The sequence below is a fragment of the Aplidium turbinatum genome, chromosome 8 (genome assembly GCF_918807975.1).
Source record: "Aplidium turbinatum chromosome 8, kaAplTurb1.1, whole genome shotgun sequence".
In the NCBI taxonomy this organism is placed as follows: domain Eukaryota; kingdom Metazoa; phylum Chordata; class Ascidiacea; order Aplousobranchia; family Polyclinidae; genus Aplidium; species Aplidium turbinatum.
Genome location: NC_137479.1, coordinates 18,654,433 through 18,726,521, shown reverse-complemented (window position 1 = coordinate 18,726,521; position 72,089 = coordinate 18,654,433). Strand labels below are relative to the sequence as shown.

The 72,089-nt window shown below is 38.1% G+C and overlaps 3 protein-coding genes across 4 annotated transcripts; all 3 read right to left on the bottom strand.

The window, feature by feature from the left end:
- Nucleotides 1-12,571: 12,571 nt before the first annotated feature.
- LOC145775708 (uncharacterized) lies at nt 12,572-41,104 on the bottom strand. The gene is made up of 6 exons (XM_082587058.1): nt 40,925-41,104; nt 32,223-32,409; nt 30,129-30,316; nt 25,133-25,364; nt 21,828-21,908; nt 12,572-14,784 (listed from the first exon to the last, which is right to left on the bottom strand). Exons 1-6 carry the CDS (start codon nt 41,102-41,104, stop codon nt 14,153-14,155), a joined length of 1,500 nt encoding a protein of 499 aa, XP_082443184.1. The 3' UTR covers nt 12,572-14,152.
- A 12,903-nt stretch (nt 41,105-54,007) lies between these two features.
- Nucleotides 54,008-65,694, bottom strand: LOC145775818 (uncharacterized). Of its 2 annotated transcripts, XM_082587193.1 has the most exons (9): nt 65,394-65,694; nt 65,196-65,264; nt 64,872-64,941; nt 60,467-60,647; nt 58,922-59,121; nt 58,480-58,591; nt 57,530-57,622; nt 56,869-56,964; nt 54,008-56,507 (listed from the first exon to the last, which is right to left on the bottom strand). In XM_082587193.1, exons 4-9 carry the CDS (start codon nt 60,570-60,572, stop codon nt 55,855-55,857), a joined length of 1,260 nt encoding a protein of 419 aa, XP_082443319.1. In that variant the 5' UTR covers nt 60,573-60,647; nt 64,872-64,941; nt 65,196-65,264; nt 65,394-65,694; the 3' UTR covers nt 54,008-55,854. The 2 variants fall into 2 exon arrangements, with proteins under 2 accessions (XP_082443319.1, XP_082443318.1); XM_082587192.1 differs by lacking the exons at nt 64,872-64,941; nt 65,196-65,264; nt 65,394-65,694 and adding an exon at nt 61,695-62,054.
- Nucleotides 65,695-66,391: 697 nt separating this feature from the next.
- On the bottom strand, nt 66,392-70,075 carry LOC145776119 (uncharacterized). Its single transcript, XM_082587522.1, has one exon. The coding sequence runs from the start codon at nt 70,073-70,075 to the stop codon at nt 66,392-66,394; it is 3,684 nt and encodes a 1,227-aa protein (XP_082443648.1).
- Nucleotides 70,076-72,089: the final 2,014 nt, after the last annotated feature.

Below are 72,089 nucleotides of genomic sequence, written 5' to 3'. Positions count from 1 at the left end.
GCTGGTTGAGTGATTCCATCTACGACGACAAAAACATTGCCGTCGCCAAATCAACACACCTTGAATTGCTGTGACAATTGCCGTATGCTTTAATGTTTAATCAAACGAAATTTTATGCGCTTCTTCATCGCGTGTCACACGGCGGTAGCCCAGAGCATCACGCAAGCTATTTTATGCGCTGACAATGCTCTTGTGAACTGTAAAAAGTTTGCAACCTTATAAATACCGGCTTATTGTTATGCAAAAGTTATTCTTTCATCGAATGCTTATTGTTTACCGGTGTCGTTGCGTATATAAATCATCGTGAAAGAAGATAGGCCTACAGTTAAAAAGTGGAATTTACCTGCTATAGATTATCAAACAGAAGGAAAATTTAGTGTGGTGTTTTGCAAAATTTGTAAAGAATTTTATGACGGAAACAAATCGGAATTAGAAAAACTACGGAGTCAAGCTAAAAAAGTAGTACAAAATTGAATAAACGGCTCTTCGGCAGAAAAGAAAAATAATGCTTCTGATCATATGGCATTGCGCGTTCATGAACGGGCAGTTTTGCGTCTTCAAGTATTCCAGTGACGACGCGACAGCTTCATCCTCCCATACAGCGTCTTATGATTCCGATTCTGACAGCTAGTTCTTTATCAAACAGACTCGTGTTTTCTCGCAGTATATCAATTGTGCCGAAATTATGTTAGTGTAAACGTAAATCGAGGCAATCTTCTCGCAGTGAGATATTAATTTGTTACCGGTACCTGGTTAAACAATTAACGTTATTTTATGATAATTCAAAGTCGCTAGATGTCGAATTAATGTTAAACAAACGTAAATTTCTTCTTGGGCATTGTTACGCAGGCAGCAAAATTCGTTATTTTTGCATGGACTTCACGTCTGTAGACGTTGAATCAATGTAAAATGATGATTTTTGCTGTCTGGGTACGCAATGTAACCCGCCAGGAAAATTAAATAGATTTGTGCTGACTCGAACGTTGAATCAACCCAAAATTAACTTACTTTTCCCCCTGAGTTATTTAACGTAACAGCGTGCGTATCGCTACTTTTGGTAGTAGTACATCACTACAAATCAAACAGTGCGGTCGTGACTCATGATAGACTACTCTAGTATATTTTTCGCTTCTCGTTTTTTCGATTCAACGTCTGCAGACATTGAATCAATGTAAAAACGACGGGTTTTGCCAGCTGGGTTGTGTGCTTTTGTGAATGCTAATGCAAAATCGCCCATTAGCCTACGTAATCACAGAAACCCTTTTAGTGGATGGAAGTCAAGTTGCAACCATGTTTATCTGTCTACTATTCTTTATTCACATTGCAAAACATTTCTGCAATCTTGGAACAACAAGTGATAAGTTAGACATAAATCCAAACTTGCAAACACGTTGACAATTAAAGTAGCCTACTTCAATTATTTTATCTATAAAAGAAGCCCGTTGTGTCGAACAGCACAAAACGTGAGTGGCGAAATGTTTGATGCCAGGCGTTGGAACTTCGATCAAAGCATTCTCCCGCAGTGTTAAAAATGGTGGCGCTGACGCCTTGGGAGTTTCTCGTGGAAGTGTAAGTCAGCACTCTTATGATTGCATCACGTGATGATGCCCCCCCCCCCCCGATTGTTCCTCGACCTGACGACGTTTAGTCCTCTCTCAGTTTTTTTTTCCTTTTTATTTTCTTTTTTTTTTCGTTTTTTTTTCGTAAGGCACGGCGGTTGTCGAATAGTGATGGCGCGTGTCGAGTGACCTCGTCACCAAAAAAGGCAAAAATCGCAGCCCTGTACACAATTACAAACCAGTCAAAATTTTGTTCTGAGTTCTCTTGCCTCTTCATACTGTGTGAAGCCATGACATATCAATTCATTGATAATACAGAGAGAGAGAAAACTTTAATTTGTCTGTTGCGAGAATAGCACGGTAGAATTATATATACACAATATGAATAAGATAGCACCATAGCAATCTAGATACCACAACAGACAGGAAGCAGCAAACGATTATATCAGTCATGGAGTCAGCTTCCCTGTTTAACAAATGTTGGAGCTGGTATACAAGTCCCCCCCCCTGGTAACTCATGACAAAGACAGGACTCAATTAAACATATAGGGTGAAACTACTTTACCTTTGCTTTGCTGTTCACACACTTCAATCCACATGTTTTGGTCAATTCCTCAGGGATAACTAAAGAAGGGGATACGAAGGCTTTTATTATGTCTGACCATAGACTCCTTAAGTAAAGGACTGGAACCTCCCATGCTCGGGGTTTGTAACTTGAGTCCGAATGATTAACTTGAGTCCTGGCTTAAATGACTTCTAGAGAAGCTAGAAACACAATCTTGGATTCTATATTAGGGTTTTTGAGGATGGCGAGTTCAATAGTGTTACTTTCAACAATACCTGAGGTCATTTTCAAGGTCAAAATATCATATTTTAAGGTCAAATTACAGAATTTTGGTCATTTTTGCGTCTAAATCGTAAAGCAAAACTGTTTCAAAGAAGTCTGTGACGAAATATGATATTGTGCACCTACTGCATCTATTGTGTAAGATATTTTCTCTACACTGCGTAAGTTCTTTGAAGTTCTTTTCATGTATTTTGCAAAATATTTTTGTGATTTCATATGCCCTTGCAAAACATTGCGGTTCCAAGCTTTTGTGACGTAACAATTTACTGAAATCATAGCTGTAATTTGCATGACAAGACTGAAATGCGTTGCCGGTTTCATTTTGCTGAGTTGTTCTCCTTTGTAGATGCACCTTTAGCTAGTAATAATGCTGCTTGTACTGTACTACTTTAGCTAACATTCTATTGAAAGCTTATGTCCTCAATGTAAGTGACAAAGAAAAGTCTTTGGGATGCCTCAGGAGGCAAGAAAAGCTTTCCAACCAGTGATAGACATTGTCTATTATGGTGTCATCTTGTTATGTATTGTCAATTTGTGTATTATATTGTAATCATTGACTCTTTTAGATAATAGCCATAATGTTGAGAAATACATATGATGTTTATGTAATAGCATTATTCGTCACACACTTCTTTCAAACAGTTTTGCTTTACGATTTAGACGCAAAATTGGGCAAAAATGACCAAAATTCTGTAATTTGACCTTAAAATATAATATTTTGACCTTAAAAATGACCTCAAACGGTGTTGAAAATAACACTATTGAACTCGCCATCCTCAAAAACCCTAATATGAAATCCAAGATAGTGTTTCTAGCTTCTCTAGAAGTCATTTAAGCCAGGACTCAAGTTAATCATTCAGACTCAAGTTAAAAACCCCGAGATCGTCAGTTTCCAGTCCTTTACTTAAGGAGTCTATGTGTCTGACAATAGAAGGGCTTTTGTTTATCGTAAATAATCTGTGTTTATCGTAAAATGACAATTGGCACCGATAATACTTTAATAAATCTTGTTATGATAACTTGCATTGCGCTATTAGCATCAGGCCTGGATATTTAGAGCAGGCCTCGAAATTCACGGCGGACACCACGGACATGTCCGCCGTCACAGCATGTGATGTCCGCGGGAAGTACCCTCTAAATCGGTCATATTTGTCCGTCGAGAAATAACACAGGAACTAGCGATACAGATCGTCACTGCATAGCACGAACAGTTGTTGCGAGAATATAATTTCCCGCGCATCTAGAAAATGTAAATACTGCATCCCTTAGCTTCCATTCAAGCAGGAAAACTTTCGATTTTTACGTTGCTTTAACGATTGATGACATTGAAACAGCGTAACAAAGGTGAATTCTTCGCCAAGAATCGATGGGAGTACCGATACTTTTACACTAATCACGCGCAACGTAGTTCAAGTCTTACGTCACAGTGTCTGGCAATGATCTCCGAGTAATATCATAAGCCAAGGTTGGTTATAAAATTTGTTAAGTTTTGGTATTACAGTTGAAAAAGAAAAGGCCCAGGGAAAACACGCAAAAATACAACACGAAAAATAAATCTAAAGAAAATAGCCTAGCGACACTTTGCACAGCAGAAAATAGTAGCGTTAGTGTAAAAGTTTTCCGACTCGTGCCTAGAGCATTGTGACGCAAGAAGCCACACGACCTCGTTCGGTGGAAGTTAATCAGTTATGCGGCGTATAGCAGCTACACAGCGCTTTGACTCTTCAAGCGCACGTCGTTGATCTGATAAAAGCCTTTCCAGAGTGACTTTGCTGAAATTTTAAAAAGCCTTCTAATAGTTCTCAAATGGTGAAGAATTATCAAGATACAGTGATTAAGCATGACGATCGACGCTAAAACTGGTCTGTCCGCCGTGAGACTTGATTTGTCCGCCGAGATAGCTGCTCAGACCGGACACGTTTGTCCGCCGTCAACAAAAACGAATTTCGAGGCCTGTTAGAGCATGCTCATGGTTGCCTGTTAATTCAACTACCCGTATACTTGCTTTACATCTAGCCTACCGCAAAGGTTTTGTTAAAAAAAAACAGCTTAATGGTAACTTTTCAACTGTCTTTGTGAACAAGTATTCTTTAAATATGCCTTACTTAACATTTGCTAACTGTCTCTTGTAGCTCACCGTACCAGTTGCACTACTAAACTTTCCACGATTTTAAAAAGAACCACATGTTTAAAGCACTACAAACTACCGCCCTGGTAGTGTCATGAGAATAAGGCAATCGCTGCAAGCCTTCATATCCCCTTCTCTAGATATCCCTGCAATTCCTCTTTGTCATGAGTTGCCAAGGGGGGGGGGGGGGGGGGGGAGTTGTATACTAGCAACCAACTCCCAAATGTCAAGCATCGGCAAATTAGGTTTTGTTATTCTTTTAGTTTCCCTTTTGTTACTTTGCCGTTTACTGCATGTTTGCGCCAGCAATAAAAAATAAAATTGAAAAGAAATTAAAAATATATAACAAGTTTCCTGAACTTCTTATTTTGAGAGTCTTCAAATGAATTTTGATGTCAGAGAAGACTCCACCAAATAAAAAGTTACAACAAAATAAAAGTGATGAGGGATGCCAGCGACAAATTTCCAATAAACTTAGATTGTGTGCTAAAAAAACCCAGATGAGGCAACAAAAACCCAGGTCCAGAAAATATGTAGTAAAGCGGTTAAAAAAACCTGCGTGTGCTTTCAGCACCATTTTAAATCATTACACAGAAGCCTCAGAAAGCTACAAATAGTAACACGTATATATAATTATACAATATACATGCTTATGTTAGTATGGTAGTTAATATATATGAAATATAACTATATACAAAAACAAGAGCTTGGTAGGCCTATATGGGCTCACAGCAAAGACTTTGGTTCAAAATTACCTTTATGGTAAAGCGTCTAGCTAGCAAGGTTCAGTGTGTGTTTAACCAAAATTTCTAAAACTGACTATATGAGTGTATAGGCTGGCTAGCCATTAAGGTTAGTTTTGACTTTTGAACTAAACTTTTTGCTGTGTGAGTTGTAGACTGCGGCTGAGGAGAATCATCATGCCTGCTTACTGCTTACAGTTTGGTGTAGGCTACAACTACGATAACTTGGTTCTTAGCAATAAACCCTGCTTAGCCTTTTTCATTTGAAATTGAACATAATGTTGAAAAGAATAACTCAAATTCACAATAAATAAATGTTCAGTAACACAAATAGTTGTACTACTCCAATTTTTAGTCATCCACATTTTCATAAAGTTGGATCATTTCTTCAGCATCCTGTACCTCACTGACTGCAGTAGCTGATGCAAAAAACATTACCGGTAGGCGGTACCTTATCATTTTTGTGTTGCAGTGTGGACCATTTATCGAAGATCCCAGTGCCTTAATACCGTGCAAGCTCTGTACAAAGTTAAAAACCAAAAAAACCTAGATTTACCTAAATTTGAAATAAAAAAGCTTAAAACCCAGATCTAGGTGGAAAAACCAAGCTCTGGCACCGCTGCAAGTGATACTTAAACAAAAACGTTTTTAAAGATGGGCTGCCTAAAACACAATAATTGTAGCGAAACAGCGCAAGGCAATTTAAATTTTCAAGTACGTATGAACTGCGACCTGCAGTGTTGCCATCTAGTATTTTTTTTAAATAAACTAGATGAAGCTAAATAAAAGACCAGAATAAACCAAATCACGGCAGAACTGTACCGGTAGGTTACCAGTTATATGCCATGGGTGTTTTTTTGCCACAATTGACTTTCTAAAAAATAGCACGTTAAATTATTTTTTTTAAATTTTGTAATTTGCGGTGTGCGGTGCGGTGCAGTGTCAAAGTTTCAGATAAATTGCGGTGTGTGGATAAAAACTTTGGGTTTGCTGCATCTCTAACATACAACACTGATGACAAATCACATTACGACACATGAAGCTAAACAAAAAAGACCAGAATTAGCCAAATTGAAGCAGAAATAAACTAAAAAATAAGACGTAAAGTATGTCCAAAAAAAACAAATATAAACCAAAAAAATAAAAAATAAACTAAAAAAATAAACTATAAACCAAATCGAAAAAAAAACAAACCAAACGGTTGCAAAATAAACCAGATTTGGTTTAAAAAAGACTAAAATGGTAACACTGGCGACCTAACATGAAAATTTTCTTTGAATTTCCAGTGTTTCAAAATAAAATTGAAAAACTTAAATTTAAAACTTTTTTTTCAAAAATTACCAGCCAAATTCAAATCAGGGATATCTATAACTACGGGATTGGAAACTCTATCCAGTGCTATACATCAGTAGGGTCATCACATTACTACGACTACCGAAAGATTACCAAAACAAAATGCAGACTAAAAGATATACAAAATTCGATTTTACAATAATAATACAAAATGTACACTCATATTAAAACTTAATTGATTATAAAAGTACATTTACGCTGCTAGAAAAAAAACGATGAGTACAAAAAATGAATGAATGCAACGAGTCCAAAAACCGCCTACTGTTGATCTTTAGCATTTTGCGTGCTGCAAATCGGATCAGAAGTAAATGAGGAGTGTTCAGCAATCAGTGAAATATGGTGTTGTATCATCAACTTGTTCACAGACCAATCCAATACGAAACCAATACGTTCAAGATGTCATCAGAACCATAACCAATAGTCATTCTTGAATTTTTTTAAGCAGCAAACAAAATACAACATGACTAGGCTAATGGAATACAAACAAATAAACAAACCAGGCAAGCGTAATCCTTACAATTTACAGCAGGTGAATTGATTGTTACACTTTTGGTTGTTCGTTTAGCCTACTACTTGCTGCCCTTTGTGGTCAATTTACGTGATTATTTATCACAGCAGCGCACAAAGAAAAGTGACCCTACTGGTGTATACAATGGTTTTCAGTTCCACAGAGTTTCCAATCCCGTAGTTATAGATATCTCTGATTCAAATTTATAAAAAAAAATTGATTTTGTTTTGTAAAATCTAAGTTTCCCTAAATATTTTCCTAAAACAAGCAATTCCCTAAAAATTTCTACTGGCCAGAATTTAGCCTACTACTTGCTGCCCTTTGTGGTCAATTTACGTGATTATTTATCACAGCAGCGCACAAAGAAAAGTGACCCTACTGGTGTATACAATGGTTTTCAGTTCCACAGAGTTTCCAATCCCGTAGTTATAGATATCTCTGATTCAAATTTATAAAAAAAAATTGATTTTGTTTTGTAAAATCTAAGTTTCCCTAAATATTTTCCTAAAACAAGCAATTCCCTAAAAACTTTTACTGGCCAGAAAATTTCCTGCAAAATTTCAGTGTTTCAAAATAAAATTAGAAAAACCTAAATTTAAAGTTGTTTTTTTTCAAAAATTACCAGCCAAATTCTAATAAAAAAAAAAATTGATTTCGTTTTGTAAAGTTTAAATTTCCCTAAATATTTCCCTAAAACCAGCAAATCCCTAAAAATTTCCTTTCAGCCAAAAATTTATTGCAAATTTCCCTAATTTAGGGAATTTCCCTAAAAGTAGAAACACTGGAATCTCGTATCGGTAGGCACTTTAACGTAGGACAGGTTTCCTCGTGAATCAGCTGTTTGCAGTCATGTGACTCACGCCATTATGATTGTAACCGTATAAACTCAATTGATTACAGTCTTTAAGATCCTTCTTGCACTCAGTTCAGTTGCAGAAGAAAAAAGAACATTAGCAGAGGGTGGGAATCGAACCCACGCAATCGAAATGACTATTCCCTTGCCCTAACCCTAACCCATTAGGCCACGCTGCTGTGGCGATACAATTCACTTAATTTTGTATCAAAAATCTTTGGAGAAGATCGGAGAAGATCGGAATATCACGTGCTGAGTCACATGACTGAAATCAGCTGATTCGCACGGAAAACTGTCCTATGTTAAAGAGTCTACCTCTCGTATCAGTCACTGCAAAACTCTTGAATTTATCTTAAAAAAACGACAAATTTTTCTTAATTACCAGTGTTGCCAGATGTTTTTTGCCTTTCCAGCACAAGTGCCAAAGTAGGCCTACTATTCCAGTTGACAATCGCTGTCAATCCTTGCTAAACTCGACTGCCGAGAAATACATGTTTTTGGAAAAGTCTTGTTGGCTAGTGTGGAGGCCACACCGGTATAGTTAGCGAAGCGATACTGATGAGCCCAGCCTAATGGGCGAAACTTGTGTCTATCGCTGTCAATTTTTGCTACACTCGACTGCCGAGAAACACAAAGTCCGTTATTTAAACGACAGTCTATGGTAGCAATAACAAAATTGTGACTCAAAATCACACTAAATATAGGCTACACAACGACTATATTTATTAGCTCATATTCAAACCATGTCCGTCCCGATAGCTCAGTTGGTTAGCGAGTGACTTCGTGAACGAAGAAGCTTGAAGATCAAGCGGCGCTGGTTGGACTCTCGGGGTGTGCGCTTGAGCAACGCATTCTAAGGACTGCTCTCCATTCAGCGGCATCTAACGGATGGAATAATTCTCTGGCAACAAGACTTCAACAATCGGAAATTTCACTCTTTCAATCTTGGTAACCGTCCCTCCGTCAAAAGCCTCTACAAGTATGCGAAACTACCTGGAATAACACACTAAGGCTTTCGCAGTCTGAGGATAAAGATTCAAAACCAATCAACCAAACTATCCATTTATACTAGCGATGTTGGCTAGTGGCTCTGACAGTCAACTTTTAAACTACACGTTGGCATGGCCTCTGTGTGTAACTATTGTTGCAGACAGTAACTATTGATCGGCAGCAGTGGCCGAGTGGTTAGCGCGTTGGGCTCGCAGTCGAGAGCCTGCATGTTCGACTCCAGCCACCCGCACTTGCTGTTGTTTCTCTGGGCAAGAAACTTTGCGATAATTGCCTCTACCCAGTGATCGATTTCGAGTAATGGGTAGTACCAAATTTAAGTCATACATAGAGTAGACAACCGGAAACAGACATTGCTGTCGGCTGCAGCGTGGGTCCGGTGTACGTCGGAAGGCGTACACCGATGCATAGCGCTCAAGTCTGCTTTCAGGCAATGCAGGATATAGATATGAAAAAACAAACAAACAAGACAATCGTTTCCCACATAAAACCTTTAACGTCATAATTTACCTGGCGTCTTACGTCATGGAATATTTCTGTAAGCGATGAGGTATTGCATCATTCCGAATTATGAAATATTGCATCAGCCACATTTAACTCGTGTGAAATTGCACAACAAACATTTTAACTGTTACGTCATAGAGGCGAGTTATGTGTGTTTGTAATATGGCAATAAGTTTCGTCATTTTGCAGATTGTCGATGAGAAAGCTGGTCAGATATTAAACAGTTCTGCTTTACGTACTAGCTAGAGTAGACGAAATTTGCGTTCTTTATCCAGAAAACTGTCTTGTGGAGTTGTGGTGACAAGTTTTTCGTTAGTGCATACCGTGTTGCATTCTATTTTTAACAGCCTGTGGCTATTCTTTGTTGAAATGCAATTCGTGAGAAGACTTTTTCAGAAGAGTGTTTTTTTTTTATCATCGCATGCAGACGAAAGATTTAGGAATTTAATCCTACAACTTTCCCATGGAAATATGTGGTTTACCGTTGTGACCAACTATAATGTCTCGTTTACACTGCAAATTATTTTGAAGTAAGCGTGGCTTTTTTTTTGTTTAACAGAAAGCTTCTCTCGGCAACTGCGCCGCCGTCGGCCCGAAAACCTCTTGTCAGCACGGGGTTTTTTTGTTACTCTTTAGAGCGATTCGCGTGGCCGTAGTTCTGGCTCAATAACATCTGTTTCATGGTTTGGTTGGTTAGTTTATGCCTACCACTGCCCACTGGCATTCAAAATGTATTAACATGTAAACATCAATCTTCTTTTGTTTTCTAACAGCGTTCCGAATGCCCCGAATCCGAATGAAATGTATGCGGACATCTTCAAGAACTTTTGCAAACTCAAAAGCTTGAAACACGACTGGGAAAACACTTCCTATAAAAGCATCTACCTTCATCTGAAAACCCAAAAAGAAAAAAAGATACACAAGATTGACCTACATGGACAAAAAATCCCTTGGAACGGAATTCTATTGAAAAAAAAGGAAATCAAATTCCTCCTGCCACCTTACCTATCCTCCATTTCCTATCGGATAGCTGATTAAGGATACAAATGGGGTGAATTTGAAAGATCACTACAATCCAGTAGAATAACAAATTGAAAATTCTGCAGAAAACCTGATGACAATGTGGCCCACGTCCTCACCGAGTGCTCCTTTGCGCTAGTAATATGGGAGCGCCTGAAACAACAATACTCTGACCTAACCAACGAAGACATCAAAATAATAAAGGATGTGATTCTTTACAATCAATTCCCCGACCGACAAATGAAGAACCCAATGCTTTTGACCATGATGAATGTCGCCGAACATACCATCATCCAAAAGAAGATACCTCTGGATATTGGCAACACATACATATGGAGCACAAAACGGTCCACCAACCAAGCCCTGTGGGTGACCGTGATCATGACGAAAACAAAAGACATAACCAGTGGTCCCATCCACAAATTTGAAAAAAACCTAGATTTTATCTAATAAAAACCCAGATTGGCTAAAAAAAACCCAGATATTTATAATTAATATAGCTATTACAAAATCTTCGAGATGTCTACTACACTTTCTGCTATGGGAACGTTCAAATATTACGTAACGCTTTTTTTCCGAATTTTTGACCCCCCCCTCCCCCATGTAACGCCAACGTAACGCTTTTTTCAATCCCCCCCTCCCCCATGTAACGCTTTTTCACTACGAATTCAGCACAAAAAACTACCATTCCGTACTCGAAAGCGTTACGTAACGTTTTGCTTGAACCCCCTCCCCCCCGATGTGACGCTAACGTAACGCTTTGCATAAACCCCCCCTCCCCCTCGAAGGCGTTACGTAATATTTGAACGTTCCCTATCTTTAAATTTTGTACCACCCATCGACTATTCATTATTCAAATATACCGTATTTCATTCTACAACAGTTATTTTCTGCAAGTCTTTTTGTCCTTGAAGTTGTTTTTCATAACGTTGATGGCAAACAGCCAAACACTCTCAATTACTTTGTTCACCAATTTTCTTTTAAGTTCCCAGGTATGACAGTTTTGTCCCGCTCTTTTCATGGCCTGTTTTGCTATCAACAAATCTTCCACAAAACGAGCAATTGAACCAAAACTAGTCTAGTGGTACGATACGGTACTCACTCGTTACTCAAACTGGAAACTAAATGCTTTACTTGTGATCAGGAGGGGGGAACTAGCCTATAGGTTTCAAATTAGACAGAATTTACTTTTGATAGGCTATATTTTGTAGCAAAATAAGTACTTAGAATGGTTACTTCAGCTCCGCGATTCCTATAATTTTATGCGAAATCAATAGATATTTAAGAAAAGTTAAAAATGCAGAAAAAAACCCAGATATCAACGTTTTATAAAAAAAAAACTTAAAAACCCAGACGGGTAGCAAAAAAACCAGATCTGGGTTTAAAAACCCAGGAATGGGAGCCCTGGACATAACACAAAAGTATAACATTCCTTTATCATCTGACATTTCCCTTCCTTCCAAACCTCCTTCTACGGTTAGTAGAAAGAAGAACCAGTTGAGACTCTCTCTTCAACCGCCTCTCTCAGCCGACCTTGATAGTAGGGACGACTGATTGCAGCGGTGGGTCTCGCTAGCTCAGTACGGTCGTAAAACAAAAAACATCTTCTTTGAAAAAGCTCAAAAATGCTGGTCTTGATAGAAACTGCAGCACAAAAATATAGCTTCATAGAGATATGTGGAACCGAACTATGTTAGCATTCCAGATCTTGAGTTGAGATAAGTGGATAAATAAAAAGATAATTGGCCCAAAATCTTAGAAAAGTGAAGGTTGAAAAATGATTGTTAAGGACACCAGCTTTTAAACAATTGACCATCTGAACAATTAAGTTCAATAGACTACTGACATGAGTAGCCTACTAACAATGAGTCCTGAGTAGCCTACTAACACTAATTTTTTTCACTTCTAACGAAGCCTTAGACTACTGTATACCAAGCAAACAAAAGCTACATCTGTAAATTCCCCTACTAGTGAATCACAGTTCCCACCAAAGTTAGTTTTCTTTGAAAGAGTTTTGACGCAACATTGAATATGGAAAACATGTAGCATAGCTTATATAAAACAGACAGAACATTAGAATGACTACTAAGATATCGTTGTAGAGTTTGCACCCCCCCATGAAAAATGGTTGACGCTTCTTGAAGGGGGCGCACTCCAGGTTAAAAACCACTGTTTTAGCGTATGTAGACTATAAAATGCGCTTCTCCAATAGCTGAACGGCGGTTCTGTTGAGTGATTGAACAGCAAGATCAAGTAAAGGTAGCTCAACTCGTGTGCGCTTTGAGCAACCCATTTCAACGACACTTTATGAAATATGGCATACAAAATATGATACAATAAATATAACAAGGCTTCAACAACAACTGACAAATTTACGTTGTTAATTTACGTCATTGCGTTTCACTTTTATACCCTTACGAATTACCTGCATGCAAAATTGCCAAGATGAAGCTTTCGAAAAGGCTTTCTCTGTCTGAGGACAAAGGTTTTGGCAACAAGTAGGACAATACTAACGTTCGGGAGAATTATTATCACATTTAAACTTAGGTACGATTCATAAACACGAACATAGGCTACATTGCAAAGATAAGATTGCAGGTAAATTTTCCACGAGCGAGCTACCGCATAAAAGGTTTTCTCACTAAACTTGCACATTTTGATTTCAACCGCAGTTTGGTCACAGTTTTTTACACGATAAACACAGATCGTAAAACAATATTAAGAGAAAATTTATTGCTATATCTGAATTGGTGACTTTACAGCTCTTGTGCATAATCGAAAGCTCAATACACTGTAGTTGATAGGGAATGGTGACTTGAAAAAAAGTAGCTTGTGACACTTGGCCAATAATATACACAAACACTTACGAGCTGAACCCAAAATGAAAAACGCATAGGCCTACTGTTAGCAAATATTTCGAAATCAAAAGTGTTTACATTTTCAGTCAATGAGTGATCCACTGAAAGTAAGCCGCTAATTTTTCACAATTCAAGCAAGTTACGATTGAATTTTGTTGAAAGTAGGCTATAGCCTACCCCAGTAGCGTAGCCAGGAATTTTGAAAGGGGAGGGTTTTGACGACCCAGCGGCGGGGGGTCTGGGGAGCCTCCCCCAGAAAATTTTGAAAAATTACTTTAAATTTGGTGCATTCTGAGAGCATTTTCAACAAAAATGTGGTTACGAATATTCCTGTAAAATGGTGGTGTCTGGTGGCATAGCAAAAGGATAAGATCATGTTTTCTTCGACATTTTTCGGAAATAAAGCTAAGTTTCTATGTTTTCTTGTTGCTAATTCCTGGCTGAGATGTTTGGTATTGGCAAAACTTGCTCTTTTAATGCAATTTTGTTTAAAATTAGGCAAATTTTTTTTAGACTGAAAGCATCATTCTCAATATCGTGACGTCACACGCGTGCCAAAGGGGGGGTTGTAACCCCCAAAGCCCCCCCTTGGCTACGCCACTGGCCTACCCTTATGTGTCTTGGCTAGACAATTACAGTAGGCTAAGGCTAATGAGATGCTTGAAGGTGAACATGAGTATGGATTTTCTTTCTGGCTATTAATCCACTTGATTCAAATACGATAACAGTAAAGATTTTTGCATCTTAGATTATTTTTTTCAAATGCTGCTTTTACGGCTCGTTATCTAATGATTGCTTGTTGAACATTCGCAGCACTTTGTCTATTGATGCCTCACTGCTATAATCAAGTGAAGAGGAACTGCTGTTCCCGTTTACAAAGTAGCTTTCAATGAAAGAGCCAAGAATGGGCTCAATTACAAATCTCACATTGTGAATGTGTGTCCTTGATGGCTCTTCTCCGACAACCAGCTCTATTTTCCAGTTAGGAGGATGGTTTGAATTTTTGAGCACTTCTTGCACGTGTTTCGAATAGGAAAATATTTCTATTTCTTCATTCCGATTCAGCTTTACTGGTTGTTGTAAGTCTTTAGATAGCCAAATATGACTCTGCGACAGTCGTTTTGCCAGCAAGTTTCCTTTGCAGTCGACTTTTAGTACAAAACCTAGATCTGTTAGTTTCAAATATTGTAGCATTTTCTTGTCTTCACCTGTGTAATTTGGCAACTGCATGGCTTCTAAATAAAAATCTTCCGTGATTTTTCCATGTTTTTCAAGAATCTTGATTTGTGCAAGCGCGTCGCCATAAAGTATACGTTGAGGTTTGATTAGGTCAAGAGGATGTTGAAAAAACATCATTGTGCTTCCGTAGTTTACCGTAAGTAAAAACTTGGATAGTTGAGTTTCTGTAAAAGTAACATCTTTTCAAGCTACTGTATAGCTCAGGGGTGGGCAACCTTTTTGCATGCGCGGGCCAAATAAAGTAATGACAATACCGAGGCAGGCCGAAATGGTAGGCTGCTCATTCAATAACATAAAAGTAGGCAAAATTAACGTCAAATATTTGCACTCATATTTGTTCAATATGAAATCTATTCTCGTATTGTGTTTTTAGCACCTTTGAATTTGTCCTATAAGCTCCCTTACATTTATAGAGATACGGTATGTAACCGCCCTTAGAATAGCTGATGATTGAAATTAACGGCTTTTTCTCTGGACAAACGATCTCTGCAACAGCAATAATTTCTTTAAAAATACGGTAACTTACTTCCTTTCACACATGTTTTCAGCTGTCAGCTTTGATACTGCGAAACTCGCTTGAAATTTTCTTTCACTTTCTATGACCATCTTGGTAAAAAAATAGCCTGCATGATTGCTGCAGCAAAAATTTTGTGAGTTTACAAACTTCATCTTTTCTGATCTGCTCTCTCAGCACAACTCTATGGCACACTTTTATGCATACACACACACACACACACACACACACACACACACACACACACACACACACACACACACACACACACACACACACAAACACGCACAATAATTTTACAATATGAATTTTAATAATGTACTTAACAGTTAACACGCTTATAGAACTAACCACTATATCTGTAGGCCCATCAGTATCAGCGGTTAATTTGAAAAGTCTTTTCACAGCCTAAAAAGCAAGTTGATATATAGGTATAAAAGATGTACAGAGCATAAATTGCATCTGGCCCAGAAAAAAAAATACGATTTTTTAATGCGGTCACGTGCCGATTACATGGAGCAGTTTTGAATGTTGTCGCGGGTCGTAGGTTGCCCACCTCTGGATAGCCTATCGTTACTATGAACACTTAACCGAGATCACCTCTTTGAGAAAACAACAGAAAATAGTCAAACGATAGGGTTGCACAACACATTTGTACGTAATCGGGTGGTTTACTAATGACATAAGATATTTAAAATAACTCTGTTTGAGAAGTAACTTTGGTAGGGGAGAGTGGGGCTAGTTTGTACAGGATCAAGTTTAAGCACTGCTAATAGCTCCTCTCCGAAAGTAAATATATCGAAGCTCTGGTGTGCCATCTATGCTGGCATAGTTACCGAGTACCAGCAACGATTTTACTCGAAATAGATTGATTATATCATGCAACTTTCCAGAAAGTAAAGACTGTTTTGGGGGGGTAAAAGTAAACTTTTTATTTTTTGCTTGTAGTGTTGTAACGCAGTCTGCAGTAAAGTTATTTAAAATTTCTTTGCAGTTTTAAAATACCTACTCACTGACTTTCAGATAGCCTGTCACTTGAACTGATAGCTAGTTACGGTAGCTTTGGTAGTGAAATTTAAATAAATGTCCACTGGATCCTGTGGGGGCAAGTTTAAACGTGGTGTTTAAACTTGCCCCATCAAATTTGCTAAACCGTTTTTGTGTTATTAATTGTTTATTGAATTGTTTTTCTTAACTTAAATTTACATTCAGGTTGTTTTAGTTGAAATAATTATGAGAACCTTTAAGAGAAAGACAGATAGGGGCATATCCACTAGTGTTTGTGTGGCAGGGAGTTTTCTGGAGACATGACTTTTTTCTCCCTTAAGGATAATGCCTATGCCAAAAGCTCCAACAAGGCAAAATGCAGGAAAAAGAAGAGCAGCAATCTTGACAGATACCCCGGAAAAAAAACTTGAACAAGAGCTAAAAGGAAGAAAAAGAAAACCAACAAAACCCTCGAAAAGAAGGCTGGGATATCTAAAAAAGGAAACAACCAAACGTGAAGAGATGTGGTTCTGCCTGGTGTGCAGCGAGCCGTATACGAACAGCCGTCCTGGTGAAGAGTAGGTAAGGTGTAATGGATGTCGTCAATGGGCACACCAAGACTGCACAGAAGACCTCCCAGACTATGTATGCCATAACTGCAGGGCCTGATTAAGGCTCACGGGGTCCCGAGGCACAGCTAAGTTTTGGGGCCCCTATTGGCAATCGCTTTCGATGCAGAGCATGGCCAGGAGTGCTCAACTGTTACTGCAAAATCGTTACACAATTTGAAATTGTTACTCAAAAATAACAAGTGTGCACACACTGGCACAACAACTTTCACTACCTATGCCTACGGTAGGGGAAAGTGCTATAAAGTGGACCGGCTGATAATTTGGACCACTGCTGTTTTTTCAATGACTGAAGTAATTAATTTCATGGTTTGTGAACAGCTGGAATTAACCTTTCTTACTGACCTAGTTTTTACTATTTTAGAAATACAGATTCAAAGGATTTTGCTGGTTCTTTGTTGTTACTAGAGGTTTTGTGTTTTGGGGGGTCTGCGATGTTATTTTGCTGATCTAAACTATAGAGAATTTTTCAAATATTGCTACAGTTCCAAAAGATTATACAAAAGTAATCTGCTGCAGGAGAGGCATTACTAATGACTATCTGCCAAAATCTTGAAGAAATGTCAACTGTTTAATTCTAAATGACACCAAGCAACATAAGATTATGCCAACTGTAATATGGACCACCTAACTGTTTGGTAATATGGACCAGTGGTCCAGGTTATGGTCAATTGGTAGAAATTTGTTTCTCAGTAATGAAGACAGGCATAGAAATGAAGTTCCATGAAATTTATGCATTTTTTTCAAACTTTCTAGAGTGCATCATAAAATATATTTGTAACTTGCTTTCTTATAGTGATAAAAGCTACTACCAGTAATTTGCATGATCACTTTCATATTATAAACAATTTGATTAAATTCTGAAGACATGTCTAAGCATGGAAATTGGATTTAAAATGGATTTAAAGGCAGTAAATGGATTTAAAAAAGCAGGAATTTACCCCATTAATCCTCTTATATCATATTTGATGAAAGTGATTTTCACTCAGCTGAAGTTACTGACAAGCCTCATGAAGTAGACACCTCTCCAAACAATTTATCACCGCTGGTAATTGATGATCAAGATATGTCTACTCAAGAAGCAATTTCTCGAAACATTTCACCTTTGTCACAAGATGTGGTAAACATTGAGAAAGTGGCAAAAAAATCTATCATGTCAACAGAATTAAATGCTGGAACTTTAGCTGATGCACTGTAGGAAGCAATCTCACAAGCACCTGTGAGATTGCTTCATACAATCTCCTGTGAGATTGCTTCATACAATCTTCATGCAATCTCACAAGCACCTGTCGAGGACATAAGCCCACTTCCAAAACAAGTTACAAAGGGAAGAAAACGTAGAAAACTACTTTGCTGACAGGTACGCCACACAAACATAAAATCAAGTTCACAGAAAAAGCTAAACCAGCAAAACAAGTGAGAAAATGCTTTAACCTTTAAGTCTTCAAAAAAGAGAGGTATTCCAAGCAATGCTGCTTCTGCATGCACTTGTCTTGTGTGTGACGACTGATGTCCACTGATGAGGATTGGATTCAGTGTTGTCAGTGCAAGAAATTGGCCCATGAAAGTTGTGCTGATATATCAAATGCTCATTTTTACTATTGTGACAACTGTGCCAATGATCAATGATTTGAAACTTGTTTGAGATGACTATCATGAACGTTTCAGACTATTTTTATTTATTTAAGAGTGTTTGTGTTCTATTTCATGCCTTTGAAGTTTGACTTCCTTGATATATTTACTTTCACATGACAACGGTGGTCCATAGTATGAAACAGTATGGTGGTCCATAGTATGAAACAGGTGGTCCATTTTAGAAACTGGGTTGATAATATGGACCACTATATAAAAAAATAATAATGTAGTTTTCTTTGTTTGTGTTATGTTTTTTTGATTGGAATTGTTTTTGCAAACCAACTAGCCTGTAACTAATCAAATAAAGTTAGTTGCACCCCAATGTTGTGGATCTTTTTAAAAATATTAAGATTTTTCATAGGTGGTCCAAATTATAGTACTTTCCCTACTAATGTAAAAAAATGGGGCCCCCAAAACCAGGGGGCCTAAGGCCTGTGCCTCGTGTGCCTCATGATTAATCGGGCCCTGCATAACTGTGCCTCAGATTCTAAGTGAAAACATGCGATGAGACACTTGATTGATATGAGACTGTAATTCGACTTGTGGCCGAACTTTCTAGATTTTCTGTTAATATTTGTGTTGTTTTTTCGATACACTTTGTTCTTTTTTCTGTTTGTTCTGATCTAAACTGCGAAACTGCATTATAACACGAAGTTATCCAGTTGGTAATGGCTATTCTTATGATTTTTAAACTTACCCCTTGCGCGTTTAAACTTACCCCGCACACGGGGTAAGTTTAAACACTTGAAAAATATTTTTTATTTCAGTATAAAATCTAAACTGTAAAAAAGTTTTCATTTTTTTTTTTTTGCGAGGTAGCCTATCTACAAATGTTATAGGTATGCAACAAAGCTGAAACAACTTTATTCCATAAACAAACATAACTGTGAGACTAAATAACGTAAAAAGTGTTCAAACTAGCCCCACCCTCCCCTAATAACTGATTGTTTGAAAAGTATGATTTCTTTCTTTAGCTCGTACCAGGGATTCATAGTATAGGGATCGCCAACTCGGCTGGATTTCTGACAAGCGGAGTGTAAAAGTGTTGCCAGATATTTATTTTTATTTTTAGACAAACTAATTCTTTAGCATTTTTAAAGAGTAATGGTCACCTAAAGCTTGTCCACTTAAAACTAACCTGAAGTTTAAAGTTGTACAAGATTGAGTTAAAGTAGTTTTTAGTTGTAGTTTGCAATAAAAATGTGAATTTATGCACAAAATTTAAATAAAACTTAGAAAGAAAAGTTAAATTTGCAAAAAATATGATAGTTTGATAAGTGAATATTAAATTGCTTTAGATTAGTTTTAAAATAGTTATTTACGGGCAAGTTTTGGGCGACTACTAAATTTAAAAATGCCAAAATAATATTTTTTCTAAAAATTTAAAAAATATCTGGCAACACTTTTACACTCCGCTTGTCAGAAATCCAGACGAGTTGGCGATCCCTATACCATGAATCCCTGGCTCGTACAAGCAAACAGCTTAATGTTAATGCAATTGGAAGATACTTCGTTGCAGAATTTAACACACACTGCCAGTGGTAGCTTAGCGCAAGCTACATTATTTGTTTTTATTATAAACTTAATTTTAAATATACAAAAAACACCATGCAACAAATTTTTAGTTTTGTTTTTATTTCCAAAGACCTATTTAGGTGTTTTAGCATTTTTTTTGAGAGCGCTGAGTCCGACAATGACCTTATTTTTTTTTTGTACTGTCAGCTATTCTCACGCATTTGCCAAATATATGTTTTCTTAAAATAAAAACAAATTTTCTGCAATGCAGTATACAGTAGGCTATATCAGAATAACCATAGTAATTAATAATTAGACAAATCAGTTTATTTTGAAGAAATTAAAAGACCAACATAGCCACACTTGTAGCAGGTACAAAACAAACATTCATTTCATTCTGCAACACATGTTTAGCAATACACACAATAAACAATAGAATCCACAAACACTGGAGATTTGATTGCCATTACTTTTACATTTTTGGTTCCTATCTCAAGTTAACTTACCTTACAACCTGTTAACCTGTTAATACTTTACAACCTGTTACCTTAGCAATTGAGGTTTTAGCTATCTCAAGTTAAGGTTTACGCATAATTTTCACTATAGCATCCCCATCTTCTTTGATATTTTTTCTAAATGGTGAAATGGGTTACTGCGTTCCTCGCTCACACCTACCAATTTCGGAAAGAAAACATTAAAATGTGAATGCAAATGTGCATTTTCAATGACAAACTGTATCCAACCTTGCAATATACAAATATAGCAAGGTTTTGACCAGTTTTCACAATATTTCTCTATATTTCTGTCTAAAAACCATGACGTCTTTTTGCTTATAACAGTTCTAAATGACTAGACTGCCAATAATTTCTTTCTGAAGCCGACATTTGGTGTTCTAGTTTATTGAACCAAAGTACTTTTCTATTCAGTTAAGCAGCTATTCTATTCAGTTCAGCAGCTGTAGCCTTCATATAGCCTACCACTATATTCTTCCAAATTTTTATACAAAATTGCTTAACAATACTTGAATTGAAAGCTGTAATTCCCTGTAATTTTAACACCTTTCTGAATTGTTTTACAAGCTCTTGCTTCGCGCACGTCATTGACAATGAAATATCTTCTTTCTAAACTAAAAGTTGCACAAGGTGCAATTTTGTTAGATAGGGCCACTCCATTTTTTATGTAATGCTGATCATGAGCTCTGCCACTCCACAGGAAGAGAAAGCATAAGGCATCTTATTTGGCTCAATTAAAAACATTCGCCTTTTGCATTTTACATTTTGCTAATACAGGCTTTATTGATATCTATAGCTTTGTTCAGTTAGACGTAGAGGCACTAGATAGACGATGACTCCACTGTAGCGTGTCAAGCGCAGATGATGACTCTAGCGCAGACGATCACTCTAGAGCAGACTTTACCGATGTCCGCGCTAACGTAAGTAGTGCAGACACGGGTAAGCCTCCATAATATGGATCAAGCAGTTGGAGAGTGGATGCTCGGATACGCAACTGCTTTTACTTTACTTTGCATTCCATCATGAGATTCATCTTGGTCTATCATACAAAATTAGCAACCATTTAGGTGGATGGCATGTTTAATGATATTAGACCTCACTGAGTAAAACTATCTCAAAAAAATCGTTTTATACCTTTCATGCAATTCCTCTACCGACATAACCGTAAGATGCATTACGTAAAAGCTTATGATAAAACTATCACTTTCTAAATTCTAATTAAAACCCAATATAAAGACTTCAAGTATTTAGTTGCCGCATTAAAACAAAAAAATTGTAAAAAACGTAATATTGCAAATGTTTCAAAACTACTGACAGTAGGAAAAAACTAAAGCCAGATTCGGATTCAGCGACCAAAAGTTGCCTAAGATACGTTCAAAACTTGAGATAAAAAATTTTTTGTTGCATAGTGTTACTTTCAACATTGCTTTTTGCTAGAAATTCCTCAAATGGATCGGAATCGAACAACTGGTTGTCTTCATTGCTGATTCGAGGTCCTAAAAATATTCCAGTTCAGCGTTAGGCTTCACCGTTGAACTACTTTTACAACGTAATGTTTTTTTCCTGGTTAGGCTAGTAACCTATTTATCCAAGCCTTAAACGTCAAGCTTGTTTCCAAGATTTCTTTTTCAACTTAAACATAACATTAAACTATCGCCGATGCAGTAGGCTATGATACTTAACTAACTTTCAAAACTTTATAATTTATATTATATTACAACTTAATTTATAATAATATAATATTATAATTTACTATATGTAATTATAATTTCTATTCATATAATTTATTTATATTATTTTTTATAACTTTGAACGATTGAGACAGTTAGAAGTTGGTAAAAAAAAGCGAGGAAGGCAAAAAGAAGATGGAGAGACTGCGTGGTAGAAGATATGGAAATAGTGGGAATTAGGGAAGAAGATGCTGTTGACAGAGTGATATAGAGAATTGCACTGGCGACCCGCTTGAAGTGGGAATAAAGCCAGAAGAACAGTAGGGGAGAACGGGGTAAGTTGAACCGTTTATCGCGATTATCGCCACAGATCGTAAAATACTGGCACTAAGAACCTGATACTTGGACACAAGTTTGTGACACCTATCATGCATGTTTACGAGTAGATTATTTGCAGTAGCAGCTTTTATTATGTACATAAATATAATCCTAAAATGGTCAGTCTTGTGGTTCAACTTACCCTGCTCGTGGGGTAAGTTGAACTGGACAATAGGGTTAGTTGAACCACTATCAATACATGCCTAATTGTATATACTGCAGCTGAAAACCATCATTGAGATGTTTTCAGGTAAATTGAGATTTAACACTGCCGAGATGATATACAACTTCTCCATTATCATGGATTAATGTGCTGATTTAAATACTACCGGAGCTTGACATTCAACATTTTCAGCTATCCTACTATATACAATATTTAACGTAAATAGACACATTAAGCTACTACAGGGTATAACAAAAATTGTTTTTGCAAGATCAAGCAGAATAAAATGCAACAACTACTCAAGCAAATTTATCCAATTATTCAAGTCTGCTGGGAAAACAAACTTTTTTTGCCTCTTTGTGGTTCCACTGATTTCAGGAAATGGAAGAGTCATGACAATGTCCTTTTTGGGAAAGGAGCATTCATCTCCATCTTTGAATGTTGGTTGGTCAGTTGCTGGATCATTCCTTCCCTTCTTTAAAAACTTGCCTTCACATTCTCCAGTTGTAGGCTATCATCTACACACTCGACAAGTCCTACGTAATGAAGAATTCTTTTTTTCCCTGTAAACCGCACCAGCACATAATCTCCTTCTGATGGTTGAACAATAGGCATATCATCATCACTGTTGTCATCACAGATAGCTTGTAGTTCAATTGAATTATTGCTTTCAGTATCGGTTTCTTCGTCTGGAATTAGTCTTTTCTTTGGTGCTTTTTTTGCTAATTTTGCTGCATGTAAAGATTCTAATTTTTCTTTTTCTGGCGTGTCTGTAAGAATTCGAGTATTAGATCTTTTACGACCTTTTCGTGTTTGTTTTCTTGGGCCTGCAATTGGCAGGGGAACGATCTGTGCGGGTGACACATAGTTTCCATTATTATGAAAGCTGCTTGTGGTCAAATGATCAAGATCATTGCTAGTTGTAAGACTCTCTGCTCCACTTAACTTTGTTGTACTTTCTTCATGGTCTGTATCATTGGTGCCATGCTCAGATGTCACATTTGGCCGGTAAGGTAAGTTGAACCATGGTTCAACTTACCTTTATCTGAATGGTTCAACTTTCCCCAAACATGTGTTGCAACTTTAAAGTAAATTCTCATCGAAACAATAAAACCTAGGTGTACAAGCTTTAGGCAAAATATTACAGTGGTACCACCTCATATATTAGCTCCAATATCATATAAATATACATTCAACATTAGAACTTATGAAACCGAAAATATTTTTTTTAATTTTTCACTTTTACCTCAACAAATTCAGTACTGCTCAGTCACTACCAAACCACTGCAGCTTTCTTCATGATTCCTAGAATAAAATGGCGTTCTGAACTGACTTAACCAGTAGGTGACGCACAAGAATTTCTTTACGAATTTCTTTAGACAAAATAAGGGATGGTTCAACTTACCCTCCGGTTCAACTTACCCCGTTCTCCCCTATAGTTTAGTTGTCACTAGTAGTGTGCAAAGTAATAGTGACAACTATATTTACATTAAACTGCCGTTAATATGATGCACCGGTATGTCTAACATAAGTCGATTTGAAGACTCAGTTTTGTGTGATTAGTGTTGCCAATTGAAAATTATAAAAGCTTTCTGTGTTAGCAGTAAAAAAAGTAAGCCTGCGTAGTGCGTATATGCTTCAATGTTGACGTAGTATGGTCGTGGGCCTTGGGCGTGAGTGACGATGTAATCCTACTATTACGACAACGATTGATAACAGCGATAGTAACTAACACACTATAATTCTTACGCTAGCGCTCGAGTAGTTAAAAGCAAAAGTTAGCAATACTGTACCAATAACTACATTTAACTAGGTTGCTGACAAGAAAAAGTTGCTTTTTCAAGAAAAAGTTTGGATCAAGAGCTTAATTTTCTCAAGTATACAAACAATGATCTTGAAAGTAATCTTAATCTTCGCGATCACAATCTTCATTTTAATCTTCAAAATCATATTGTTTTAGTTGTCTGATCGTTATCTTCAAGATCACTTATTCATAGTGATCTTGATTTTCAAGATAGGCCTATATGCAGTAGGTAGCCTACCTTAATGCAACCATTTGTGACAATTAAAGATAAATCAATGATTTAAGTACTATTATAGAATTTGATTGGCACATAAAGTAATATCTTTCCCATATGCTCTGAAGGCAAATACAGAATTGGAAAACATTTAAATCCTTTCCCTTTCTTAAAATTTTAAAAACCACTCTAAGTTCCAAAATAAATGGCTAAACAATAATATCTCTTAATGACATTCACGCGCGTTTGAAAGAAATACAAGATTAATGTTTACGATTACAAAGGCATTTATTGATGAGATTCGTTGTACTGTTGTAGTGTTGAGAAAAGAAGACAAAAAATGAAGACATATAAACATAAGGCAGCATCAATCCTAGAAATTTTGGTACCCAAAAACAGTAATGCACAAAGCCAAGGTATAAAACTCAAACGTTTTGTTATTTTTTTTAAATGTAACTTACAATATTAGCCTCGTGTGCTGATTAACCAACCTGCATCAGTGGACAACTCAACGACTGTTCGCATGTTGTGAAAATCTGAAGGCAAATTCGAAGCATTGAGGTTGCTTTCTATAGTTTCTTCTCCCAGTCCGTCTATAAGAAACTGGTTGACATCGTCAAGTGGAATTTCAGGAAGTTGCATAGAAACACTATGCACTGGCTCAATGTTCAATACAGGAACTTGTCCGGGAAAATGACCTGCATTTGTAACTTCCACTACAGGCTAAAAAAAGATTTGCATGCTGATTTAAGTTTTATTTGAATTTGATCGTCCAACAGTCATAGCCTAAGCTAAATCCCGAAAGATTGCATAGGCTACCTATGCAATAAGGGAAACAAAGAACGTAAAACTGTGCACTAAGTAATTAACTATATAGCCATATAGGTGGGTCTGTATTTATTTTAAGCCGACTAAAGGGCTATCATTATATAATCACTGTGTTTTGTAACGTAGGGATGGACAATTGAGCAGCTTATTTTGCAGCGTTCAATGCAGTGTTACCTAGTGCTAAGTAGACGGAATATCTTATAGGCAGCAACACTTCAACAAAGGGAAACTTCACTACTGTATGTTAACTTTAGTAACTTTACCCTGTTAATCATTATGCCAATGACTGACCACACACGATCACCAAACGAAAGACAACAACCTTATTTTTGGGTGCACAACTTGCCATATTCTTTATTTCATCTGATTTTGCACATTTGGACTAGAGTTGAGCCGGATTTGCCCAATTTTCAGAAAATGGAGTGGCTTCAGAGTTTCATTTTTCACAAACGTGTTGGAGTAGAGTAGATTCGGAGTGTGGTTTAGCAGCTTTGCACTTTAGTTAAATCAAATAAGTTCTGTATAGTTCTGTTTGTGGAAGAGAACAAACAAAACTGTTCCCACCACTTTCGACCGAGCGGCGTTGAACAAATTACGCCTATACGTAGCCTAATCGTGGGCCATGGAAAACATTTGCATGCTACTGAAGTTGACAAAAATTTTTGCACTGCTGGGCAATTTCGTGTTCTATACACATTATGGCTGGTAGGCTATCACGTTAACTCAGAATTTGATTTTGGAATGGAGTGGATTTGTAGTCTAAAATAATGAAATTTTCGAAGTCGGATTGGAGTGGAGTCTGGTTTGATGGAGTAGGAATGAAGTCTCAAAAATCACACTCCGCTCAACACTGATTTGAACCCGACTTTTGGATTACCATCTCTTCGATGTAACTAATGAAAGAGCACTAATATAAGCGGGAGTGGTATACACGCCATTAAGCTTTTTTTCAAATCCAATTCTAGCCCTTATTTTAGGGAAGGCTACAAAAATAGCTATATTCTAAGAACACAGGTATACGTTGTTTTTTTTTAATTTTTGTCCATTCCCCCTTTTCTCCCCTACAGAGAAAGCTACTTTTTAGTATTGGACAAGGTAAGTGATACATTTTTTCAAATTCACAAAACTATAAAATAGAATTCAGGTTGATTTGCAAGATTCAATTATAGCTTAAAAGAAACTTGATTTACTGGTGCACTCTTATCAGCTACTTTCGGCTTTTTAATGCAATTCGATTTTTAGATAAGTAATATTAAAAAAAACACTTTGTGTATCAACTCACCTTCGTCCAAAGGTAAGCTTATACACGCTTACGCAGTAGCCTACCGTTGTGGTTTAAGGGTCGGTTTGGACCCGAGATAATTTCAGGGGCCAGTGACCTTTTCAAAGGGTCGAGGAACTTGAAGAAACTACCTCGTATCCTTGAGATATAAGGCATTATTTTAAAAGTGTCTCGATTTGGGCCCCAAGGATCTCATTGGTACCGCTCCTAAATTATCCTCTCAATAATTCTAATTTTATGCAAAACCATGCTAAAAACTGAACAAAAACTATCACGTTGCAATTTGCAACACACAAAATTTAGTTCAATATATAGGCTGTATTGGAAACTCAGAAAACAAAATAATCACAAATGCTTTTATATGGTGCAGGCTCTGTCTAAATACTGTGCATGACAAGTGACACCACAAAATTCCCAATAATGGATTCATTTTTGACAGAAATAAAAAAAGTTCCAAATTTGAGGCATTAGTTCTTCTACAAATTTTATGTTCTCTCTAAAACGTTCGGTGGAGATCGGAAGAATCAAAAGTATTTGTCTTTCTCACACATTTTAATGGTGTCTTGACACTTGATATAGTCTAATTAAGTAAAATCTGAAATTAATTTAAATTACACTCAATTGACTCATTTAGTAATGTTGCTGTTCAACAATAGTTTATGGTGAATTTATATTTTTTGGGCTGTATAGCCTGATTGCTTCAAACAGCTTAAAGTTCTAAACACTATGGCCATGATGAGTTAATAAATTAAAGTTGTAGACTAAAGTTATTGGAGTTTTTTTGTATGCAAATTTTAGAATTAATTTAATAAACAAGCATTGTTTTGTTTTTGAGCAAGTCAACAAAAGCATTTATGCTGAAAAAGCACCTAGCAACACTAAGCTTATTAGTTGTTGCGCCGTACTCTCAGATGGGAGTTCCTATAGTAATTCAGATCCCGTATAGGCCTACTTCTAGAAATCCCCACAAACACTTACAAAGTCTCAATACAGTCTCAATACTACAACACATGCCCCTATTATGCCCAGACAAAATTGTCCATAGTAGCCACAACACCAGAACGAGGCTGTGGCTGCGTTGAAAGGTAACGGTGTGACTTTATAATATGGGCTGAAGTTTTGTGTACGGTTTGTTTTGTGGTGTTCTATACACTATACTTTTTAATTAACAAAAAAATTGTTAGCCTACTTTTTGACTCATCTTCATAGTATTAAAATTTACTACTGCTTAAGCCAACAATAGTAACACAACTAAAGGTTTATGCCAAGGATGCAAATATAGGCTACAATCAGGGCTGTGTGGGCACCATCTCGGCCTCCCCTCCGAAATCCACTAGTAGTCCTCTATGTATAGTGATCGCTTCCTAAAATAGGACCAGAAAGCATTTAGGGCTGCAAAATGTTTCAATGTGGGGGAAAAATTACATTCACCATTTTAGCAAAGATTAGCATAAACAACTCTAAGGTTTTTTAGAAAAAATAAATGAAGTGGTGGACCTACAGAAAAAAGTTCAGGAACGACCAGGGTTTTAACAAAGCAAAGTTTATAACACAAATGAACAACGCAAAACTTAAGGTTTGAAAAATTAAAATTAAAAGGGTGTGTGGGGGGGCTTGCTCCCAGACAATTTTGAAAAATACAATCTTGTTTTGGTCACTTTTTAGGAGTAATGTGTTCTCTTTTTTTTTATCAAGATACACACTTCATATGAAGACCAAACTCATTAAATTAAAACTGGATTGGGGTACAAGTTTTGGTTGAAAATTTAAGCTAGCCTACCAAAAAAATATCTTTCACGGCCACGGAAGGATTACAATAATTTATTTCTTGAAAGTTTGTATAGCCTAGTCTGGTGTAGTCTTTCAGCAGGCTAGAAATTCGAAAGTCATCTGAGTAGTCCCCACCTTCAGCGATAGCATATTTACTTTATAACTTACGTCAATTGACACTGAAATTTATCAATTTATTTTTTTAATTAACTAGACTGTTTGAGTGAGCAGTGTTTACTTTAGTTTAGAATATTGCATCACTTTTTAGGTTTTTGGGATATAAAAACTTTTCATTTCTTTAATCCCCATCATGTATGATCAATATCGCAGAGGTGAATAAGATGCGGTGGATCGAGCAAAGCGAGCGAGAAAAATTCACAAAAATTGGAAAAAATGCATATTAAATGTTAAATGAAAAAATGCACATTAAATGTTACCGATACATGTGAAATTATAAGCCGAAAATTCTGCACAAACACAAAATACGAGTGGGCCCCTATAGGCATAGGTAGGCTCCCAGTCGGGGGTTCCAGTCGGGGCTTCGAAAGCAGTAAATACGGTGTTACATGATTTAAGCTATTGAATATCGAGCTTCTGTAGCTGATAATTTATTACTTAAACAGACAAAAAACATTAAACCAGACTAAAATAAGTGAGCCTCTAATAAGTCGTACCCTTCCCCGACCGGAGGGAATAAGCGGTTAACACGGTCCTGGCTACAATTGAGGTGGAGCCGCTGGAGCCTTTGTCATGTAGGCTAAATCGTGGCTAAATGTAGGCTTTGTCATTTATAAAAGGAAATATGAGCAAAATGAGGACTTTTGTTTCCATAATTAGCGGTTAGAAAGATGTTGGCGCCGTCAGTAGCCTAATGCCACTGGAAAGCGTAAAAGGAGTAGTGTAAAAAAATTTTTTAGCAAAGGCAATTTACATATGATTTCCAAAACTAGGCTACAGGCCTGCAGGCTAGGACACTTTGGTAGCTAAATTGCTGCAAAGTTTACCTTAAAAAAGCAACTAGGCCTATATGGATGTGTTATTTTAGAAGTAACAACTAAGAATCAATAAAAGCATTTAGCGGCCTACGTTTTGGTTTGCATGTGCAGTAAGAGTAAGTTTTTAATAATTGCGGGTCGAAAGAAGGAATAATGAAAAGTAAAAATTTCACTTTTTTGAAATGATTTTCATTTCATGAAATGTTGCATCAACCACAAAAAGTCATCAACCAAATGAGTTTATAAGCCAAAAGTTTTGAACAGTTTCTGAAGTTCTGACTTTTAAATAACCTCTTGTGAACAGCAGCCTGGTTGGTTGGTTTCGAATCTTTATCCTCGGACTGACAAAGCCTTGATAACTAACAAAGCTTTTGACGGACCTCGGAGTGACAAGTGAAGTTTCCGATTGTTGAAATGTTGTTGCCGGCGAATTATTCATCCACTAAGTGCTGCTGAATGGAGAGCAATCCTGAAATGCGTTGCTCAAGCGCACACCCCAAAAGCCGAACCAGCACCTCGTGATCCAGAGTCCGGCGCTTAACCACTGAGCTAACGGAGCGGACAATTGGCCTACAATCAACAACTTTTCTTACGAGTGAAACTATACGTTACCATACTGTTGAGCAGCTCATCGTCAATTAAAGAATATGTGGTAATAGTTTCTTCGACAGAATACGTAGTACATGTGTGATCTTCAGTTGTTTTTGATCGCTTTTTGTGATGACGAATCGCAAGAACATCAGAGGATGGCGTGGCGGTTGGGGATTTTGACCGCGTTCGCTTCCGTTTTTCTGTTTTTGCTAAAAAAGTTGACAAAGTTGTTTTGAGTTCAAGCAGAAGGGTTGCAGTAGTTAAATGAAAATAAATCAATACAGCTGACCTACTTTAAAAGCCATCATTACGACCCAACTCGTTGTGAAATTGTCATGCCCAATTCATTTTATGAACAGAATTTGTTTAGTTAGATTTTAACCTGAACTTGTCCTTTTATGTGCAAAAATGTACTGTAGGCCAATACCACACCCCAAGACATCCATCTCTCTTTCTAGCTGTGTATTTATACAGAATACTTGATCGAGGAATGTTTCAGGAAAGACGTAGCCTACTGGTACGTGCTGGTGACCTTACGGAACACTTAAGTGATGCTCAAACGAAAAAACGTTGGAAAGTATTGCTTTAAACTTGGGTACAGAAAGTTTTCTTTAGATATCAAAGCAAATACAATGATACATCAATGATTCAATTATTGTGGTGCTGGTAAATGGTGTCAGGTTTGATTCTTTGTAACTTTAAAAGGATAAGTATATTTTACCGTAGGCTGCATTTTATTGTGCCATGATGGCAGTGTTATCATGTTACCAACCCCGACTCATTTTCACTGCTTTTGCATGAAAAACATAATTGGTATTGTTTTAAGAATTAGCTTATTAGTATGACCCTATCTGGATTCGTCCACAAGTGCAAGTTTTTTAGAAACGAGGCACTAACTAGGCTAACCACTACGATGGTATCTGGGAAATGTTTTCAATGAATCATTCTCATGTGATCAGCACATGTGACTGAACAATTCAGTTTATTGCATTCATCACCTCAGGCTATATATTGTCACGAGTCAAGTACAAAATCAATCTATATAATAGGCCTTGGTTTCTTCGCTCATGCAAAAATACCCACCTGGTGAATTACATTGTTGGGCCAGGACGTTTGTCCTAACTATTGAGCTAAGCGTTTGTTCTATTTGCTTTGCCGGCTGCGTGGCCGAGCAGTGAGAATGCTTGCGCGACTTTTGAAAGGACGTGGGTTCGACAACGCTTCAGAGCACGCGCTGTGTCTGGGCAAAGACACTTAATGGAATGCCAAAATAATGGGAGCAGCTGACTTGAAGACTAATACATCCCTTTGCTGCTTTCTGTTGTACCACAATGAACACAGCATGTTATCGCAATGGGCAAAAAATAAAACACGACTATTATTATATTACTGTAATTGATCAGCAGAAGCTTTTTAAACTGTCAATTTAACTGGAACTTTAATTCAACATTGCTTTTCGTTTAAAAATTTCGGAAATACAATTAAAGTAATAAAATTTGGAAGTTTAGTTTAATGTGTTCAATTCTTTGTATGTGAACCTGACATAGTTCAAGAAAACGGCTGTCACTTTTATTCCTTGTTTCAGGAACAATGGATGTTTACATGCAATTGTCATAATCTTGCCACTTCAAGTAGGCTACAACTATCAATTTTATCAAACGTGTTAATTTACATTGGTGGCAGTTTTAAAAAGAGCTTGGGATGCTTCCTCGTTTTGATAGCCTGGCTGGCAAACAAACTGTCTTCCAGACAACACATGTTTTTGTTCACATTATTTATCACTGTGAAAAAACATTGATCTGCTGGCTAAACTAATAAGTTTAAAGGCGTTTTTTGATTGTTTTACCTTCATTATTTTTTATTACTAAATTACAGTACTAAAGAAAAATCAAACTAAATAAAGAAAAAACACCACGACTATATACTACTATTGTCATAAAACTTTTTTTTATTCGCTCAACTTTACTCAGTGAAATCTTCAAATGCACTATGATTACCTATAAGATTCAGGTGAACTTAATCTGAGAGCGATTGTTTCCACCGATTCAACAGCAATGATTTCAACAAAGTGATACAACCATCATCCCAATCTACCATACGGCAACGCCTTCTTACCTTTCACTTCACTCGCAGTAAGAATTTTAAAAACTTTATAGTTTCCAGTTTGTTGATCTGTTTTACTTTTTTCTTTTATTTCAACAAAATCTTCTGATTTGTGCAAAACACAACGGAAATTTCCTTTCAATCTATTGTGGTCCGGAGGTTCACTCTCATCAAATCTTCCTCTGTGCTTGGCCCATGACTGTGACATATAAACAGAAAGTTTTATAACATTGATAATGTTTTTAAATTAGTTCCAAATAAAAGTGTAACCTTGACAAAAACATTTACAGTATTGAATAATTTGTGTGTCAAGCCTATGAAGCTACTAAAACCCATAATTAAAGCTAACCTAGTTCGTGTAAAACGTATAGCGTTCATGAAAAGATGTTGAAAAAAGACCAATGGATTGTATGAGAGTGAAAAGGTGCTTTAAAAAGCTAATACAAGCTTGCACTTGACTTGGAATTTATAGTTTTTGTGGACGAAAACTTGGCAATAAATCAGACAGTTATTACAAGCATTGTTGATGTTCTAGAGGAGCCTTCAAGCCAATGACGGTTATTCATTTTTAACCAAAAAAATTCAGAAATTTGCATTTTTAAAAATGAAATAAGTACATTTTGTAATAGCCTAAAGAAAATAAGCTACTGAATTAAAATAAAATAGTTTGTGAGGCTATCAAAAATATTTCAAGACAGCAGTTCTTTTTGTTATATTCATTTTATGTACAGTAGGTTCGTTAGCCTACTCAATAAAAATTATCAAACTAGCAAAATATTATTTTACGTTATTAAAATTTGCACTTTGAATGGAAATGAGCTATCGTAGGTTTGTCTAACAATGCCAATAGTGCCATTTTTTTTCGTATGAAACGTTTTTGAAATCTATCAGCTCGAACTTCCAGTGCAAAAGAAACGCCTCAATATTTTTGTCATCAATCAGTTTGTTAAGACAATACAGTTATTCTTTCGGTTTAAAGATGATATTTTCTCTATACTATAACGTTCACACTGCAGCATGAAATGGCTAATGAGTCTGTTGTGCGATTCTGAATGGTCCTTTAACATATTGGCAGTTAAGATCACTCGTAAGAAAGGGTTGTGGCCTTGTGCCGCCTATTGTTGGTGATCTTCTTTTTCTGTCTACTTGTTTTTATAGTTTTTAAGAAAGATTCCTTCAGAAATAATACTCTAATCTGTTTCGTAATATTGTAATAGATATCCAAAACTTTTAAGTTAGTGTATTTTTGCTATTTTCTCCAGGTAAGCACTATCAATGCTAAAACTTCAAGATGATTTAGGGTGGGACAAATACATTTTTTCATTGATCGATTGCATTTTTTCTGGTAATGTTTTATCAATCTCATATGCACGAAAAAACTGCTTCACAACATATTTTGTATCGTTATGTTTTTTTAGTCGGAAAACAGAACGGTAAACACTCATATAAAAGGGCCTTGTGTTAAACTAGAATAGACAACTTACAAGCAGGCCAGTGATTTCCAATATTTCATAACCTATGGCTAAATATATATTTATAGGCAGGGAATGGAATGGAAGATGGAATGGAATGGAAGACAGATTTTGGGATGGAAGATGGAAAATTTCAAGGATGGAAAGGAATGGAAGATCTTGATGATGGGATGCAAGATAATCTTCCATCATTCCATCCCAATTCCATCATTAACTTTCTAACGTTTTATCAAGACATGCAAAATATTACGTTGCTTACTGAAATAATTCGAACGGTACGTTCAAACAATAACTCAAACGGTACGTAATCCTTAGGAAAATACTGCTGTTAAATTTTTAGCTTAAATTTAGCCTATGTTTTTAGGTTTATTTGTGGCATATTCAACGCGGAGATCACAAAATGTGAAGATGGAAAATGGAAGAGATTTCTGAGATGGAATGGAAGATGGAATGGAAGATTGCTAAGATGGAATGGAAGAAAATCTCAGGATGAAAGATGGAAAAAACGTCTTCTATTCCATTCCATACCCTGTTTATAGGTAACAGCGACTTGTGTCTCACCACGTGTGGTAACGTGTGACTACAAGTAATTTTTATGCCATAAAATTTAAACACAAAAAAGGCAAAATGGTAGGCTATGTAACAATTCACTTTACAATGAAGCACATGTTTGTACAATTTGGCTACAAGATTCTAAATTCTTGAAGCTATTAATAAAAAAGTATAACGAAAATCTTGCTCAACTTTGAGCTAAATAAAATGGCACTGCCAGATTTTTAACAAAAATTCCATACAAAGATTCAAACAAATATTGACTGCTTAGTTGTTTTTCAAGTAAAGTAATCCGTGTTGTAGTTCATCTACTTCATTAAGAATGAAACTGATTTCTTGCAAAGGATAGTTCACCTTTTACCAAAAAAAAAAAGGTATTAGATTTCTAGCTTTTAAGGTGTTGATCAACTTCAACCTCAAGCTCTTCATCTAACCAAGAAATATTGCACAAATTGCTAAACATTGCAAATTTGTAAAAATTATTTTTTTAAAACTTTCCGTCTCCAGTTTGGCAATGCCTTTATGTAAGCTTTGATCAAGTCCACAGACTGAATTATATTTTCCCCCTAACTGTACGTTTTAAGTTTAAGAGTGTTATAACCAAACAAGCAATGGATATTGATGTAGTAAAGTAAACTGCTAAGTTTGATATCACATTGTTTGAAAAGTTGTTAGTTCGACTTCGAATAAAACGTAGGAGTGTAGCCTATCATCAGTGCACGCAGGGCCGGATTAAGGGTACTGCAGGCTTAAGGCTGTTTACTAGAGAAGGGCCTATTTTTGCAAACCAAGCTACAAAAAGTAATAAAAATACATAGCCTACATGAAAATTTGAAATTATTTACTGCAAAATAACATAAACATAACAGAAAAATGGCTAATGATGGCCAGTGGCGCAGCCAGAAATTTTGAATTTGGGGGTTTGACGGCCGGCGGGCGAAGCCCGTCGGCGTGTTCGCCTAAGACGACACCCAGCAGCGGGGAGTCTGAGGGGCCTTCCCCAGAAAATTTTGAAAAATTGCTTTGAATTTAGTGCATTCTGAGAGCATTTTCAACAAAAATGTGGGTATGAATATTCCTGTAAAATGGTGCTGCCAGGTGGCATAGTAAAAGGATAAGATCATGTTTTCTTTGGCATTTTTCGGAAATAAAGCTAAGTCTCTATGTTTTCTTGTTGCTAATTCCTGGCTGAGATATTTGAATGTTTGGTACCGGTGTTGGAAAAACTCGCTCTTTTTATGCAGTTTCGTAATTAGGCAAACTTTGTTAGAGACATTAAGAGACTGAAAGCATCATTCTCAATATCGTGACGTCGCACGCGTGCCAAATGGGGGGGATTGAAACCCACAAACCTCCCCCCTCCTGGCTACGCCACTGATGATGGAGCATAGGCCTAATTGGTTCACAATTTCTATTGTCAAATTTGAAACAGATGGAAAAGATTTTGGAAAGAAAGAAATGGATCGTAGGTAGGCCTACCTATGGTATAAATACTTTACCTAATGACACTCTAAACCAAGGGTTTTTAACCTTTTTTCCACCTCGACCCCCTCAGAGCATTCGATGCAGGCCCGGATTTAGGGGGGGGCAGAGGGGGCAGTTGCCCCGGGCCCCCCGACTTTTGAAGGGCCCCCCTATGTGGTTAAAATGTGATTTTGTGTTATTTTTTTCCCTTTTGGCCTTTAAAGTTTCTGCAAAATGCTGTGCAGTACTGGACTGATGCTACTGTAGACGTAGAGATGGTTTTTCGCGCCGTAGGCTTGACAATTTTTTTTGCATGGGGGCCCCCCGATCTAAAAGTGCCCCGGGCCCCCCATCAGCTAAATCCGGCCCTGATTCGATGTAGCCGTTTTAACTATAGTATTAAGTTTGTCAATGCGTGCACCTGTTGCTGAAAGAACTTTCAAACAAAATAGCCGACATTAATTTTTTTCAATGCCTCTGAAAACGATACTGAGAAATCTATGTTTTGCATAGGATTCTACATAATTTTGCTTTTTTACCATAGCGTTGTTACTGGTTAACTTTAGTCTGCACAAATCAACGTAGGCTACGGTGAAAAATATCGAATGCTTTCCTATAGTTAAAGCCTTTGCAACGTTTGAAAGCTTAAACGATATAATAACCTCAAGTAGAAGAATGGGCGATTGCGAAAAAACATAGTTTTTAATCTTTTCTGGCAAAAATGAATTGAAAACAATACATGGAAATTTCAAGCGCCTCGCAAACCTCCGAAAACGGCTCGCGACCCCCAGGTTGAAAAGCCCTGCTATAAACTCAATTTCGGTAAAAGTGGCGCCTACGTGGTTTTGAAAATGGGTTTTTCATATGTATTGACTCAACTCAGTCATTCGTTTTTAAGCAAAAACTGTACTGTACTGGTATTGGATCTGTATCACTATTAGCCTTACAAAATCGAGGGCCGAATTTTTCCAGGGCTTAAGGCTATAGCCTTATTAGCCTAATGGTTAATCCGGCCCTGAGTGCACGCAACACACACTTATTTCTGACCAATCCTATTTTCATTGAATAATCGTTTGACTTTGCTCATTACAAGTGATGTCTTTGTGGCCCAATGAAAACGTCTTCGTGGCGTGCAACTTTACCAATTTTGGCATAGGGCTGGCCTATCTAATGTCATGAGCTATATTAATTAATCTCTGCTGATTCAGACTTTTTTCCTATTTCAAGCAGATCAGAACAAGAAGCAAGCTGGTAAGTAGCTAGTGTTTGTTTTCAAAAAATATGTCCAGTCGCAAGCTTGGCAAGACGCTAATACACATTATTTTGCTTTTTTGGAAGACAAAAATTCTTGTGGAAATTTCTGCTTGTGCAAAGTAAAAGTTCAATACACATCAGCTGCTCAGGAAGTTACCGGTATGTAGCCTATGTTGGCTGATTGGGATGATGTAACAGTATTTTTGGTTTTCAAAGACAAATGGGATGATATGCCACTGCAAATGTGGATAAAATCGACTATCGAAGTTTGTACTGACACCTAACAGTATTTAATAATAATCTATTCTTCTTCTTCAACAGATTGATCATGTTTGATCAGCTGTGATCTCCCTTATGAACTGCCTCCATTTTGTTCTGTCCTTTGTTTTTATTAGTGTTTCCGGTATGCTTTTTATTCCTGTAATTTGCTTGATATTGTCAAAATATTTCATTTTTTGTCGTCCTTTTGTTCGTTTGCCTTGCACCATCCCAGTCAACATGGAATTTTCCAACGAGTTGCTTCTTGCTATGTGTCCGAAATATCTCAATTTTCTGAGGTTAATGTTTCAGACTCCATTTATCAATAACACTGGGGAACAATTTTGAAATTTTTTTTTGTTGACTTTGATTTTGCACTTGATTTAGGCTAATTCCGGCGTGCTGATTTCAAAAATGCCACCAGTTTTCTTCTATCACGTCAAGTTTTTGCTCTACAGTATACATCCCAAATATGCAACTTTTCACGAGTTTAGCCGTGTTGCTTTTCCATACGTAATAGGAATGCACAAGCTAATCATATAGTAAGTTATATACAAGTAGGGTCAACTGAATTATTAAGTAAAAAAGGCACATGCATCGATTTAGGTGGATGCTAGGCTATTTCCCCCATTTTTGGTAGGAGGATGCAATCATTCAACGAAACTAGATTACCATGGTAAAATTGAAGTTAGTTGCTTTCCACTTTCAACCATGTATGTACTACAATCTACATGTTTGTTTGTTAGAATACTATCTTGTCTACGTCTGCTGTTTCTCGTCGTCAGTGTCCAAATAATCCGGATTCCTTTTGCTATATATTTGCGGCAGTTTTACTATTCCTAGCCAAAGAAAATACGTCAGTGCATTTGTCAAACAAGCCTACTTTGCATATTTTAAAATAAAACTTGGTGATCAAAATAAGTCTTGGGCACCCCACCCCCACAAGGTATGCAAGCAGTGTATCGAGAGCTTGCGGATGTAGACCAAGGGAACGCGTGACAAATTGGCATTCGGTAGACCCATGGTTTGTGGCAAGAGCCCAAAGATCATTAGGCTACACAGTTACTTTTGCTTGGTGCAAACTTCAGGGTATAAAAAGAAAAACAAACGTAAAATGGAGTATTCAAGTCTTCCATCAGCTATATGTCCAGTGCCTCATTCAGCTGAAATCCTAGTTCCAGTTTTCGTTCAAACACCTACGCTCGAAGATTCGGATCATGATGAATGTTTTACTGATGAATCAATCATTCTTTATTACAAAAATATATGGAAAATCAGCAGAGCCCAATTGGCATATGCATTTCGCTCTAACTGTAGAGCATCATTATTCATTAGTGCCTTATTCAAATAGAAACTAAACTGTAACTGTAACTAATACAATATAAACAATAAACATGGCCTGTCAACACAAAAAATTAAGACTGGTGTATTTGATGGTCCACAAATTCGGCAACTGATCAAAGATGAACGTTTCAGTGGTTCAATGTCAGAATTGGAAGAAAATGCGTGGTTATCATTTAAAAACTTTGCCAAGGGATTTCTTGGGAATACACAAACACACAAATTGTTCAGAAGCTATTGGAAAGCTACAAAGAACTCGGCTACAACATGAGCATCAAGATGCATTTTTTGCATAGCCATCTTGCTAATTTCCCGGAAAACCTTGGTGCGGTCAGCGATGGGCAAGGAGAAAGATTTCACCAAGATCTGAAGGTGATGGAGGAAAGATATCAGGGAAGATGAAACTTGCATATGCTGGCTGACTATTGCTGGAGTATTAAGCGAGACTGCCCATAGCTTGAACATGCCAGGAAAAGCTACAAGCGTAAATTTTGCCCTAAAACTCGCTCTTTATTTGTCCTGCAGAAGCAATATCCGTTTTAAGAAATAGAGTATAGCTGTACAAATGTTTATTTGAAAACCATGGAGTTGCTTTTGGTTGCTTGTAGTTCTTAAAACGTTTTATACAATAAACGCAGATGTCTTAAATGTTGTACTTTTTGTGGGTTATGAGACAAAGTAGTGGGTGCTTAGCTTAAAAACTTGACGTGATAGAAAAAAACTGATGTCATTTTTGGATTCAGCGCCCAAAAGTTAGTCAAAAACAATTGTTAGATCGAAGTCAACAAAAATTGTGTTCCCTTGTGTAATCTATAGGTCTACCTTATAATGAGTTGAATAAAAACCAGTAGGTATAGTGACTAAACAAGGGCTAGTACCAATTAAGGGCAAACCTGCCTTACGGTATAGACATAAAATAAAAAAAAAATGAGACCACTAGATATTATTGATGAAACTAGCCTACCTCATTTTGACGTGATTGATTAAATCTTATCCTTTAACTGGGAAAGCCTCTTTAAAAGCTTGATCTTGAGAGTTTTGCATGCTTGCTGAAACTGTAAAGCACTAACGCAGGCCCGATCAAGAAGATTGGAAAGAGAAATTTCCAGATGTTGCTGAAGTGTTGTAGCTTGTGAATCACTTCATTCACAATATGCTACTGAATGAAAAGCTGTCCTTGAATTGGATTGTTCACCAGCACACCCAGAAAGTTGACTCAGTGTTGCTTGAATTTGTGGTCGCCTTCGTTTTAGTTTATGGGACCGCTTTACCCTATTAAGGTCGATATGTTTAAAGTATCTGTGTTCACAACGTCGATCGCTTACCCAACTGAGCTAGGACATCCGGGAAGACAAATAAACATAACTTAATGAAAAGAGCAATCTTTATACGTCTGTATCTGGTCTGTATTTTTAGAAAGCAGTGCTTGCTTTACCTCAGTCAAATAGGCTAGATAGGCCTGTGCCCTTCTTAGGAAGCATAACTAAAAAAATCTAGAAATACTTTTAAAATTGATACTGATAGGAGGATACATAAAGGCAAATGGTTGGGCTTATTTTTTGGTACAAAAGTAGCCCCTGCACAAATCCAGAAAACGTTTTAAATCGCAAACAAACTCCTTTGATTGAAAGATAATTAGTTTTTTCTGTCCATTTAATTGTTTGAGACCAACCAGCAGCGTAGCCTAGTCTTCTTTTACGGGCTGTTAAAGGAGTTATAATAAGCATCTATCAACAGTAAAATATGTCATCTATTCGTCTACCAGGTTTGTGCCAATCGCTTACCTTACAGCATCACAATGATATAAACAAAAATGACGTTTTTTATTTTAATTTTTAATATCTTATTCTACTTTATTTAATTATAACCCAAAAATAAATTTAGATTCTTGTTTGAACAAAACGATAATAACCAAAACCAGTCTACGTCCCAATTTCCACATGAAGCCATTTTGTTTGAGACAGCTCAAAGAAACTGCTGGTAGAGTGAGGCTAAATTCATTTCGAAGAACTTTTAACAGTAGCGCAACTACAGACTTGAAATCTTTATGAAATTGGCTCACATTTTAGAAAATTAAACACATTAATGCAAATGCTGTATGTTTGTTTAAGTTATCAACAGATAATAGGCTACTAGTTAGTCAACCTCTCAGTTAAGACTCAAGCGCGTTATGTTATACGAAAATGTTTACATTTCAAAAGTTTAATTAAGAAAAATCGACCCAATCTCAATGTTTCTGGCATCAAAGAAAAAGCTGCAATTTTGAACACAACCTATTCAAAAAGTAAGCAATTTTTTTCTCTTCCAATTATGTTTGGTCAGCGTAGATCATATGCACCAAATATCAAGCATCTAGGGCTAGGCTATACCAACCGTAAATATTTTGTAATGCTCTTCCCATCCCGGATGTCCTTTTTGTGTCCATGGAATCTTAAAGATTTGAGCTTCTTCATCGATCCAATCCAGTCCTTCAAAGGTTCCCTGATCGATTTTATTTTTTAGCCATTGTCTTAACGGAAGTTTGAATTCATCTTCATTATTGCTGTACGCCATGTAAAAAAAAAATTTTCCTATTAAAACAGTTCATTCATTCAAGAAATCAATAAAATGCAACTTATATCTGAAAGATAGCGGGAAAAGAGATCATAACTAATCTGTAGTCTAGCTTGTTGCAAATCTAAACCTCGTCTTCGGCAAGTTTTTTTTCAAACCATTTGTATAAATCTATCACGGTTGTAAGTAGTTAGCCTGCCACTTTTCATTACTCTTGTACTAAGGTCACTTGCTTTCATGCAGGCCCATCGATTTACTTTTTAACAAAAAAGTTAATTTTCTTAATATTTGCGTAAAGACAATTAAACTGTTACTGTCGCCCATTAACAAGTGGTACTGCTAAAGAATCTTGGTGTCACAGCTTCTTTCAGCAAATTTCGCTCTTTTTTTGTATTGGTTTCACCTTCTGTAAACAAGAGACACATGTGGCAAGTACTGAATAAATGAGGAAGCGTCGGGGAGTATATCACTCTTCCCTTCGGGTAATCCCCAGCAAGACTTAAAATGAACTAAAACCGTACTTTCTGTTTCTCTGTAGTTACGATGAAAATAAAGCGTTTTTATAAAAGCGCTCCACTGCTCACACCGATAACCACATCCGCCCAATCAACAAGCCACACATTTGCGTTCAGGGGCGGATTCAGCAAGTAGCCTTAGGGGGGAGGGGGCGATTTCAACAAAACAAAATGATTGTAGCTTGTAGATCTACATTAATCCAATCTTGCAAATACACCAGAAGTGTACAGAAACAGAATCCGGACCGGCTCTTGCTGTTTTTTAACAGATTCGGATCTGATCTTGATCCAGCTTTTTTTTAAATATACAACTCGGATCGGATCTGTTGTAGTATTTGCAATAATATGCTGGAAGCACTGCTTGTTGCAATCAGCGCGAGGAATGTCCGATTCTCCAGAAGCTACATTCTTGCGCTGACTGCAACGTGTTTATGTTAAGTTTAATCAGTTCGATTTAAGCACTGGTAGAGAGCACACGTGTAATTCTTTTCCCTCAGTTTTCGCAAATAAAAGGTATCAAACATGGCGCTGCGAACAGGATAAGGATCCTTTTTAAAAAATAAAGTGAAATGGCTTACACGTTTAGAAAAAGCGGCGTCCCTAGGCTAGACCTGGAAGTTGACAGAGGCGCTTCTTTCAACGCTTGGGAAGAAGAATGGAACGCTTATGTAGCAGTGTCTGGGTTAGCCGCCAAAGATAATCTTACAGTTTACAATGTAGGCTACTAAGACTTTCGTTCTCAAGAGAAACCGCCAACGTCGTTAGCAACTTGGGGTTGAGAGAAGACGAAGAGAAAAACCCTAGACGTATCATAGAAGCATTGAAAGCCTATGTGAAGGGGTCTATAAACGAAACTGTGGAGCGCAGAAATTTAAAAAAACGTCTGCAGGGACCGCAAGAGTCTTTCGATGACTATTTAGTATCGTTACGTGACTTAGTGAAAACCTGTAATTACTGCAATGAAGAATGCGCAAACAAAGCCTTGAGGGATCAAATCGTGGAAGGAACTCGCGCTGAAGAGACCGTCGAAGAGTTATTGCGAGAGAAGCCTTTAACATTGGACAGATGCGTAGTAATTTGTCGAGCTCGCGAATCTGCCCGTCGGCAAAGAGCAGACCTTACATTAGATCGAGTAAACCACGCTTCGGCCTACAAGCGGAACAAAAGAAATTTTACTCAGACGGCTAAAGGGACAATGGCGAGTAAAGAAAGCTTAACTTGTAGCATGTGTGGCCGCCCGTGGCATAAAACTTTAAAAGACTGTCCAGCTCGGAATAAAACCTGCTTTAAGTGCGGCAAACTTAACCATTTCTTGGCTCAATGTAAGAACCACAACGCAAGATCTGGTAATAAATTGCAGTTACTAAACACTAATAGTAATAAGGCTGATAAAGCACTAAAATTGATGACGTTTCAAGAAACGACGCGTTCACTACGTGGAATCGGTAGCGCACCACGAGTAAATTTGGAAGTTAGGTCACCTAATGGATCGGCAAAAATCACCGTGCTGCCGGACTCAGGAGCGGATATCTCGGCCGCCGATGAAACGACCTTACGTTTGCTCGGAGAAGACGCACGGAACATGGGCCGTGCCACGGCACCAAGAACTATATACACAGTCGATGGATCACCACTGAAGGAGATTGGCCAGCTCAAAGTACAGCTGACGCTGGGTGAGGTAACTACTGAAGACATTTTACACATTTTTCCTTCTATTCCAGGCGGCATGTTAATCTCGTGGAGAACAGCTAAAACTTTACGAATTCTCCCATCGTTTTATCCTAAGCAGATTAATAGTGTATCACGGAAAGCAACGACGAGCACTACACTGGAAGACTTGGTCGAAGAATTTCCAACCGTCTTCGATGGAAAGATCCGGGTAATGAAAGGGGAAGAATTTCGCATTAACATAATGGATCAAGCGCAACCATTTTGTGTGAGTACCCCTAGGGTGGTGCCTTATGCTTATAGAGATAAATTAAAAGAAGAGTTAGAGCTTTTGGAATCTCAAGGCATTATAAAGGCCGTGACGGAACCTACAGAATGGTGTGCACCTATCGTGGTCGCACCAAAAAAGAATTCGGATAATATTAGATTGTGCGTTGATTTCTCCAAGTTAAATAAATTTGTGCGACGTGAACGTTATACATCTTCCATGCCGGCTGAAGCTGTAGCCGACATTGATGCAGAACAAGCACGTTTTTTCACAACATTTGATGCTTTAAAGGGTTACTACCAGTGTCCTTTAGAAAACAATAGCCAACTGCTAACGATCTTCATCACTCCATTTGGCCGGTACAAATTTCTACGTGCTCCATTTGGTATTTGCTCAATCTCTGAACATTACAATCGAAGAATGGATGAAGCTTTCTCTGGATTAGACAACTGTCGAAAGGTAGTAGATGACGTTATTATATTTGACTCTAACGTAACCGATCACATCAATAGAGTAAGAAAATTTCTTCAAAGATGTGCAGAACGAGGGATCTCTCTTCATAAGGATAAGTTCAAATTTTGTCAACAACGCATTAAGTTTGCTGGATTCGAACTATCCCAGGAAGGCTATAAAATTGATAGCTCCTTGTGTAATGCACTTAGTGACTTCCCAATACCTGCTAACGTCACTGACTTACGTTCGTTCTTTGGTCTCGCTAACCAGTTGTCTAGCAACAACAAAACTGTAAGCAAGTACTTATTGCCTTTAAGACCTCTGCTTAGCAGTAAAAACGAATTTATCTGGACTCCGGAATTTACTGAAAGTTTTAAACAAGCGAGAAAAGCGTTGTCTGAAATCCCACTTCTTGCTTTTTACGACGTTAACAAACCAACGCGATTACAGACTGACAGCTCGAACAGTGGTTTAGGCTTTTTACTTCAACAATGCAGTGACAGCACCTGGCGTACGGTTCAAGCCGGATCGCGCTTTCTGACGGATACAGAAACTAGGTATGCCACAGTCGAAAAAGAAATGCTGGGTGTCACCTGGGCGATAAAAAAATGCCACAAATTTCTTGCAGGCCTGCCTCATTTTGACGTCATAACTGATCATAACCCTTTAATTTCGATTTTAAACCACAAGCGTTTAGATGAAATCGAGAATCCACGGTTACAGCGCATGAGGATGAAGGTCATGGAATACAACTTCACTGCTCACTGGCAAAAAGGTGCATCGAATCAAGCCGCCGACGCCCTGTCTCGTAGCCCCGTGTCGGACCCAACACCAGACGATGAAATAGCAGAAAACGGTATCCAATCTATGCACAGGTTTGCAGAACTCAACGCTTGCGTAGATTTAAATTTAAGGCTTGTCAATCTCAAGGAAGTCGCATCAAACGACCAATGTTATCGCCAACTAAAGCAGATCATCGTTGATGGGTTCCCCAATTATAAATCTCAATTGTCTAATACGTTAAAACCCTTTTGGAAGATATGACATGAATTATCAGTTGACAATGACTTTATTGTGTATGGTGGTCGATTATTCATTCCGAAAAAAATTAGAAGTGAGATACTTGCTAATTTACACGAATCTCACCAAGGCGTTACCCGTACCAGGGAACGCGCTCGTTTGGCCGTTTATTGGCCCGGCATAGACCATGACATTGAAACCGTAATTTTATCGTGTCAAAAATGTCAAGATGACCTCCCCTCGTTGTGCAAAGAGCCAATGGTGTTGAGAAATCAACCCATTCGCCCTTTTCAGGAACTAGCGATTGACTTAGCTGAATTTAATGGACAACACTATCTAATTATGGTAGATTGTTTTACAGACTGGCCGTCAATTTATTTCATGAGGCATAACACTACGTCTATTGTGATCATCAAAGCTTTACGTGACTATTTTACTCGCACTGCAATACCAGATGTTATTTGGTCTGACAACGGACCCCAATTCAAGTCTGAGAAATTCTCCAAATTTCTTCATGAATGGGGCGTGCGGCATCGTACTTCTACTCCAACCTATCCGCAATCTAATGGGAAAGTTGAAGCAACCGTAAAGAGCATGAAAAAGTTAATTCGTCGTTCATGGACACATCGCTACCTCGACGAAGATCAACTAGCAAAAGCTTTGATGCAGTATCGAAATACGCCATGCAGGAAGGATGGATTGTCACCTGCTCAGAAACTGTACGGACGACCGACTCAAGACACCCTTCCAGTACACCATCGGGCCTTCTCTCATAAATGGAAGAGCGAGATGCAACAAGCTGAAACGCGAAAAGAGATGTCCGTTGAAGACACCAAAGCCTACTACGACAATCGTGCTCATCGTCTTCCTGAATTCCCGATCGGAACTCACGTCGCAGTACAAAATTCGAACACCGGACTGTGGGACATTTATGGGAAAATAGTCGCTGTGGACGACTACCGGAAATACACTGTTAAAACTGCTAGCGGCCGATTGTTAATTAGAAACCGCAGATTCATTCGACGGAGAATATCTGCGTCTATCCCCTGGCCCATCGAGCCGCCGGACAATGTCAGACCTTCCGCTAGTGTCAACGTGGACTTGCCTGCTCGACCGCGCAGACAGGTTAAGAGACCGAATCGACTTATTGAAGATCCGAGTTGGCCTTAACCTGCCTGGTGGAATGTATTAATTTTGGCGTTGTATTTTGTAGTGTCATTGAACTTAAGGGGGAGGTGTTGTAGTATTTGCAATAATATGCTGGCAGCACTGCTTGTTGCAATCAGCGCGAGGAATGTCCGATTCTCCAGAAGCTACATTCTTGCGCTGACTGCAACGTGTTTATGTTAAGTTTAATCAGTTCGATTTAAGCACTGGTAGAGAGCACACGTGTAATTCTTTTCCCTCAGTTTTCGCAAATAAAAGGTATCAAACAGGATCCACATCCTAAATTTGCAGAATCCTTTTCAAATTTTGAACACAAAACGAATATGTTAAATAAGCTCCTTGCAACCTTTCCAGCACTGGAGAAAGTGTTGTACCACAGCGTTTATGTGCGTTTTCGCCTTGGAGTGCAATTAGTCGTGACCTGCAATTGGCGTAGCCTATACTCCCACCAGTCATGAATTACTGTGATAAATAGTTTGGTTTTGAATTTTTATCCTCGGACTGACAAAGCCATGATAGGTTATTCCTGGTAGTTTTGCATACTTGTAGACTAGAGGCTCTTGACGCAGGCCGGTCACCGAGATTGACAGAGTGAAGTTTTCCGATTGTTGAAGCGTAGTTGCCAGGGAATTATTCCATTCACTTGGTGCCGCTGAATGGAGAGCAGCCCTGAAGTGCGTTGCTCAAGCGCACATCCCAAGAGTCGAACCAGCGCTGCGTGATTTTGAGCCTGGCCCGTAACCACTGAGCTAACGGGGCGGATAAAATGAGACTGATCTTGTGTCCACTGGCAAAGCCAAATTTCATATTTGAAATTGACTGTGTCGTACAAGCCACTGTAGCTACAATATACATGTGGTGAAGATCTGTAAGGTTAAAGAGACAAGCATGTGTAAGCTCGAATATAGTCTACAAGGTAAAAGCTCCTACATTGAGTTGAAAAATAATGGAAGCACTGGTTGAGAAGTTTATCAATGAAACTATTTCAGACTTCAGTAGGTCGCCTACTTTATTATTTCACCTTTTAAACCGACATGCTTTACTTGTTGCTTTGCTACTCGTTAAATTATTATGTAGTTAGCTGAATATTTCAAGACGGACCTAAAATTATTTTAAAACTAACTGAAAGTGAACTTATCAAAGTTTCAGAGGACACCGTACTAATGTAATGATGTAGTAGCCCAACTAACCTATGCTTAGGCCTACTAAGTAGACCTAGTAGGCTAGGCCAGGGGTCCGCAAATAGTGGGTCGCGACCCAAATTTGGGTCGCGAGACCATCCACAGTGGGTCGCAAAACGGTTTAAACTTATTATAAATATAACTTGTATGGCAAAAATAAATATAGGCTAATCATATAGTCATTGATGTGCTGAGTTTTGTACAATTTGGTAGAAAAAAAATTATACTTTTGATTGTAGTAGCCTACATTCGTTAAGCCCACGGTTATAAAGCCTAGAAGACACCTTGAGCCAGGGCATGAAAACTTTCTCAGCTTATCTCCAAAATTGGTGACTGAAAGTCTGAAAGTCAGCGAAATCAAAAGTTTGGCAGCAGCTCTCCACCTCCACAATCGGGAATCTGATCGGGAGCTACATGTTCAGAACAATGGAAAACCTCTGTCCTTCTGTCCGAACCAAAATATCTTGGGGTGACAATAGACAGATCGCTCACATACCACCACCATTTGGTGTCACTGCGCAAGAAACTGACATCCCGCGCTGCGCTACTCATGCGCCTGGCAGGCTCCAGCTAGGGGGGAGAGGGCTGACACTATAGCAGCCTTAGCCTTTGTCTACTCTTCAGCAGAGTAGGCTACTGTGCACCTGTTTGGTGCTGCAGTGCTCACTGCCACAACATCGACACTGTCATCAAAAGCGCCCTCCGCACAGTGACCGGATGCCTGCGTCCCATAACATTAGACAATATCCCCATTCTCGCTGGCATCCAACCTTTTGAGCTTCGTCGCGAAGAAGCCACTCTTTCTCTCGGCCGACAGGCACTAGAGCCTAACCATCTTCACCACAAGATCTCTGCTCCCACAAACGAGCACCCCCATCGACTGAAATCAAGACACCCATTCGTGCCAGCCGCTCAACCTCTGATCAACGAAGCTGATAAACAAGACATCTCTGCGTCTGCTTGGGCGGACCATAAATGTAATTCTGAAGGGAAGTCAAGTACCACCAGACTCCATTCGTTCATCTTCAACGCCGACACATGCCCCATCGGCCTGACACTACAAAGACAGGCATGGGTTCGCCTCAACCGTCTTCGTACGGGCGTCGGGATTTTCCGCTCAACCATGCACCAATGGGGAATGGCCTCTTCCTGTGAATGTGGTGCCGAGGAACAGACCACAGACCACATCATCAATGACTGTACCATCTTCAAGCCTCCTAATGGAGTGGAAGGTCTACGCGCCATGGATTATAAAATCAAAGACTGGCTGCTCTCTAGTAGCCTTCCAGTGTAATCCGGGAACATCGTGAATCTGGGGTGATAAAAGGATAGACCCTCGGTCCCAGAGGCCTGCACGTCGACGACGACGCCCACGGTTAATAGGTCTACCCGCTTATTAAGACCAATTTGGTCCGTTTCGGAATTACTGAAGGTGTAGGAGTGGTACAAAATTGTCTCCCACTTAATAATCCAAAATCGTCCGGTCCCGATGTGGGGTTCATTAGCGGGGACGACCGTATTGAAATTGATATTAATCTGCAAAGTGTTTTGCGCAAAGTTACATACTTCCGAAACATTTGGGTCGCGAAGATTTCGAACGATTGTTTTTTGGGTCGCGCCAAAAAGTATTTGCGGACCCCTGGGCTAGGGTACTGAATTTCATGAATCCATTTTGCAAAAAGCATGAACACGTTAAAGTATCATGCAGTGGAATATTTTGTAATCAGCTGTCAAAAGTAAAATTCGAATGTCAAAAAACAAAAGCCGGATCGGATTTTAAAATACTTGGATCATCACACCTCCGAAATAACCTCTACACCAGGGGTCACCAACTGGCGGCCCGCGGGCCGAATGCGGCCCGCTACGCTGTTATGTGCGGCCCGCGGAAGGTATCAGCGCACAAGTATAACCAAAAATACTTTTCTTGAGGAGTTAAAGAGCACCAAGGCAAAAAATACTTTTCGGGAAGCATATTTTCGCTTTCCGTACGATTCCAGCGACCGACCAATCACATTTTAGTTTCTAGGTGAGGGTCACTTAAAGTTATTCCAATGCGATGTCCAGCCACACTATCTCAGTGGTTGATTAAAACGTAGCCTATGTTTTCGAATTTCGAAATTGTCTTTGAGCATAGCGTTACTTATTTTAAATTTGTAAATGTCATGTAAACACTATTGTGCGTTTCACCGTTATTGTGTTTCACAAGCAATGTTCCCTTTATGCAAGTTTTTGTTGGCAAAATAGGTCGTTGTGCCAACTCAATTTATAATAAATAGGCAAAATATTATATATAAATTTAAAGACTTTTTCTGATTGTAATGTGAAAATATTTAGCTTAGTACTGCAAAATGTTGTTAATCAACAATTCTTGCCATGCTGATAAGCACCGCAAGTGACAGTTGTCTTATAATCAAAGAAAGACGGTTTTATAGACTCTCACAAAAATGATGAAAAACCAACTCATTGCTTTTTTAGGGGGAACCACACTGTTCATGAGTTACGATAGAAACATTTTTTCGGTGATTTCCACCAGGGATATCTAGAGAAGGGGATATGAAGGCTATTAATTCGTCTGACAATAGAAGGGCTTCTGTTTATCGTAAATAATCTCTGTTTACCATAAAATGACAATTAGCACCGGTAGTAGTTTAATAAATCTTGTTATGATAACCTGCATTGCGCTATTAGCATCAGGCCTGGATGCTCACTGTATGCTCATGGTGACTTGTTAATTCAACTACCCGTTTATTTGCTTTACATCTGGCCTACTGCAAAGACTTTATTAGGAAAATCAGCTAACTGGTAACTTTTCAACTGTCTTTCCAAACAAGTATTCTTTAAATATGCTCTATGTAACATTTACTAACTGTCTTCTGTAGCTGACTGTACCAGCTACACAACAAAACTTTCTGCAATTGTGAAAAGAACTGCATGTGTTACGCACTACAAACTACCACCCTGGTAGTGTCATCAGTAGGGCAACCAATTTTTTGACCTAAAAACTTGAAATTTTGACTTTATAAGTTACAAATTTTGACCTAATTTTGACCAATAGCTTTCTGCGTTTGCAACCCAAATGCGAAATACAAAGCATATTATAAATCAAACCGTTAGGTAAGGATATCTTCTTTTCTAATGAAATATGAGAAAAATGTGGAAGACTCAAGGACACCACATCTAACAAACAGCAAACAGGTATAATGAAAGTCACTCGAAAAACTGCAAAAGATAAATATGGAGTGTCTTTAAATATCCCGAAATTATTGAGAGGGCCCTGCACTATTATACTTCAACATCAAGTAATGTTTCACATTATCGCCTTTGAAGTTCCTGTCGCTCACCAAAATTTTTCCTAAAATAGAGAAATACAGAAGTTGCTTGGGAGTTCCTCAGCAGGCTATAAAAATGTGGTGAAATATCATCTCGTCCCATTTTCACAATGCACTTGATGTCATTCCTTGAGATTCTTGCTTGAATATATTTTCCAATTCGGCAGCCATCAACACCAAAGTTAAGGGACCTCATTTTCTGGTAAGCTTCTTGAATGGTGTATCGGCTGTCTTCCATCTTCTGAATTGAATCGAACAGTGCCCTGTACTGGAGTGTACTGCTCCTCTTTTTCTACAAGGTGGGTAGCTAAATTAGGAGCTTTTACAGCATCTTGAGCACGCTGCAGCAAGACACCACCAACATGGAAGTCTTCCACAATATTTCTTACTTCTGGTAGACTTCTTGAATAATAGAAAGCAGCTTTCAACCAAGGGCCCATTTAGTTACATTTGGCTGTGGAGGTTGGCCAATGGAAGTAAAACTAGCTCTTCTTGACCTGTTTTTAATGGTCACTGCTTTAACCCTGGCAACCAACTCATCAACAGCAGGGTAGTTGGCTAATATTCAATCGTCAGTAGTGGGCGAAACAAGATTATTACCACAGAAATTGCAACAAATTGATTATTACGTCAGAATAGCAACAGAAATTGCAACAAAAAATCAGTATCTGTGTAGCTTTTAATAAAATATCAATAGAGAGAAGAAAAACTACAGTAAAAGAAAATTTTGACCCAACCATGAATTTTGACTTTTTTTTTACTTAATAACTTTGAAACCTCTCTTCGTGTCAGCCTGAAGTTTAGTTTATGGACGTTTTATAAACTTTGAACAAGGCAGAAAAATTTTGACTTTATTGACTTTTGGTTGCCCTAGTCATCAGAATAAAGCAATCGCTGTGAGCCTTCGCATCCTCTTCTTTAGATATCCCTGATTTCCACAAGCGTTTGTTTCATGGTGCCTGGTTTCTTTCTCCCTGTTATTGGAGCCTATTTTTCGCTGATATGTTTGCAGGTCACTATATTGTTGCCTGTATTGCGATGTGTTAAACGTTTCCTTGTTTACTGAAACTGTACAACTTGCAAGATATCTTTTGTGAATATTCTGATGAAACCGTTCGCCTCGCTATAAGTGCGTTAAACAAGTGGCTTCGTTTACTAGGCATTGTTAAAAAAGTCAAAAGTGTTGGCCTGGCAGTAGCGTTGTTCGACTAATTTTGTTGCTGCGGTATTTTAAGATAAATATTAACAACATGTAACGCTGGATAGGGGAGACTCGGGTAAGTTGGCCCAGCAAAATGTAAAATTGAATTTGTGAGCTAATAACAAAACATATGTCAAAGCGAATGCTATTGAAGAATAGAGAAGTCATCACTCTAGAAGTGGACATATTCTTGCATCAAAACAACATTCTTAAGTAGGCCTATGTAATTTTTCAAGTTTTCCGAAAAAATTAAAATGGGCCGTCTTGCCCGCCTGTGCAGGTAACTTGGCCCACCATGGAAGGTAAGTTGGCCACGAGGCCAACATGTCGATCTCTTGGTATATTAAACAGCAGAAAAACTCTTTCTCCTCAAACTCTGCTTCATACACCTGCTGAGACACATTTTCGCGATTGGTTTTCTTGATCTAATTACTTACCATTATTTTGTTATTACAATATGGGTTAGGAATAAGTTGTCGTAATCTATGGCATAAAGACGATGTTGGAAGTGAATTATTGTTATTGGTTGCTTAATGCTGATGTAAAGCCGCGATTTACTTACTTTGGATACTTCAATCTTGAAAAAATAAGTCATCGTATTAATTAGTCCGTTATCTTAGCAAGCAGTATGAACATGTGAGCACGATTTTTGTATGAAAAATTATAGTGTTTAATTTTTTTGGATTTTAGAATTTTTTAGATGTCGAGTGAGTTTTTCCTTACTACATAAGTATAATATCTCATGAAGGCAAGTTGGCCAACATACCCACCCACGAAATGGGCCAACTTCCCTGCATGGCAACCATATTGTAAAAACTAAAATTTATGTCAAACTATTGAGCTTCTATTAGTTCTAACAACGGTTTCACCGTCAATGTGAGCCTTAATAACTGCCCTAGCGTTGCACTCACTAAATAATAACCTTTCTTTGCACTTAAAAAATTATTTAGAGTGGGCCAACTTACCTGAGTCTCCCCCTGGGTACGAAATGTGTTTTCTAGCATAAGAATCAACCTACCTAAAATTTTATTGCTGTGGCCCGCCACAGCTCTCCTTAGTGCCAAAGTTGCCAGCGTGCAAAAAAGGTTGGTGACCCCCGCTCTACACCGTCAAAAAGTTAGGTCTAACTTTTTTGTGTTTGTACAGTGACCTACATCTAAAGAAACAGCATTCTATCCAACACTCTTATTCTTCCAAAAATAATAATGTAACAAAGACATAGGCTAAATCTGATTGATTTCACCTTTTTCTAAGCCTCTGCTATGTTTGCAATGGGACCTATTGTTTTCCTTGTGGTGTCTGGTCATAAAAATACAAACTAAATCCATTTGCGCAAGCTTTGATTCGAAAATTATTCCAAGGTTTTCTGTTGCGCAAAAAACGCTCTATACGTACCTATGCTCTTGCAAGTTGCCAAACGAGGAAATGGCGCATGTGAGAAACTAAGTCTAACTCTGTGGAACGACAAAATAAAAGATTTGGAATTGTCATTAAACTGAACTTTTCATGCACCACTGACTGGAACTGCGTCACCCTGCCTTCACCTAAATAGAAGGTTCATAAAAGTCAATGACAACGTTCTTGTTTTTACGTTCAAAGAACATCTTTTCGTGTTGAACTTAAGCAAATAAACATGTCTTTTTCAATGCTTCCTCCAAATTCGGTTACTGTCAGCAGCGAATCCAATTGATTTTTATATTCTCAGTAATGAAAAAGAACAATGTTAATTGTTTATACCTATTAAATATAAATCAAACTCTCACTCCCATTTTAAGTTTAGGCGACTGGTTGTTCAAACGCTCGCCGTTTATTTGACTACACTTACATAACACGTATTTGCAACAGGTAGGTGGAAACACATCATTCTGCTCCGGAACAAGCGTCTGTTGTATTACGCAGCCTCGTGTCGCATGAAGGCTAATCGATGGCACTGATTCGGTGCCGTGCCTGCTGAGAATTTAATGACCTGAAGTTTCCGTTAGGCGTGGAAGCTATAACATGCAACTAAGTCATAGCAACGAGGCAGGTAAGTCAGCTCAACATTAAATACGTTGAAGTGTGGGCAATAACAGGAAGCTGACAATAATGATTACGATTGAAATATACCGCAGAGCCGTTTTAATATTTAAAACACGAATGAAGTCATGGAGTATGAAAATATACAAAGGAAAAAACTTTGAAAGGAGAGCTTGTTGATGTAGGATAATGGAGACCATCTCAGTAAGTGGAGGAAAGCTTTATAGTATGTTACTTGACATAATGAAAAACTACAATGCCCTACTTGAGTAAAGCACGCGCCAAAACAGTAGCCTCAGAACCAGTCGATTTGCACTGACCGCAAATGCTTTTAAACAGGTCTAAAGTGTAGATCATTGCAAGTATGGAAATATATAAGCTAGTCAGTGCAGTTTTGGTAGAGAGATGAACCTACTTTTTTCAACCACAAACAGACGAAATAACGCGGTATTTAACGCAATGAAAAAAAATAGCAAACGTTTTCGGCTGTTACAATTGTCAAGCTTCTAAACGAAACTGATGCTGTATTAAACACGAAATGCTAGAGAACATGCACTATATAACATAGAAGACATTTCGTCTGAATATATAGTCTGTGGTCGCATGAAAAGCATCCAACTTTGTCCATTAAGGTGGTCACCGGTCACACACAGATGACTGGACTTACTTGTCATGGAAATGAACACCACAGCCTAGACTACATAGTTAAAAACAGCGGCAGATTAGTCGACGAAATTAACAAACAGAAATTCATTAATACGCTTCCAAATGACTGCAGCTCTTATAATGATGCTATGTACAATGAACAAGTAGGCTAAACATTGTGACTTTACTCATAAATCTTTCAAATATTCATTGCTCTAGCTTTTGTGCAAAAATGTACATCAAAATTTTACCTGGTAACAAACCCAGCAGTACACAAAAATACAAAAAGTGAGTCACTGCAGAAAGTGCACAAAGATAATACTCCAGGACACAGGATGCAAATATGCATCAAAATGAAGTTAAATGAACAGTCGGGTGACTGCCAGTTGCATTTTCATTTAATCACTGATCCCAGGCAGAAAATCAGTTATTCTTGTACATGAAGCAAACCACTGCAGATGTTGAATACATGTAAAAAAAAAAGAAGGAATGATTGATTCAGTAATAGGACTTGATCTTTTCAAGAATGAAAATGCAGTTTTCAACGCATTTCTTGTTGAATATTGTGATTTAAAAATGCAAGGTGAACAAGCCTGTAATAATAATATAAGTTCTGAATAGGAAGAAAAATCACTAAAACAGAAAAGAGAAACGATAATATCGTCAATGTCTCAATTCTGATCGGACAGTACAATGTGGGGGGTCAATTGACGCTTAGAAAGTCGCCAACCTATAAACGGCAGTGCAGATGTTGAGAAACTTCGATCTACACCGTACATTTGAAAGCACCGCTGTAGCATAACAGTTTTTGTACACATGACTGAAGGCTGATGTAATTTTAAGTTCGAACTCTAGGCTTAATGTAGGCTACTATATCTCTTTGAAATGATAGTTCTGAGAAATCATATTATCGAAGTGTGGTCACTAAACCTCAAATCATTGGAACACTCTTGGTTTGACTTTAAAAAAATGACCAAACCTTTTCTTGTTAAAAGTGTTGCCAGATGTTGTTGATCGGATTTTCAGCACCAGGCCTAAATTTAATTTGATATTGCTATGGTAGAAGTGGCATAAAATCATAAAAAATAATATTTGAGCTATTAACCAATGCTGGTGTCTCTGACTGTTATCAAGCGGACTAAATCAGCTTTCAGGCAAATTTAAAGTTGGCATGGCCTGTGAATGTAAGTCGCCATGAGCTGTCCCATAGCTATAATAACTTTACAGCTCATGTCTCACGATACTGATGGGGCGAAATAAAGTTTTAATAAAATAACAACAAACGAATTAACAGATGTATTTTTTCCACTCTTCAATGCTAGTCCCCTTGTTACTGTTCCTGATCTCATCCAGATTTCGATACATTTCATCAAAGGAATTATCCTCGCTGCAAAGAATTGCTGACGACCCATCGGAGGGAAGGCCAAACTTCTCTCTTAGCGAGGCAGCCACAACAGGCTCAATCTTCAACTTTACGAAGATGCTCTTGGAGTGTTTATTTGAAGGGCAAGTGCCGAATGACAAGACAACCTCACATGACGGCATCTCTGGTCGGTTATGGCAGCGATGATGCAGTGCCTGCTCGATGTAGTTCCAGTAAGAGAATAACGAGGTCACCTTATGTCTTTCCATTTTAACAAATTCGTCGTCATCATTTGTGTAGTAAATGTGCCCTTTCCCAAGCCTCATGCCTTCCAAGTCAAACAACCCAGGCACAGACTTTAATACGACGCCATCGGTTATGTTCTCTAATACCTTCTTCACATGGCGATTGCTTTTGTCATATTCAGGAAATGGTGTGGCAGGCCAGTTAATTGCATAATTATTTTGAACCGTTCCATCATAAACAAACCGGGTGTCCTGAACAGCATTCATTAGGTGATCACAAATATAATGATTGTCGTATTCCAGAGTCACTACAAATTGTGATAATCGAGTACCTGTAGAAATAGTAGCATAAAGATGTATTTTGAAAAACAGTAGAGAAGTTCAAAAACATAATAAATTCGTAACTGTTTGATAAGAAACCGGTTTTTAAGTTAAGAATAGGTTTTCTTTTATTTAACATGTATTTAGTAATACACATTAAAGTGAAATTTGTTTTACTGGCTAGCAGTGTCGTTAATTCATAAGTTACTTTAAATAAAAACAAATAGTAAATAAAATACTTATAAAACAAAGGTAGATTTTATTGCTCGCACAGAAGCAGCACAAATATAGGCCTGTTTATAATTTTTTTTTACATCTAACGACATTTAAACGGTGTAAAAAAGCTTTCACTGCTGTAGTAATGACACTTACAATCTATTCCCAAATCTCGTAGAACTTCTTCTGTAGTTTTGTTTCGAAAGAACTGCTGAAGATCCTCAATACCGTCTGTCGTTTGGGATGCCACAACTATTAATGAATAGCATGAAAATAATTTACACTTAACAAGAATACAATCGCAAATCGGACTTTCGACTTATTCATAAATTTACACACAAATATTCACTGCTGCAATCTACATCAACCAAGCAAAATAAACAAAAAACAATTGGTATTATATGTTCTGCTTGCCCTTTCACATGCATTAGATGAACATTGCAGCTATTGCTAGAAAAGTGTAATCCTGATAAGCCTTCAGATGCTTCAGTAAGAATAATTTTACCAGTTATTGTCAAGTCTGTGCTCATTTATACGAGACGGAAATAAAGTGATTCTTCAGGTATTTTCGTAAGTTATAAGCTATTATTCCAGGTAAAAGTGCAAAAATCAGAGATAATAAATTACACGCTGCCTTATTATAATGGTGTGGTTTAGCATAAAATCGATATTTAAAACAAACCACTAACATCAATAAAATGATGTAGCTCATTTGAATTGCTTAAATTCTAGAAAGTTTTTATGAAATCACTTCAATAATTTGCTACGTAAAAAGAGTTTTAATCCGCTTCTACTTAAGATAAACTTCAATCCCCACCATCTACGGTCGTATTTTCAGAGGATTTTTCCGGATGAGCTTCTTGAATAGAGAAGGGAGCCAAATCTTGGTCGTTTATTGTGGCTAATGGTGCTACAATTTGAAACAAAACCGTGTATTAAAACCTGTCATTTTCTAGCAGCACTGAAGGCGAAACAACCTGCTGAGAGAAGGGGGTGTTTAGCAAACAATGTTTCCAGATACTCCATAATTTCTAGCCTAAAAATAAGCTCAAAATTAGACCGATGGCTGCCTAATAAAACTGGTTTAAATTTTTCAAAACCGCACAAAGTTAAACCATAGCCAATATATCATAGTGCTTTGAAAGTGAGGCTACCGCTCGGTTAACTTACCAAGTGAAAATAAATTTACATATATCTCAAATATTGCAACGCACTAAATTCTTAAGTGAACTTTGCAAGGTCATCAATGCACCTAAGAAAAGTATTACACAATGTACCAAGGCCTTTGTGCAAAAGTTGTTATTTCTTTTCGGATTGTGAGTTTTATACGCAAAGTAGCCAATAGTTGCAAACAACATTGATGAGTTAAAGCTTTTTATTGTATTAAGACCTAGTCGTGTTTGGTTGTTGATAAGAAGCCGCTTCACATAAAAAAACCCGAACTCAGCCTCATGGGCAAAACACGATGCCTATCACTGTCAATTCTTGCTACAATCGGCTGCCGAGAAACATCTGTAGGTACAGTTGACTAATAGCTCTCTGCTTTTTGCGTAAACGTCAGTTCACAACCTCCACATGGTGTGAGTCATTCCCAGTCTGCAATATCGCTATCTGCATCCGAAACAACTCGGTTATTTTGGAAAGAGTTTGCATTAAAAAGTAAAAAATCAAAACATCAAACAAGGAAATAAAGTTTAGCAACATTTCGGGAAAACTTCGTGTAAATTCACTTATCTGACTGCATGTACTATTTCAAAATACAAATACCTGTATTAGAAAGTGGATCAAACAAAGCAAAGTCAACAGGAGACAATTGACAAATGTCTGAGGTATCCATGGCAACAGATATCAAATCATTGCTCGAATGAACTGGAGGAGCCTGATAAGATAAAGAGGAAAAGATTACATTGCAAAAAGTTCTCAGGAATTCTTGCAGTATTATATACCACAAACTTTTAAAAATAGTATCAAGCACATTTCAAATAAGAAAAAAAATCAAATAGAAATCAAAAGAAATAAAAAAATCAAAATACTTAAGTCTTCTATGTACAGTATTTTGACATAACATGTTACAAATATTTTTATTCAAAAACGGTATGATAACAAAACAAAGAATGCCACTACAGGATTACGGGGTAAATTTACCATTTAAAAACAGAAAAACGTTTAAAAGAGTTAATACGAAGCAGTAGTTATGCTTTCAACCTACCATACTGCAATCGATTACTTGAGATTTTGAAGGGGAGCTGTTCTCAAGTGCATCAAGAAATGGAGAAAGGCTCTCCAACGACATTGTGGATTGGCTATCTGATGTGGTTTGAGACAGTGTCAACTTTTCAGAGCTTCCTTGACTATCTGGAGATGAACCTCCGTCAGAGGACCTTCCACGCTTTTGTCGTTTCTTTTTCTCTGCAAAAATAACAAAACAAAATCTTAAAACGACGTTTACAATGCGTTCATATTGAAAGCTGAGCTTGTGAAATTTCGATGTGATAAATACAACGCGTACAGATAGCCAGTATGGTTGCTTGTTAGGAAAATGATATTAGTACAGTGGTTTTCAACTTAGGTCTATTTATCCTGAATGCACCTCTATGACCAATCGAGGGGTCCACAAAATTTCGTAATCGAAAATAATAAACCACATCCACAATAAAATAATGTAGTTAGACTGGCGGATTGGGGAAGTAACAAAGTAGACTGCCCTCTTTAAATCAACTCGGGTTGATTCAACATTGTGTTTTGTTCACACAAATGCTTAATCGTTTTTAAAGGAAGAGCTTCACCCCCACTCCCCTGTGAACGGTCGTCAGACCACTCGGCATGCGACAACTCAACAAGTACATTTCGGGTTTCCAGCTACTGTCAAGTCAGCAAATGAGATTTACTTGCTTGGTCATCGCATTGCTAAACTGAATTTTCTGACTTATGACATGGCAACTTTCGGCTTGCTCAGTTGTTACTTGCTCAATTTCATTATTTACCAACTTCAGCCACTTGTTGAAATGTTGCTAGCTCAGTGGTTACTTGCTCAACTGCAGTTTGCTCAGTTCACAACTACTGACTTGTAGGAGACTTCCTGTGAACACATCATCTCATAAAATATGTTCCTTATAAAGACACTTTTTGACCGGGTGAGAATTTACTGTAACCATCACTTTGTCCTCGCATTTCTGGTTCAATTTTTTAGTTTTTACTTCACTGCACCCACTAAATTTGAATGCTAGATACACCTCCGCCTGATAAAGCTGTCTATTAAATGCCTGTTTTTGCCTCTGGAAATCCACAAACTTTATAAGAAATCGGTTTGGCTGGCCACCGACGCAAATGAATTCGATTCTATCCGTTCGAAGTAAACCTTAGATCCAGTATTAAGACATGCCTGTGTGTTAAGGCATCTCTCAAAATCAGGTAAACGACAATTTTTCAGGAATTTTCACTCAAACAAATTTTAAAACCTTAATTTCGTTAAGCATATACTGAATTTTAATATTTTACTGCAAATTTAAAAGTCCAAAATACATCAAAATAACTTCAACGCAGCAAATCCAGAATTTTTTACCACGATAAAATTGATCACCAGGTTTTGTTCCAAAAGGCGTTTTAAAGTTCAAACTTTTATGCTTTTCTAATATTATATACATGTTGTAAATTTGCATCCTAGTCATGATAGCCAGTGACAATATCCCTCACCTATTCTTCAACATTAAGTCACCATATATTTATAAATATTGTAAAACAAAAAAATACATACCTTCCACCTCGTCAGGAGTCAAAAACTTATAAACCTTGTAATTTCCAGTTTGCTGGTTTAAAACGTTTTTCTCTTTTATTTCAAGAATACTATTGGAGTTCCTCATAGCATCACGAAATCTGCTTTTTAAGGTAGAAAAATTTTGATTGTTCTTATCGCCATCCTTGTGCTTTGCCCATGCCTAAAAGTAAAGCATATAACAATAACAACATATCTACACCTGATAACACACTAAAAATGCAAGCTTTGTTGGCTGATAATTAAATAAATAACCTACTCAGCAAAAAAGTAAAATGTTTAAGATTGTTGTCAGTGAGAAGAATGCACATTGTTAGATGATAAGTAATTGTCTGGCACACACTTTCAAAAAAACATTTTTCGGCTGTTTTATGCAGTGATGTACGCGCACACAAAAAATATTGACGCCGTCAGCGCAAACACAAATGTTCGAAAAACCATACGCCGTATGCGTCAACGTAACTTGTAAAAAAAGTTGGCGGCGTCAGCGCATACACTAGCGTAAACTAATTTTGTTCGCTAGGTGCCAAACATTCACACGGTATAAACCACTCAAAACAAACAAATTTTATTTTGAATTTCCATAAAGAAACACAAGCATCTGAAAGTGTTAATCTGACATTTTGCTGTGTTTTGGTTCCAATATGTCTTTGCCCATTGAAAACATTCTTTCAACTGCAGCGTTGGAAGGTATTGGCGTGTTGTAGCGAAAAAAATACATTAAAAAGTATGCGTTGACGCTATGCGCTAAAAAAAAAACGCGAATACTTTACGGCGTAGCCTCAAGCGCAAACTATCCAAAAAAATGTGGCCGCAAGCGTTAGCGTAAACAAAAAGTCTACGCCGCAAGTCTACGGCGTAGAATTTGCGGCATATACGTACAATCGTACATCTCCGGTTTTATGATAAAAAAAACATTTTTGCCCATAAAACCTGGGCAAGCAGGGTTTTATGAAAAAGCCCGGGTTTTTTACAACCCAGTGTTGTACAGCATTATTGTGAGATGACACCAAAATATTTCAAGACATTTCAAACAACTTTTCTTTCGAAACCAAACTAGAAATACAGGAATACTTTTAAACTACCGGTATATATAGTATTTTAACATTCTTGGAATCTTTGTTTCTTTGGTTTAAATTGTACCATTTCAATTGAACAAAAGAAGACTTTTTCATCAACAAGTAAAATAGTGCGGTACGGCAGTAAGTACCTGATATAACTCCAAGGTCTCTTGCCAACCTGGCTTCCCCTTGTCAGCCCAAGCAATTTTAAAGATGTTTTTTTCTTCATTAATCCATTGCAAACAAGTGAAGGTATTGGTTTTGAGACGTCGTAATAGCCACGGCCTTAAACTTAAACTATATTCATCATTATTTTCTAGCATTTTGCCTAACAAGCAAAACAGAATTACATTAATGGTTAAAGTGATTTTGAAATTCATTAATAGCTGTTGAACTGAAGTACTTCATGGTGAAACCTAATTCTGGTAGTTTTGCACTCTTATAAAGTGAATGTCCAAAAATAAAATTCCCCCGGTTGCTGAATTCATCAAACAAATTTATCAAGAAGGAGTGCTGTGCTTTTTAAGTCAGAGTAGTTTCTTTGGAAAATTAAAGGAGTTATCAACTAAAATAATTTTGGCAGAAGTGGTGCTGCTTTTTTAATGTAGTGGTGGAAAGGCGCTAATGTAGTGTAGTGGAAAAGTGAACTAATGTAGTGGAAAGGTGCTACATTTCATTGAGTAGCTCACTCTCACTCCTTCCGATTTAAAGTGAAAAAATAACTTGTTTTTGGGATTTTTATGGCAACAATGCATAAAAACAATTAAGACAAATATAGGGATAACACTAAAAGGCGGAAATGCGGAAAGGCGGAAATAAGCAGAAATTACTTAGAATTAAAACAGTCATAGTATTTAATGATCTCACAATTGCTTCTAAATAATAGCTTTCAATGATATTTCAACATAAGAAAATGTTCGGTATTGAGTTGTGGCTAAAAATCGCATTTCTGCCTTTTTCCTATTTCAATAAATTCCATTAAATTTCGAAATTTACTCCAATAACTGTGGAATTAAAACAGTCAAAGTATTTAATGACCTCACAATTGCTTCTAAACAATATCTTTCAATGATATTTCAACATAAAAGTAGGTTCGGTGGTGAGTTGTTGTTAAAAATCGCATTTCCGCCTTTTTCCATGTTGCAACATTTCATTCTTTCATGATGAAGTTATCGCTATGTTAAACAATATGGACGCCAAGATCGTACTTCCGCGTTTTCTGCATCGGCATTAAATCGCTACTTCTGCGGACAATACGCCATTTCACGCCCGGCTTATTTCCGCGTTCCGCATTTCCGCCGTTTAGTGTTGCCCCAAATATAGCTCTAGATAGTGAGCTTTTTCTGACGTCATGTCTGCTACAGCATTTGAACATCATTAAACTATTGCAGAAATATCAAGCCACGTTGATACCGACAAGAGTGACACCACCATCAGTAACGAATCCAGAGATGAATTTTTTGAAGTGTTGGTGACATCGTATGAAAAGTCGATACGGAAAGAAAAGTCAATTGTGGAGGCCTTTTTTCAGACAGAAGCAAATCATTGATCTTTCCCAGTTCCGATTCAAAACGTTTGTTCATTAAATACAATATCTCTACTCCTTTCAGTGCTGCGGTGGAGAGACTTTTCTCCCTTGGAAAAGACATGCTGAAGCGAAAACGTACAGGACTCAATGACTCACAGTTTAAAATGGTGGTGTTTTAGAAAGATGGGTAGGCTAATAATAAATTTCACCTAGAATAAGTTTTCTATAAAGATGTTGAAATGGCAGTGATATCCAGAAGCAAAGTGATAAACTTCTCCTTCTCTTTGCTACTTGTCGGTTTGTTGTCATTAGTCGAATCCAGGGCTCACCACGTGGAGGTTGACAACTTGAGCCCCAAGTGATAAACAAAATGGCATCATTCATTTTCAAGGCAATTTTGGCATTCCAAAGTGCTTCCTATGTCAGTTTAAGCTAAGACAAAAGTAGCGATAGTGAGTGTTAGTACTTTAACCTGAAAAAAGGGAGCATGATACTTTTATTGATTGGTAGCGGTAGCCCAAGTAGCAGGTAGCGCACTACAACTAAAGTAAAAGATGCTCACCTCTGAATTACGGATAACATATTGTATATCAAAAAATGTAGGTGAATATGAATTAATAAAAGTACATTTGAAGCTGTCTTTTTGACAACATCTTAATCTTAGCAAAATATGAAATTTTGAGCAAATCTTACTTTTTATAACTAGCTCCTCTGACTGCACTTTGTTATAAGATTGAGTATCACCAGCACACTATTGTAATTCGATTATTACATAAAACAAAATACAACTGCTACCGGTATACTGTAGTTTCCATAGTACAAGGAAACTAGCCTAGCGTGTGAACCTTTTTTCTGACTCATATCACCTTAACATTACAAGCTAGAGGTGGATGTGGATTATCTGCTGTATAATCTAGAGTTCTAGACTAATCTGAAAAAATGGTTCCTTATATTATGTGTAAACAAGTCCAAAAAGTTCCTGTTTCGGACTGAGACAATAACAATCTTGCAAAATCATCACCAAGGTAAAAATGAAATCCTGTGGGAGGGGAATTCCCACATATCAATTGAAATCGATGTTGCCGGTTTTATTTTTATATCTATAGCGAATTAGCATACAGTGTTTTTTTTTTTTTTTTTGCCGTGTAATGTAAACTCATTGCTTTTTGTTCACTGTGGAATCCAGTAGCGCAGCCAGAAAAAAGTTAGGGGGGGCTAATTCAGAAATGTCGGCCGAGTGATTTGCAACAATAGTGACAGTGACAATAGGCCAATCAACAAGCACCTTCTCAATGCGAAGTGTTTGATTTTTTTAATTGAATTTAAATTTTGTTGCTTTATGTCAGTGGAAAAGTGACAAAAATTGTCATAAATTGTTATTTTGGGTTCAAACTTTGTAATGATACGTCGTCTGGATTTGATTTTTGTTAAATTTCGTCTGAAGAAAACATTATTGACCTATTGTGTTATTCGGTTACACTCAATTATTTCTCATTTACATTCTATTGAATTTGTTTGTCAAATTATATGGTCACATTGCGCTAGTTTCATGCAGCCTGTTGTGTGCGACGCGAACACAACAGGTGCGGTAGTTAATTGCGCCGGTGACGTCACGATTTTCCTAATCCACCCGGCAGGACTGAGCAACTGTTAAAGCACGCCAACTTGAAGAAATCACTCGGTTTCCAATGACTGCTTCGCAGCAATGAAGTTTATACGGTTTTTCTGTCAAGAAATAACACAACATAAGACACTAGTCACAATTCAGCAAGCATAACAGTCGAACTGATAAACGTACCAAATTTGTTGACAAACAGTTCTCAATCCACTGTACGGTACACAAGTTCCACAGGTTGGCCAATGACGCACTGAATAAATAAATTCGCGATGTTACCTTACACAATTATTACGTAGGCTACCGTACCGTACAACCATAACGCTAGGTCAATAATCATTAAAAAACAAAGAAACGTGGCAATTCACTTGGCCTAGTTAAGATCGGTTTACGAGAACTAATTTCCATTAGGCTGACAAATTATTGGTCAATAATTCAGTAGTAAACATAAATCCACAATTCACGACACAAATCAATCAATCATACAATTCAGAATAATGAACGTACCGGTAGTATGACCGGATCAGTAATGCCAAATGATGCACTTGTACGCGAAAGATTCTATAGTGATTGACTCTGCAATATTTAAGTTTGAAGTATTAGCCTAACAACAATTTACGCACATCAGAGATACGTTACGTTTGTTTACGGTAGACAGTCAACATTCAGCTACAAAAAACATTATTACATCACAAGTACGCTCACCAGTAAGTTGAACTTTGAGATAGCAAGCTGCAAATATGGAATTCAGCCTACACGCAAAATAGGGATCACCCTAACAATTGTCAAACTTAAGTCCTGTAGAAATACATAACAGAGAAGCAGCTAACAAAGCATAAACATCAATCAATCAACTTTCAGTCACAAACTACAGTAACTAACAAGTTCGGCTAGCTGGCAAACTAGCAGCAAAAACGAAAACGTCTCGAAAGTTCCATAGACAATCTCGTGGTGAGTGTTGCCATTTTCAAATCGGCGATAACATAACAATGAAGGGGAAACGACGCTAAGTGGCGAATACACAAATTAACGGGAGTAATGCGGTAAAACGAAAGGCAGGCCTATCAAGGACCTGTTGAAAATCTAACACTCCCGGGCCAAAGAAGGGCCAAACTGGCTCGTTCTTTTCATGAATAAAAGTTTTTCAACAGTCTATTGTCATGTAACAGTTCAGTCCTTTGACTCTTCCTCATCGCTCTGATCTTCCAGCAAAATCTCAACGGTGTCTATTGGTGTCTCATCTTCATCTGGATCATCTTCTTCCCTTTGGACAATTACACAAAGTTTGGATATTGGTCTCTTCAGAGATCCGGTTGCAGTCTTCACTTCTACGGAACGAACAACGCCGTGACGATCAGGAAATGTTTCAATTACTCTGCCTAGTGGCCATCGTTGTCTGGGAGCAGAGTCATCAATCAAAAGGACGATATCTCCTCTTCGGATATTCTCCTTTCTGTGAAGCCACTTTGCTCTTGACATCACAGATCGTGGGTATTCCTTAACCCACTGCTTCCAAAAGGTGTCTGCCAGAAACTGCACATGGCGGTATCGATCACTTGGTCGGTAGCCATCTCTGTCGCAGCTTAACATTGGCGGTAAATTCGATGAAGAATTCAACTTCAACAAGTGGTTAGGTGTCAGGGGTAAGTCGCCATCAACTTCCAGTTTCACATCGGTGAGTGGTCTTGAATTGACGATGTCTTCTACTTCAAGAAGTAGCCTAATGTGTGCAATGTGTCATCATCGAGTGGTTGTTTTGGTAAGATGTTCATAAGAATTTGACGTACTGTGCGAATCATTCTCTCCCAGGCTCCGCCCATATGGCTGGCTGTTGGGGGGTTGAATGACCATTCTATTCCTTGTTGTCGAAGGCTCTGGTGGATCTGGTTCTGATTCCACTCATCGATGGCTTGCTTCAAGATTCTTTCACAACCCACAAAGTTGGTTCCATTGTCAGAGAAGATTTTCTTGATGGGGCCTCTGCGAGCTATGAAACGCCGTAGGGCATTTATGAATGCGCCAGTTGTCAGGTCTGGTGCCACTTCCAAGTGAATGGCTCTAGTTGTGAGACATGTGAAAAGGCAGCCGTATCTCTTAATGTCACTTCGTCTGTTTCGGACATTCAGCGGCCCAAAAAAGTCAACGCCAGTCTGTGAGAATGGTGGCTGTGACATTTGTAACCTTGCTTCTGGCAGTTCTGCCATGAGCTGTTGTCTAGGTTTTGCGGTCCTTCGCCGGCAAGGCAGGCATCTTGCAAGTACCCTTTTAACCGCAACTTTGGCATTAACTATCCAGTATTTTCGGTTAATATTGTTCAGTGTATGGCTTTCACCCATGTGCTTCGATTCGTTAGTATGACAATGTTCAATTATCAAGTCCGTTAAGTGGCGCTCTGGAGCTATGATAGCAGGATGTCGCGTTTCGAACGGTAAGTCGGCTCTGTCGATTCTTCCGCCAACACGTAGGACATCTTTCATTAGGACAGGGCTGAGTTTTTCGAGTGGGATCCTCTTAGCTTTGGGCATGTTTGGATGTTCTCCTTTGGATAGAGATTTGATCCAGGCAGGAAAACTCTGACGCTGCTCGTATTTGATTAACTCAATTTCTGCCTCATCAAGTTCTGGCACACTGATTGGTCCTTTCAGTGTAATCTGGGTTTCGTTCTTCATGCGCATCAGTAAGTATGATTTGAATCTTAGGAACCAGGCTACTGATAGTTTCAGTCGGCGCAGAGATGAGAAGTAGGAGATTAACCTGTTGGTTCCTTGGCTTTCAGTCGTAGAAGCAGTAAAGGTTTCGATTTTCCTCTTTGGTTTGTAAGCAGCAAAGATATCTTCAGATTGTGGTTGCTGAGCGGTTTGGTTGGGCCATTCTTCTGGGGGTTTCCTCAGAAAATCTGGGCCATTGAGCCACATCCCAGAATGCATCAAGGCTTTGGCCGTCATGCCCTTTGATGCTTGGTCAGCAGGGTTCTGCTTCGTGTCACGGACAAGAAAATTTGAAATGTCGGATTCAGCATCGAAATTATCTAAGCCTGTCTCCTTTGGTCGAGTACCTCTAAGCAACCAGCCTAAGGGCGTCCTGACTGCATCAGGTCCTTGCTTCGGGTTAGGTGCAAAGCGGCTTTCAATGCATCGGTGGGAGACAGCATGATCATTTCCGATCAACAGTGTAACTGTACCATGGTCCAGTTGCTTCAAGTCAATGCCTTGGAGGTGCTTGTGCGTTTGCAGATACTCCGGAGAAGGCGCTGGAGTTGGCTTGGTAGGTATCTTGTCAACGACGATCACATCTGTCAGTTCTTGCACTTCGCCGCCAACTACTGGTAGAACTTTCAACGCTACAGTTGAAGAACTGAAGGAATATGGTCCACTCGAAGACAGTGTTTGCACCTGGAAGTCACCACATGGCTCAGGTTTCAGTTCAAGCATCTCTACAAGTTTTTGTTCACAAAAGGTGCGGTTTGAACCAGAATCTAGGAGAGCATAAGTATGTATTACCTTTCCTTCTCCTGTCACACGTACGGGAACGATGTCCAAGTAAGTTGCCGAGTTGCTGGTTCTGGAATGGAAGGTTTCTACAACTTCATTTGTGTTCCTTTCTAATGGTCTTCTTCCGGGATCATCTGGCTGGCTATCATTTCTTCTATTAGCAATGGGGTTGGGGTGTCGTCTCTGGATTTGTTCTCCAGTTGTGACCAAGTATCGATGTAACAGAGAATGATGTGATGAGCTTTCGCATTCAGTGCATTTACCTCGGCTTCTGCAGTCGGCACGTATGTGATCTGGTCCAAGACAGTTTAAGCACAGTTTGTTCTTCCTTACAAATTGCTCCCGTTCAGTGACGGATTTGGCTTTGAACTCTTTGCAGTGTTGCAAATAATGTGTATTATCGCACAGGATACATTGTATGAGTCGCTTGTTGCCAATTTGGAGCTGTCCGGATCGTTCAGTAGGTTTTGTCACTACGTTAAACAGTGAAGCCTTTTGTTTCCCTTTGGTGTCAGGCTTGTTAAGTTTGTCGACATTTGATGAAAAGAGTTTCACGCCATAGATTGAATTGGCAATCCTAGATTCGTTCGTTATGAAGTCAGCAAAATGTTGGAATCCAGCCACTTTTCCAGTGTCATCATTGATTTTCAGAGCTTCAATTACCCACTTTTCTTTCAGAGACGCTGGCAGCTTATTTGCAAGGCAGGTGATAAACTGCACGGTATCCAAGTTCGAAGCTTCGGTGTTTGAGCTCAATGATGAACAACATCTTTTCAACAGGACGGACAACTTCTCCAACTGTTCGGGTTCGTGGTGAGAAATTCTGGTAACAGCTCTCAAGCGTTCCTCGCAAGCATGCGCAATAACGTGTGGTTGGCCATACCTCCGTTTCAATTCTTCCCACGCTTCATCATAGCAGTTGTGACCTTCGCTGCTATCGGCAAGGTGCCTTATTTGTTCACAGACTGCATCACAGCAGTGCTGCATGAGGTAAGACATCTTCCTGTCGGGTGTCAACCAATCAGAAATATGGGACTTAAAACGGTGCCAGAAAGCCCAGAAATCGAGTGGGTCACCAAAGAATTTCTTAACATCTGGTTTAGGTAGAAGTCGTTCTGAAAGATCAGGTTGTCGGCTAGTATAATAACAAGGGTAATTTACCTTTTGGTCTGGCATTCCTGCAGATGTTGCAGTTGGTTCTTGTTTGTGCCGCTCATCACCGTGACGCAGAGGTTCCAGGTGTGTGTCTTTGTGAGTGAAGGTTTGCTGTGGCAATCGTACGGGTGTCATTGATCCAATATTGATAACCGAAGAAGAATCATCTTGCCAGAGTGCGGCTTCAGTTTCAGCAGCTTTAATTTGACGCAGGTCTTCAGCTTCGGCTCTCTCACGTTCAAAGCGAGCTTTCTCTTGTTCCATGCGAACTAGTTCTTCTTCCTCTCGTCGCCTGGCATCATTCTGTTCTTTTGTCAAACGAGCTAGTTCCAATTTGGCATGTGCTTCACGTTGACGCAAACTATACATTGTACTCGATGACCGAATGCTTCCGGATTTGGAGCGATGGGAATGAGTACGCAAGGACGAGTGATGTGAGCGTAGTGGAGGAGTTTTAGTGTCTGTCCTCTCGCATTCCGAGAACCACTGTTTGACTCTATCAGCAAATTCTTCTTTACCTTGAATGTAATCTCGTTTAGTTGAAAGGCCTCCTGGAATTTGTTCATTCTCAGGGACATCGACACAAAGCGCCATTAAAGAGGCATAATTTTTGTCAATTTCTAACAGGATAGTCTGCACTTCTGTGAGGTTTTCACGTTTGCTCATCAGTTGTTCACCACGCTTGTAGCTGTCTCTCAAAGTATCAGCTGCTTGTTGAATAGCTTCGGCTTTGGAATCCATAGCTGTGTATGCAAATCCGCTTCGTAACAGCATAAGCTAACTTCAGCAAATGAGAGATGTCACGTAACACTGATGGGAACTAGGTAAGTAAACGCAAATTTGATCGTCAGGTTGGTGAAGATCAGCAGTTCGGTTCGATTGACGAAATCAGCTTCAGTTCAAAGATGGTCAAGCTTTGATGCCAAATTTGAAAAGCGATGTTGTGTGCGACGCGAACACAACAGGTGCGGTAGTTAATTGCGCCGGTGACGTCACGATTTTCCTAATCCACCCGGCAGGACTGAGCAACTGTTAAAGCACGCCAACTTGAAGAAATCACTCGGTTTCCAATGACTGCTTCGCAGCAATGAAGTTTATACGGTTTTTCTGTCAAGAAATAACACAACATAAGACACTAGTCACAATTCAGCAAGCATAACAGTCGAACTGATAAACGTACCAAATTTGTTGACAAACAGTTCTCAATCCACTGTACGGTACACAAGTTCCACAGGTTGGCCAATGACGCACTGAATAAATAAATTCGCGATGTTACCTTACACAATTATTACGTAGGCTACCGTACCGTACAACCATAACGCTAGGTCAATAATCATTAAAAAACAAAGAAACGTGGCAATTCACTTGGCCTAGTTAAGATCGGTTTACGAGAACTAATTTCCATTAGGCTGACAAATTATTGGTCAATAATTCAGTAGTAAACATAAATCCACAATTCACGACACAAATCAATCAATCATACAATTCAGAATAATGAACGTACCGGTAGTATGACCGGATCAGTAATGCCAAATGATGCACTTGTACGCGAAAGATTCTATAGTGATTGACTCTGCAATATTTAAGTTTGAAGTATTAGCCTAACAACAATTTACGCACATCAGAGATACGTTACGTTTGTTTACGGTAGACAGTCAACATTCAGCTACAAAAAACATTATTACATCACAAGTACGCTCACCAGTAAGTTGAACTTTGAGATAGCAAGCTGCAAATATGGAATTCAGCCTACACGCAAAATAGGGATCACCCTAACAATTGTCAAACTTAAGTCCTGTAGAAATACATAACAGAGAAGCAGCTAACAAAGCATAAACATCAATCAATCAACTTTCAGTCACAAACTACAGTAACTAACAAGTTCGGCTAGCTGGCAAACTAGCAGCAAAAACGAAAACGTCTCGAAAGTTCCATAGACAATCTCGTGGTGAGTGTTGCCATTTTCAAATCGGCGATAACATAACAATGAAGGGGAAACGACGCTAAGTGGCGAATACACAAATTAACGGGAGTAATGCGGTAAAACGAAAGGCAGGCCTATCAAGGACCTGTTGAAAATCTAACACAGCCTAACAGGTACCACTGACAGTCACTCAGCCATTTCTTTTATGACAGAACAATAGGCCTAGGCTATACCTTTTTTTTAAATTGTGATTATTTTTGTATTGTAATACTGTTACTGAAAATGTTTTTACTCGTAGCCTTGAACTATTTATTGGCTTGAACTTTTCTTGGTTGCACTGAAGTTTAAACGCCCTTGCTACAAGAGTTTATTGATTTCAAAAGTTTTTCCTATTTTTAATCACCCGGAATAAATCACCCGGAATAAATAAAACCACAGGACTTCACTTAAGGATCGCAGCAGCACATGATTTTTTTTTCTTTCATTATTATTACTGAACATCAGCCTATCTTGTTTCAACGTAATTTGCCGATGCTTGCCATTTGTCACATTAAGAACTGGGAAGCAGCTGACTCGATGACTGATATAGCCTAGTCTTTCGCTGCTTCCTGTCTGTTGTGGTATTTAGATACCTATGGTACTATTTTATTCGTATTGTTTATAATTGTACCGTACTATTGTCGCAACAGACGAAATAAAAGGTTTCTCTCTCTTCTCGTGGTCCCTCCCAATGCTCCCATCAGTACTATATCTTCAAGAAAAAAAGATTTGCGAAGCGAAGCTTGTCACACTCGAGCAAACCAGGCCCAGGTTCAGCGCAGGGTGGATAGG

Bases quoted from the DNA above. Each gene is read 5' to 3' on its own strand.
- LOC145775708 (XM_082587058.1), bottom strand. From the start codon at position 41,104: ATGGCGTACAGCAATAATGAAGATGAATTCAAACTTCCGTTAAGACAA. The intron at 30,317-32,222 runs GTAAGAAGGCGT...CAACTTTTTTAG, and splicing joins TACTGCGAGTGAAGTGAAAG to CAAAAACAGAAAAACGGAAG. The intron at 25,365-30,128 runs GTAACGTATAGT...ATCTTTTTTTAG, and splicing joins ATGAGCTGCTCAACAGTATG to CCTGTAGTGGAAGTTACAAA.
- LOC145775818 (XM_082587192.1), bottom strand. From the start codon at position 61,925: ATGAATTTCAAAATCACTTTAACCATTAATGTAATTCTGTTTTGCTTG. The intron at 60,648-61,694 runs GTACTTACTGCC...CTTTACTTTTAG, and splicing joins AGACCTTGGAGTTATATCAG to GCATGGGCAAAGCACAAGGA. The intron at 57,623-58,479 runs GTATTTGTATTT...TTCAAATTGTAG, and splicing joins TGATCCACTTTCTAATACAG to CACCATTAGCCACAATAAAC.
- LOC145776119 (XM_082587522.1), bottom strand. From the start codon at position 70,075: ATGGATTCCAAAGCCGAAGCTATTCAACAAGCAGCTGATACTTTGAGA.